Source organism: Galeopterus variegatus, unplaced genomic scaffold (assembly GCF_000696425.1).
Source record: "Galeopterus variegatus unplaced genomic scaffold, G_variegatus-3.0.2 Scaffold6845, whole genome shotgun sequence".
Lineage (NCBI taxonomy): Eukaryota > Metazoa > Chordata > Mammalia > Dermoptera > Cynocephalidae > Galeopterus > Galeopterus variegatus.
The window spans coordinates 13,529-64,548 of NW_007732956.1; the positions used below are offsets into that span (position 1 = coordinate 13,529).

Consider the following 51,020-nt stretch of genomic DNA (forward strand, 5'->3'; position numbering starts at 1 on the left):
ATGTTTAACATAATATCAAGTTTAGAGCTACAGTTAGAAAGTGGCCTAAAAAAAATAAAGCAGGGTAAGGGGATAAAGGGGAGAAATGAAACATAAAAAAATAAAACAAAATAAAGAAAAAAAACAAGAAACAAACAAACAAAAAAGAGTAAGGGGCATGCTAATTTAGATAGGGTGGTCAAGGAAGTCTTCTCTCAGAAGATAACATTGAAACAGAGACCTGAAAGAAAAGAGGGAAGGAGCTGTGTGACTGTCTCATTCATTATGTGAATGAGTGCTTGTTATGGTGCCTGTTAGCTGCATCCTTTTGGTTCTTAGTCACACTTCTTTATATGGGTACTGAACTATTTATATTTCTATGACTTAGTATACCAACCAGATTTTATAGTCCAGGAAGGAAGTGCCTATGTTTCCTGTGTCCTTTAAATATCCTTCTTGGTTACACACAGTTCCCATTACTTAGTACTTCTTGGAAGGTTTCTCATCAGTTTTGTAAATGAACTTGGAATTAGAAGTCCCTTGAAGAGAAACAGGCATTTGGAAGACCCTAACAGAGGAAAGCAGCTATGGTATGGAGGAAAGAATCTCGAGAGTCAAAAAAATTGGGTTGGAATTCCAGGTCATCACTGTCTGCATTGTGTCCCCTAACTTTACTGAGTCTGTTTCTTTATCTATAAAATGGAGATGATAATATTTAATTTACATAATTGTTATAAAAGTCAAATGAGGTAATCAATATAAAAATACTTGATAAGTTATAGGAAATCAATAAATGCTAGTTGACTTTGAATATTTGAAAGCTTGGGATATCCTCAAAGATAATAGGATGAGGTTGGCTCTCTGAATCAAATAATTCTTAAATATATGCCACACTATCTTAAATATAAATAAGAAATTTATACCAATATAATATTTCATCATGCTAATTATAAGTAAAATTAAGTGCTTACTGTATTCTAAGAACACATGCTACATGAATTAACACATTTATTCCTCATCTTAACTATATAAGATAAATAATATTTGGGGCTGGCTGGTTGGCTCAGTTGGTTAGAGCATGCTGTTGTAACACCAAGGTCAAGGGTTCAGATCCTCATACTGGCCAGCTGCAAAACAAACAAACGATAATATTACTTTGCCCATCTAACTCATGAGAAAAATGAGAGATACTAAATAACCTGCTTATGGTCACACAATAAATAGTAGAGTTGGGATTATGAACCAAGATAGTTTAACACAACAGTTCATATTCTTAAATAGTGAACTATACAATTGTAATTTAAAAGACTATTTATCCCATTAAAAGCCATTACCTTAGTTCCTTTCTAAAAAAAAAAAATCATTGTAGAAAATGACAATAACTATAAATAATAGAGTATAAAGTAAAGTACAGGTATAACCAAGTTTAAAAAAAAAGATTGAACCAGGTTAAAAAAAATGTTATTGCTAACTAGAGGTTGATTTAGATTATACCTTAAGTGACCATCCATCATTACAATATTAAGGATACCTTACTTCATTATTCAATTTCATGTCTACTGTCTCAAAACCTACTTTTTTTTTTTTTTTTTTCCCTTTTTGTCTTTTTTCGTGTCCGGCAACGGATCACAACCCTCAGTGTCGTGCCCGCACCTCGCTCAGCCAGTGAGCGGGAACCGGTCTGTATGTGAGATCCAAACCCTCGGCGGGAGCGCCGCCGCGCTCCCAAGCGGCGCACTGTAGCAGTGCGCCACTGGGCTGGCCCAAAACCTACTTATTTTGAAAAAAAAAAATGTTGAAAGAAATGCATCTAATCTAAACAGAATGTCTACAATTCCGAAGCTTGTTTTTTAAAAAACAACAAAAACCTAGACAGCGGGCAGTAACAATTTGGAAGGATGAATTGTAGCAGATATAATCAGTTTGAACCATAGTTGAAAAGCCCAGCAAAACAATGACTGCAGCTATCTAGAAAACCTTAACAAAATTCCAACAACAAAGAAGTAAATATATAATAAAACAACTGAAGTGTTCTATCAAATTATTTAAAGTCTTTTACCATGAGTTGAATCTATAAAGACTAGTAGCATACCAGCTTGAGGAATATACTATGCAGAGAAAAGATCATGGTTATTTACAGATGCTAAGTGATATCCAATCATCCCAGGCTTATAAATAATAGTTACAATGATGCTATGCTGGGCCATAAGTAGTTATGTACAAACTAGATAATTCACTCAAGTAGAATAGTATTTCAGTACCATGTCCCATTTCATAGTCTTTTAATTAAACTTTTTTTTCCTTAAGTAGAAGCATGAATATAGTAGTAAGGAAATAAATGTAGTTTTTTTGTGGATTAATAGAGAAATAAAAATATAAAATTTCTGCTGTGTGTATTTAAGATTAGAAAAAAAACAAAACAACCACTTAAAAAACCAAATCGCCAAATCTTTGACATGGCAGAATCTCAATATTAGGCAAAGACACATGAATGTGCCATAAATCTCATGTAGGAAAGCATATGCAAAAATGGTGAGAAATTAAACTACAAGCAATAGGAGCATACATAAGTATTGTAAAAGTACAAGACTTGATTGACAAGAGTAGGGATATTTCTGATCAAGAGAAAATTTTTAAAAGAAACTACTGTTTGAAAAGTTTTAAGAACATCACTGGCTTTCAGTCCCATATTGCTATTTCCTTGCCAATCTCATTGATTCTTTGCTCTGTTAGCTGGCAGCTTCAAGAAAATAGGACATCTATGCTGTCCCTTCAAAGAAGGTAACCAGATACTGCTTTTAACCAGCAGAAAATATCAGTGAGATCAACTGTGATTACTTTGGATAGTTTAAGTAACAGTAGATAGTCTCTGTAAGTAGAAATCCATTTATTTTTTATTTTTATTTTTTAGAATGCTATCTACTTTAGAAGCTACTGGAGTTAAGCTGAGAAGACAAACGCTTTCATTAATAACCTCTAACCTCCAGATAAACCAAACAAGCAATGGCTTTGAGTTCTTACACCACCTCAATTATGTGTTAGCCAACTCAAGCATCCATTATGTACTCAATAATAGGTATGACACAGCTCTGGACATCAGCAACACCATAAGGAGGCAGGCCTGCCTATACTGCTTTTCCTGGTGCTAATATTAAGCAGGAAAATACATAGCATCCTCCTTATTAGAACTGTGTAGTAGAACTCTAATAGAGTTCTTCACCTCTATTTGTTGTATTAATAACTGTGCAAAGTAACACTGTATTGAGAAATGATAGCACAGCATCTTAGAGGCGAAAGAAATGTAAGGTGCCAGCATGGGGACAAATTTCTAATTGCCAGTGATTACTGTGAACATAACAATAATTTCCTAAACATTAAAGCCTCTACTGAGGACAGCTACTGTTGTAAAGAAAAAAATGGTCTTGACATTTTGAAACTGCATTCGTGCACATAATAATGTAACAAAGTAAACATAAGAAAAATTAAAAACATTGTTTAAAAAAATAGCAGGGGAAGCAGCTGATCCTTAAGAAGACACGCGGTTATTACGAAGCATTTATAGAATCTGATGCATTTTCAAAGCTGGTACAGTCATTACCACAGCACACCCTTGTGAGGTAGGTGTATTATCTCCTTTGGTTCATAAATGAAAAAGCTGAGGCACTGAATGACTAAGTCACTCGCCGAAAGAGAATGAGTCAACGTTAAGAGTCATAGTTGACCCGGCCTAACGACTCCTGACGGTCTGTCCAGGGCTTAGTCAGCGAGGCCCGGAGTGGCTTCCCTGGCTGGCACCTGGACTTAGAGTATTTCCGTTCACGTTAGAGCAGAATACTGGAACCGATCGGACAGAACTTCCAAATAATTTTTGCTTCCACGCAACTTCAGCCCTGAGGTCTTAATCTCAGGATTTGGGCCAGGGAAGGCTGTCGGGTCCACTCTGCCTTCCCAGCCGGAGGCACGTGGGTGCCGTAGGCTGTTGCTCCCATCGTCTTTCGCAGTGATGGCAATGCATGACTACCACTGTTAGCAGAGCCGGCGGACGCGGGAGGGTTGATTGCTTAGAGGACTCCCAGCGCCGCTTCTTTTTGAAATTAAGAGAAAATGGTGGGAGGTCAAAAGAAAACTAAATAAACACAGAATCAACGTGTCCTAGGACCTCAACAAAGCAAATGAAGTCTTACTGTGTGTGCTGAGCCTGCGGTTCCTTCCCAACCTTCCGGGGAAGATGGGAGGACAGGGCGACAAAGGACACAGTAGGGATGCTTGGCAGTAAATGAGACCCAAGCGGAAGAGAAGACTGAAAACCACCCTCCAGAACGCGAGTGTCCGCTGCGTTGAGAACTGCGCGCTCTACCCATAGCCCACGTGAACACTCCTTTTTTTAAAAAAACTTCTTTGCTTAAAGGAAAAAAAAAAAGACGGAGAGAAACTCCACTTCCCAGAAGCCTCTCGTTTCCCACGCAGCCGCAGTCTTGCGCAGGCCCTGCCAGGGCCAAACGGACACGTCCGTCACGTGGACAGTAGCCGGCCAATCCGGTTTGAATCTCATTTTTTTCCTCTCACCCCCCTTCAGGAGCGGTTGTGCGATCAGATCGATCTAAGATGGCGACTGTGGAACCGGTGAGTATTGCCTTTGGCCCCCACCCCCACCGGTCCCCGCGCTGTGTCTCCCTTCAGACTGGGGACCCCGCGGGACGGCGTTCCCGGCGCGCACGCTACTCCTTGCCGCCCCCTCCCCCTCTTCTTGGGCATGACCTCCCGCCGGCAACTGGGGGCGCCCCGGAGACTGGCTGAGGCGGCGTGTAGCGCACACTTTCTGGTGGGGGCCAGAGAACTGGGGGAGAGGGTGGGGGAAGGGCGGCGTGGCACCTCCTGCGGAGCCGCGAGGTGTTACAAGGGTTGGGGGTGACTGGGGTTCTGGGCTAGGTGTGTGGGGACTGTGTCTGCGTGATAGGAGGGCGCGGGGCCGGCTCCGAGCGGTCGCCAGGATCTGCAGAGAGGGTGGGCGGCGAGCCGGCCTGGAATGAGATGGTGGAGGGAGCCCCGGGGCAGCCTTTCTCTCCCTCTCTCCCGAGCTCCAGCCCAAAGGCTCGGGTGCGGGGCACGCGCAGGTCTTCATTAGACGGGTGGGGTGGAGAGCCGGTGGGCGCGCGTTCCCGGAGAGTGGGTTAGGCGGGAGTGGTGCGGCGGCACGCGCGGAGAAACTTCGACCCAGCGGAGGGGAGCCGAGAAGGGCGAGCGCATGTTACTCCAGCGTGCCGGAGAGTTGCCGGGGTTGGCGGCAGGGGAGGCGAGAAAGGTTTGGAGTGGGGAGGAAAGCCCCGTGTCGCGCGTTGAAGCACTCCGAGTAGGATGAGGGATGGTTGGTGGTGAGAAGGGGGATCACATTGTCCTCGCCCCTCCATGCTTGGGACTGGGCTGTCATGGAGGAGGGAAGGGGGAGGAGCGAGGCCTACTGCTCGCCACTGCGGGTCTGGTCGCCGGCCGGACCTGCATTTCACACGCGCCTGTCTTCCATTCATTCTTCGTTTCGGCGCAATGCGCACGCCTCTGAGAATGCGAACGGGTCTTGATCCATCTGTTTTTCCGTGTCTTTATCTTCTGGAAGATTTCAAAGACGTAGTTTGTTGGAAATAGAAATTTAACTTTTAAAATTACTTTTCCATTTGATTTTTTTCTCTTTATCCATGCTACAGGCTTTCCTCTCAATTTAGGCACCGTTTTAAACTTAACTAGAGCAAGCTGGTACTAGGGCAGAAGGGTCGCAGGAGAGTATCTTTGTCATAGTTTGGGTTTGACGGCACTTACCGAAATTTCTGGACCTGTGTTGCCATTTTAGGAATGACACACCTAAGTGACAATGCCTTGGGTGCTTAATGGAGTATATTAGCAATCAGAAAACCTTTGATACTTTGGAAGCAGTTCTAGATGTTGGTTGCCAGGTGTTTTTTGTGTGTTTTTTCATGGTAGCCTGTGGTTTGGGGAATGGTTTACCAATTTGCTTTGACTTTTAAAGACTTTTATAACTATTTCAAAAACTTACCTATAGACTACAAAATGGCTTATTTTTAGTTACGCTCATGTAAACTATTCTTACCTCGTTGCCACAATTAAAATCAGCTTTTCTGCTTGATTACTTGTTCTTCTATTGGCACCAGTTTTCATTTATGTTCCTGGGAATTAGGTTGACTGCAAAAACTGTCTCTTAAGTTATTATACAATTACCGGACTTCAGAACATTAATGTTACATTTCATTAATGAAGGATAAATATGTAAAATTTAAATTTAAAACTCTTGATGGGTTCTGATGTCCACTTTTGACTGGATCTGCTCCCCACTATACCACTGTAAGTAAAAAGCATGACAGCTGATAATAGGGGCAAAGCTAAAAATCCCTAAATAGTAAAGCAATCATATATTCTGTAAAGTTTCAGTAACATTTGTGTTCCTTGGATTTTGCAAAGCTGTGCAGTTTTGTTTCAATAGCCCAGAACTACAAGGCGATGAAGGACGTTTTTGAGTCAGTAAATATTTATAGCCCCTGATATATTTAGGACATTGTTACCAAATATTCTTTAGGATACAAAGTTATACAAGATGTGATTCTGTTCCTTGGTCAGTGTAAACTCTTAAAGAGCTTAATTCCCAGTGATGTGGTTAGCAATACAGTATTTGTTCTAGTACTGACCTGTGGAGATTTGGATAGTGCATTTAAATTTGGGGAATAGGGAAACCTGAAAACCTAGTGTGTGAAGGTGGAAACTAAAAGTATAGTAGTTTGAGGATGATGACAGTTTTTTTCTTGTTTTTTTTTTTTTTTTTTTTTTTTTTTTTTTTTTTAAGAGGACCGGGAAGGGGATCTCAACCTTTGGCTTGGTGTTGTCAGCACCACGCTCAGCCAGTGAGCCAACCGGCCATCTTTATATACAATCCGAACCTGTGGCCTTGGTGTTATCAGCACCGCACTCTCCCGAGTGAGCCACAGGCCGGCCCGACAGTTTTTAATAGTTGGATTTTGGGGGTGGGGTGGGGGCTGGGAAGCAACTCATTAGTATTGGATTGCAGTTGTGGTACCCCTAGTGAAGCCTGCAGAAATCATACCTGTTCATTGCTATTTTGACCAGCCTGTGAGTTTCCTTAATACTTTTCTGCTGTGCATAACCATAGTACTTAAAGAGCCATGGGTTTTTCCTGCTTATCCCACCTTTCATAGGCATTTGGACAATATTTCTCTATGGAAATTACATATAATGTCAATCATTTTCAATTTGATGTTGTGTCGCTTTTTCTTAATTGTGTGTATGAGTTGTTCCGCTGAGATGGCTTACAGATAATTAAATTTGTTGAGAAGCTGGAAAGGGAAAATTAAGGGAAGCATTTTATCTCTTTACAGGTAGCATGGCAAAATTTTGAAGATTGGGACAAACAGTATTCTCCTGTTATCCTGTTGGCATTTGAATCGTGACTAGGTCAAAATTAGACTTGATAGTAGTCAGTGAAGATGGCAAAACAGTTTCCCCAGGCTATCTTACCTCCAGTGGGTCATGTTTCTTTGTAACTTTATTTGATTCTGCATTCTTCATTATTGGACTGTTGTTGTGTTTTTGTTTTTTTCTTTGACCTGTTCTTTTCAAGATAAGAGATTAATTTTCATTTCTTTAGTTATACTGAATTATATAATTCTACTTGTTTTTACATTGCATCTCTTGAATTTTTTAACTGTACATTAATTTCATATATGAGTCTACTTGGACAGTCAACTTATCTAATGTTTCTTTTTTATAGTTTAGAAACATGCTTTGTATTACAGAGAGTTTATTAAGCACAAATAAGTCTTACATACATATTGATTAATACATATTGTGTTATATAATTCAACGTATTTGTTAGTGAAAAACTGATTGACCAGCAATCCTTGTAAATCAGTATTTTTTTTTAAATGTTTTTGCTTTAATGAAAGAACTTAATATATCAAAGTTCATTAATAAACCAAATAAGATTTGTTCTGGTGTTTATATTCCAAATTTCACTTCACTTTCTACTCTGAGTTAATGTCCGTAATTATTTGACATATAGAAATCAAATGTAGACACAGACACAGTTTACGCACTGACCTTGCAGAGAATAATATGCAAGACGTAAGCTTAATCCAATTTGGACAGAAAATTGTAGGCAAAAAACATTTTTGTAAACCATTCTGTTTAATTTAAAGAAGGTTAAGAATGTAATATATGTACCAGCAGTCCTAGATTTAACAAAAGACCTGTGAAATAGTTGTTCTAGCAATGGTACTTTTTTTTACTTTTCCTTCCTGCTACCACTGGAAATTTCCTTAATCTTTTGGTGCCTATCTTTGCATCATCTTTGTCATAGAGGCTTTTTTGAGAAATGGAAATGAGCATAGGTTATAGTCTCATTTTAATATCTGTGCAACCTTGAAGACTGACATTTCTAAATCTAGCTGAAAAATGATAAGATATCTTACAGTAATTTTGATTTTTAAATGCAGTATTCAAAGATGACAATTTGTCAGTTGTGAAGAACTAAATAAATACTCCATGAATGTATTACATGCAGTTATATCCATGCATGGAAATTCACATAGCTGCCCTTTGATTATCAATTCTTGGTCATTAGCAAGAAATGCAAAGCCTTTGATCCATGACCCTCTAATATTCTTCCCACTTCTATCCCTACCATAAAAATCACTAGTGTTCCTTCAGAAGTCCCTAGTCGTATCCGTAGAAAAAACCCAGAAAGGGTCATTTTTGTCTCTAAAATATTGGTAGTCATTACTAGGCACTTCTAGAACCTGAGAATGTAGTCAGAAACGCAAGGGTTTTTTCCCAGTTGGAATTTTTGATACATTATTCCATGGAAACAAGGGGAAGATAAAACGTAATCACACTGTGTTGGGTTTCTGTGGAACCATGACAAATCTAACCAGCATTGGATTTCCAGGGATACGGATTTGTAGTTCTAAGCAACTAACTAAAAAAAAAAAAAGACTTTTCAAACATAACCTGTTTGTAAAAGCCATTTCTAATGTACACAGATCTTTATTTTTTAATAATTGTTAATTGTTAACACATAGCACTTACTATATGTCAGGCACTACACGAAGTGCTATATGTATATATATATTCATATTTGCTTAATCCTTACAGAAGTCCTATGAGGTAGGTGGTATTGTTATTTCACAGATGAGGAAACCATGGCACAGAGATTAAGTAACTTTGAGTAATTTGCCCCCAAATCACATAGCTAATAAGTGGTGAGGTGGAGTTCAAACTAAAACAGCCAAATTGCAGAGTATGTGTTCTTAACCATGACATTGTCTTTCCAATAGGCATGCAGTGTGCTTTTCTTGGGTGACTTTAGAAGGGGAGATTAATTTTGATAAGCTCACTTAGTATTTTGCTATAGCTGTAAAATAAAATGTGTAGGCGTTTGTTTTTAGGCCCTAGTGCAGTACAATGTTGTATGACAAAAGTGTAGAATCCTAAGAAAATAGCATCTTGGTGTCTGAATCTGAGGACTAAACAAGCCGTTATACTGATCATATTTTAGTAAGTGGTCTAGAACTTTATGGGTATATTTCTGAAGAAAGCAAATGGCCACTTCCCTTCTACCACTTTCTCATTTGATTTCTGGCATTTGCCAATGGGAATGATTTGTCACTTAAAGATTTTGCTAATGAAACAATTTTAGTAAGTTTTTAAAAAATTTGAGAATGTGGAATTTAGACTAAATTATCTTAGTACTTTTAGTAATTTTGGTGAAAGGTCTGGCAAATAATAAAATAGTTTTGTCAGCTAAATTGCACATTTACATGTTTTTATTGTATATTTTAAGCTCATTACTACAAACTGCTATATAGAAATTCGTTATAATTCTTTATGTGCTCTGCTTATTACAGTGACAGTAAATAAGGTTTTAATATTTTTGTCAACATATTAGTATTGATATGAAAAACTATTATGGGACAGTAGCCTGTGTAGCCACAAAGTCTGGTAACTTCAAGTTACTAAGGTGAGAAAATTTGACATTTTAATGGAAAGATGAAATGTACATGTTTTTCTTGTTTTTTTTCTATTTAATAAAATGGATATTTTTATAGGTGAGGAATTCATATTTCAAGTGATTGTTTCCCCCCCTACCAAGGCCACATAGTTCCTAAGTGAGAGAGCTGGAACTCAAACGACCAGGTCTAAAGCATTGTTACTCTCCTGTTCAAAAAAAGAAACTAAAATTCAAAACTAAGTAGTCCAGTGCTACCTTCAGTAAAACTCGTCTGATAGGGATAAAATTGATGCATGGGTCATCATTATACACAAATAAGTATAAAGTCATATCTCTGAAAGGATTTACCAGATGGCTTACAGATGGTGGGATTGGGAGTGATTTTTTTTTTTTCATTTGAAATTGTACACTTTATTTTTTATCATGTTTTGGATTGTAAAAATCTCATTTGGATTTTGGTTTATAGATAATGGCATTTAGCTTTTATTTATTTTTATAATTTTTTTTCTTGAATTACTTATACATGCTTGTGGTCCAGAATTCAAATGGATCCCTTTAGCAGACTGGTGACACCTGTGGCCCCATTCTCATAATGTTTTAAAATTCATTAAAGAACGTAGGATTACAGAGGAAACCCATTATACTGAAGTACAATAAGGATCGAGTTTACTTGAAACGTTAAAGACACTGTCTGGCATAAGCTAAATCCTATCTTTTATTAACATGAAAAACCTATTTCCTACCTATCTCCTCCAGCCACCTAGTTTCCCCTTTCCAAATCACACACTGTTACCAGTTTTTTCAGAGTCCTTCTAGAAAAGGGCCAGCTGTCCAAGAGAACTTTCTGTGATGATGAAACTGTTCTATTGTGCTGTCCAGTATAGTAGCCACTAGCCCTATGTGGCAGTAGAACACTTGAAAATGTGGCTAGTGCAACCAAGGGAATGAATTCTAAACATTACTTAATTTTAATAACTAATTAGCCACATGTAGCTATTGGCTACCAAATTGCACAGTAGGGCTCTAGAATCTAACATACTCTGATGAATACAAACACATATTTATGTATTGTATTTAGCTTAAGTTTGTAAGGTACAACAGGATATGTCCAGTTTGAATAAATTATTGTTTAATTTTATCCTAGAAAACCTTCTCTATGTGTTTTAAACTTTGCAAAATAATTATTTGGTCTTGTATGGAATTAAAATTGTCCTATGGGTTAATCTTTTTTTTCTGTTTTTTAATGTGTGTGTACTTTACATTTTTTAAAACTTAAATTTTGTACAACAGTATATACTGTGAAGTCTCCTTCTCAAACTGATTCCCTATCCAGGCAGATCACCTCTAGAGGCAACTAGCATTGTCACTTCTTTATCATTCCATAGAGATTTGTGTATACACAAGCAAATATGATATATATTCTTTAAAAAAAATAAATGATAATCAGCTGTATGCATTATTCTGGCACGTATGTTTTTCACTCAATAATATGTCTTGTAGACCATTATGTACCCATACATAAAGCTTTTGCTTTTTTTTTCCTGGTGATATGTATTACATGGTATGGTTTTAAAATAATTATTTCTGTGTTGGTCAACATTTAGGTTATAACCATTTGCTATTTCAGATGTTGCCTTTTACCTATATCATTTCATCCATGAGGTAGTATATCTTTAAGGTAAATGTTTTAGCATCAGAATGAAAATTTTAAAATTCTACTAATCGAATAAAGCACTTCTATAGCTGTAGTTGGCTGTTAGACTACAATTTTTTTTTTTTTGAGATCCCCACCTTTTCTGAAATAGTGAAGTATTTATATATATAGAAACAAAGTATAAAATGTGTGCATAAATTTTAGAGTGCAGGTTCACTATGCCTTATCTGAAGTGCTTGGACAATTGAGTGTTTTGGATTTTGGATTTTTTTGGATTTTGTAATATTGACAGAACACATACCGGTTGAGCATCCCTAATCCAAAAATCTGAAATCCACAGTGCTGCAAATGAGCATTTCATTTGAATGTTATGTCGGCATTCAAAAAGTTTTGGATTTTGGTTTAGGGATGCTCAACCTGTAATAACCTGAAGACCCTGTGCCCATCACCAGCACATTGTTAGTGCCTCACCTTTTTTCATTCTCCATTATTAGATTCTTATTTCTTTGGCTCCTCCCCCATCTTCTAGCCTCACTTTTGTGTTAATCCCCCCCCCCCCCTTTAACAGTAATCTCTCCAATGTGTGTATCTTTAAGCTATGTGTTATTTAGTTTTAGAAAAACGGAAAACCTAAATGATGTATAAGGAAAGGACAGTATTGCTACTGTTGGATGAAGGCTCCTGGGAGAAGATAATCTGAACACAGTTTCTGGCTTATAGTTTGGCTTCAGCTTCCTGGAATTTCTATTAGAGCGCCTCTTGGGGAAACCAGCAGGAAAGATCATGAACATGTCCTGGGAATACAGAACTTTACAGTTATTTGGTGGGGCTGTGGTGTGGGCCAGGCAAAGAACCTTCAGTAGGAGGGTGGTCTCTGGGAGTAGGCTGCTCTATATATCTTGTTTTAAGATTGGGTTAAATCAGATTCTTCTGTTGTAAAATTCTTAGCTGATTTAGGGAGCAGGGCACAGAGGAGAGAAAAGGAACTTAATTAATACACATGGTCAAACTGAGTTAAGTGTAGTTGTAAAAGTCTGGGTCAGACCACCACAGCATTCGGTGTTTTTCAGAAAGGTAGACTTAGAGGCATCTTGGTCATAACAGTCATCAGATCACATTACTCCAGTCACATTTGCCTGATTGACATTGCTCCACTCTGGACTTTTTCTCTCTGTGTCTGGTGTACATCTGTTTTTTCTTGGATCTCCTTTTACTGTGTTCCTGATTGCCTCTCATGTGGCTATATTGCACCCCTTCATTTGCTGTGCCCTTTGTCTCCCTTTTACTTGGTTTCTTGTCTTGCTTCAGTGGATCTCACCTCCAGTAGTTTTTTGATAAAAGGTACTTGGAGTTAAAGATTTTTGAGAGCCTGAATATTAAGCAGTGTCATACTCATAGTTTGGCTGGACATAAAATTCTTTTCTTCAGAATTTTGAAGTCATTGTTTCATGATCAGCTTCTCTTGTAGCTATTGATAAGTCTGAAATTATTTTGATGGCTTTTTTTTTTTTTAATGTGAACAGTTCCCCTTTCATTCCCACTCTCTGGAAATTTGCAGACTCTTTGTCTCCATTTCACAGAGGCTTAGCTTAGTGTGTTTTTGTCCATTAAGCTTGGTACTTAGTGGGCTTTTTAAATTTGGCAACTTATATCCATCACTTCTGACAGATTTATTAGTGAGTTTCCTCTTTTTTCTCTTCTCTTTGAAACAGTTACTCAGATATTGGATCTCTTGGACTAGTTCTCTGGGAAATCTTACTTATTTTCCAAGCTTTTATGTTTTATTTTTAGTTTCTAGGTGTTTTCCCTCCCTTCCCCCATTTCCTCTCTCTCCCTTTTTTGTCTTTAGAATGTTCACTTTTATAGCTTCCTATAATTGTTATATGCATGCAAAATCTTAACCTATCTTTTTGAGGATATATATATAGAGAGAGAGACATGTTTTTAAAAGGCATTTTCTTTTCCCTGTTTCCTCCAAGTTGCTTATTTTCTTTTTTCTTTTTGAACTCATGGCAGCAGTCCTACTGATTTGGAGTAGTGGAGGGGACTGACGGATCTAGCTGCTTCCTAAACAGCTTTCATGAATTCTTTTTGATTTACCACCCCCTTTGTTCACTCAGATCTTAAAGTTGCTGCCAGCTACTGACTCTAAGGATCCTGCTGTATACGTTGATCAGTTACCACTTGTCCATCTATATTCTAGCTTCTCTCTCCCCTTTTTTCCTCCTGCTCTCCCTATACTTGCATGCATGTTGGGTTTTGGGGGGTTTTTTTGTTTGTTTTTCTTCTTAAATTCCTTTACTATAGTTTCAGGGAGATTTTGATAGGGAGCAACATTAAATAACATTAATTTATTCAAACATTTGAGTGCCTGTTTTGTACCAGGTGCGTAACCCAGCTCTCCCTTAAGTTACTGAATTACTGAACAGGAAAAAAATAATGTTTACATTTTAAAAGTAACTTATTGTTTCATTCCAATTATAGAATACAGTGTTAGTTTTTCTATAATATTGGCAAAAAGTGCCAGGAATAATAAACCTAGCAAGTAATTTCCAGCATTCATGTGCCTGAGTGCAAGTGCCTTCCACAGGGGCTCAGGAATTATGAAACTAACAAGTAATTTGCAGGATTCATAAATAAAAGCTATACACCTGTACTAAGGACTTTAATGTAAAGTAATGTAAGAGGACTTTAATAAATGAAGAATCAGTCAAAGCTTGCTTTTGAAAAAGATTTAATATTGGAAAGATGTTCATTCTTCCTGAATTTAAAACCTAAATTCAGTGTAAATTGAAACAAAATGCCAGGATGTTCCAGGAGGTGGGGTACTACACTTTATGCTGGAGTCTGAAGATTTTGGCCTGCTGGCTAAGAATGGCTTTTACATTTTAAAGGGTTGTAAAAAGAACCAAAACGAAGAAGAATAAATGATAGATTACCAGCCTAAAATCTGGGCCTTTACAGAAAAGAGTTTGCCAACCATTGCTTTATAAAATGATTGTGAAGTTTATTTTGAAATATAAACTAATGAAAATTGGCAGTACATTTTTGAAAAGGAAGAGAAAGGGGAAGGGGGAACAGAACTTGTGCCTTACCATGAGGAAAAACATTACTAAACAATGATAACTTTTTAAAATGTGATATTGTTGGAGAAGTGGACTGGCACATCACTGGGACACACTGAGCAGTCCAGAAGTAGACTAAGGGATATATTTGGACTTCACTATAATTTTGTTATAATAAATTTGGAACGTTTAGATTAGTGTGAATACAGTAAAAAATCTAATCCCAACAAATAGGTGTTCTCTGGTAATATATTTTGGTTCACTTGTTTGTGGACTTTTTTTCCCCTTACCTTTTCCCTTTTTGTGTCTTTTTCTTTTTTTCCTTTTAAATACTTTTTTTTTTAAGAGCAGTTTTAGGTTCACAGCAAAATTGAGCAGAAAGTACAGAGCTTCCCCATTATCAACATCCTGCACCAAAGTGGGACTTTTGTTACAATTGATGAAACTACATTGACTCATCATTGTCACCCAAAGTCCATACTTTACATTAGGGTTCACTCTTGGTGTTGTACATTGTATGGGGTTTGACAAATGTATCTGACATGTATCTAACATTATAGTATCATACAGGATAGTTTACTGCTGTAAAAATCCTCTCTATTCTGCCTGTTTAAAATCTCCCCTGCATCTCTTTTGCCTTTTCCAGAATGTCGTATAGTTGGAAATATACAGTATGTATCTTTTTCAGATTGACTTCTTTCACTTAGTAATATGCATTTAAGTTTCCTCCATGTCTTTTTGTGGCTTGATAGCTGATTTCTTTTTAATACTGAATATTCCATTATCAGGATATACTGCAGTTTATTTAGGACTTCTCAAAAGTAAAGCGCTCTAAATGAAGGTGCTAATTGTTTATATGGGTCTGTAATCTGCAAGTCCAGTTTCCTTATTAAGGCTACAGTTTACATTGAAATTTTAACTTTTAACTTTCAACATTATTGAACTTTTAAAAAACACATGGAATTTAAATAGTTCAACTGCCCATTTGTTTAAACTGACTTAAAGATTGAATTTCTTAAAAAACCAAAATTTAGGGCCTGCCCGGTGGCGCACTGGAGAGTGCGTCGCTTGGGAGTGCGGCGGCACTCCCGCCAAGGGTTTGGATCCCATGTGGAGACCGGTTCCCGCTCACTGGCTGAGCGCAGTGCGGGCGCAACACCGAGGGTGGCGATCCCGTTGCCAGGCCCCGGTACGGGCGCGACACCGAGGGTTGCGATCCCATTACTGGTCAGTAAAAGAGACAAAAAGGAAAAAAAAAAAAACCCAAAATTTAATTAGTATTATTAAATTTTAGTTATGCTTTTGAAAGTTTTAAAAGTTATAAACTTAAGCAGCAGTTGAAGTTTTCTTTAAAAGGTTTGCCTTTCAAATTTTTATTATAAAGATTTAAAGAATAATTAAAATAGAAATTACTCTGTTACCACAATCAACATGGTTTTGTGCAGTGAAAATGCTTGTTTTAGTGTTATTGATGTATTTTGAAGCATTTTGACTTTTGTATAATGTTCAACTTATGTAAATATTTCTATAGTTATTTTTAAATATGAATTTTCTGGTAGCATTTGGTTTAAATGGTGGTGACATTTAAATTTTATTGTTAGCCTCGTTATCTTTCTTTCTTTTTTTTTTTTTTTGTCTTTTTTCTGTGTCCGGCAACGGATCGCAACCCTCAGTGTCNCGGGAGCGCCGCTGCGCTTCCCAAGCGGCGCACTATCCATTGCGCCACCGGGCCGGCCCTAGCCTCGTTATCTTTCTAGGTCACATTCACACATCTGTTATTTCTTGTCTTTGTCATCACTCACCCCCCCACCACTCCAATCTGAATTTGTAATCTTGATCTAAGGATAAGATGTGCAGAGTAATTTGGTTGATAGATATTAGTGCTCCCTTAAAAGTTAGTTTATTTTAAAATGTAATAAAGTGTCCACGAGTCCTTTTAGTAATTAAAAATGCTTCTAAATTTTAAAATTGTGTATTAGAAGATCAGAAATTCAGTTGTGGGCTGTAAGGATTTTTAAAAAATTGACAAAATGGGGCTGGCCCCGTGGCTCACTCTGGATAGTGCAGTGTAGCGCCGACGCTGAGGGTTTGGATCCTATATGGGGGTGGTCGGTGCGCTCGCTGGCTGAGCGTGGTGCAGGCAACACCATGCCGAGGGTTGCGATCCCCTTACCGGTCAGGAAAAAAAAAAAGTGACAAAATGTTAAGCTGGCTGACTATCCAGACATATAAATATTAGGCTGTAGCCTAATAAGCTCAATCAACTCTGCTCACTTATGAATCTAGTGCTAGTCGTTAATTTTGATCAGGTAATTGGATTATTGTTATTTAAGTAGATTAAACAGCTTTTTTTTTTTTTTTGGTGGCTGGCTGGTATGGGGATCCAAACCCTGGACCTTGGTGTTATCAGCACTACACTAACCAACTGAGCTAGCTGGCCAGCCCTTGAAGTATTTTTAGACACAACGAAGTTTGTACAAATTATCACAGCTCTTCCTCAGTACTCCAGCTACCACTATTTTTTATTATTGTTTCAATCATTTTAATATGTCTTTTTTTTTTTTCCTTTTTGTCTTTTTTCGTGTCCGGCAACAGATCGCAACCCTCAGTGTCGCGCCCGTACTGGACCGGGACCGGCAACGGGATCGCAACCCTCGGTATTGCTCCCGCACCTCGCTCAGCCAGTGAGCGGGAACTGGTCCGTATGTGGGATCCGAACCCTCGGCGGGAGCACCACCGTGCTCCCAAGCGGCGCACTGTAGCAGTGCGCCACCGGGCCAGCCCTAGAAGTACTGTCTTTTGAAGCAAAATTGATACATGGGGTCTCAGAGTCCTGAACTTTCTGAAGTTCATGGAAAGAATCGTATTAACTTCCAATTCTATTTTTCATGAACTTTTTGAAGTACCCTCTTATATACTGTTAGGGTTATGCTGCCTGGAAAGAATTGACCTTGGTAACCATTTTTGGGCACCTTTGAGAGTGAATTGAGGGTTCTAGTAATAATTATTTTCAAAACTACAAACATAAAACTAGGACATATGATATCCCTAGCCATAAACCCCCGATAGTCCTGGATTTAAATGTACAGTGTAGCTAGGATGCATTAACTTTCTGAGGCTTAAGTTTGTCTGGAGAGTGGAGAAAATAGTAGTTTCACAGAATTGTGAAGATTGAATACATTGAGATAATGTGTAATTTATAGAGATAATGTATATAAAAATATGTAGCACACTGCCTGCTTAGTAAATGTTACCTATCAAGTAAAAGCTCATAGTTTGGATGAGGTGTGAGGATTGGTGTTACTATTTGTAACTAATTTGTGACTAATGTGCCTAACTTAGACAGTTCCTTTCTTTCTCTAGCCCCATTTGATCTGTTTTATTTTGGTGCTTGATTTCAATGTTCTTTATGCCATTCCTTGATAATAGTTCAGCTCACTGCCACATTCTAGCCATTCATTAATTTATTGAGGCCAAGAGTATGGGGAATAAGGCCATAGAGTTTGATGCCTTCATTACAGAAAAGGGGAAATAGGGTATCTGGGAGTACCTTTAGAAGTAGGGTAAGTGGGCTATCCTTGGTGGCATGTTACTTTAAAATGACTTTGTAGTGTCATTGGTCACTGTTGCTCTGGGGAGAAAAGGTGATTCCTTCTACTTTATATCTAGAAGCATCAGATACAAATAATTTAGGGAATACAGGAAAGTGATATACAGTTGGCCTTCCATATCTGCAGGTTCTGCATCGTGGATTTAGCCAACCTCCAATCGAAAATGTAGTTAGGCCTGCCTGCAGTGGTGGTGTCTATACTGAACATGTACAGATCTTTTGTCATTATTCCCTAAACAGTACAATATAAGAACTATTATTCACATAGCATTTACATTGTATTAGTTATTATAAGTAATCTAGAGATGATTTAAAGTATATGGGAGGATGTGCATAAGTTATACTCAAATATTATGCAATTTTATATCAGGAACTTGAGCATCCTTGGATTTTGGTATCTGAGGGGGCCTGGAACCAGTCTCCTGCAGATACTGAAAACAAAACCTTTTTTTTTTTTGCTTTCTAAAACAAATCAAATAGCATATCCAACACAGCGTGTGGCCATACGGTTTGCCTTGAATAAAATATTTGGAGAATAAGAAGCCAAGCAACTGTATAGTTACGATTTTTAGCCACTCTTTTTAAAGTAATATTTATTTTGTGTTTCCTATGTAGCAGACAATTTAAATAGTTTTTATTTATTAATTCATTTAATCCCCACAATAATCCCATGAGGTAAGAGCTAGTATGCCCATTTTAAGATGAGGTAACTGAGGCCCAGGTAGGTTAAGTTACTTGCTCAAACTTGTACAGCTGTGAATGGCAGAGCTGGGATTCCAACCTGGGTAGTATAGCTCCTAGAGTTTGTGATCTGAACTGGTACATCTCATACTTTGGAGGGAAAAAAAAATAGATAGATAATAATAGATAAAATAAATTATATATAAAATATATTTATATATATAATATATATTATATATTTATAAATATATTAATTTATTATAAATAAATTTATTATAATAAATTATATATTTATAATATATAAAAAATATATAAAAAAATATATATTTTTTCGAACAACTTCCAAATTAATACTTTTGTAAAAGGATAAAGATAAGATGAAAAAATGCATATAAAATGTAAGTTTGAATTTGATTAGTTTCAGCTGATGTAAAATTGTCACATTGCTATAACAGTTTCTAAAAGTTTACTTGCCATTTCTGTACTTAACCTCACTGTAGACTGTAATCAGTTTGTGGGCCAGCAGTTGTCTGTTGACCACACTTTGAGTTATTGGTTTAAAACTCTTATTTTTGTACCAGGGGAACTATTGATTTTTATATACTTCAAATTAAGGGTTAGGTAATATCACTTAACCTGGAAAAAAAATCCTGGAAGTGTCTAGTGCCTTGTTTAATGAAGGTAGTAGAGGATACAAATTGGATGTCCTGAGGGGGAAGGCTCATTATTTCTAGAAGAGATATGTGTGTTTGGCTTGAGAGCTGATGAGAAATCTTGAATGTTCAAAACCATGAAAAAGTACACCATGATTTTGGAATTTAAGCAATACAGATTTGAACATAGAATAATCTAAGATTTAGTCAGATTTATTAGAGAAAACACTACAGAAATGGTACTAGATCTGGGAAGTATGTAGCTTTACGATATTGGGATTGTCTCATTAGAGTTAGTATTATGCCTGATAATTTGTGCTCATCTTTGCAGAATCTACAGAAATGGTACTAGATCTGGGAAGTATGTAGCTTTACGATATTGGGATTGTCTCATTAAAGTTAGTATTATGCCTGATAATTTGTGCTCATCTTTGCAGAATGTAGTAAAAAGGTACCTAAGATTCTGTGCAGGTAATTGTTAGACTGGCCAAGCACCTGATGGACTTTTTTTCTTCCCCTTCAACTTTTTCTTCTGTTGCTGTGGCAGCACACTGAGCTTGGGACCGCTAAATTATAATACTGAACATTTTTATTTCAACCTCATAAATTCAGCAAATCTAAAACCAGGTTTAATATTTTGCGTTAAACTGGTTGTCTTTTTCTATTCCCTTAGTTGTCATCTGTATGTAGTCTTTTTGACCTGCCAGTTAATGGCTTCTGTTGCCCACCCATGAAAGGTATGCTTTCAGCCGGCCTTTGAGGCCTTTCACAATCTCACCCCCACCTACCATTCTAGCTTTATCTTTGCTTTCGTGAACCCTCTCTTTCACCCACACTGGTTACCATCTTCCAGATAAAAATAGCACCATCCCATGGCTTTGCTCTTTCTCACTTTTCTGCCCCTTGAAATGTGTTATACAATGGTTTTTCAAAGGCAGGTTGTCTTTTATTTTTTATATTTTTTATTTTTTCCTTTTTGTCTTTTTTACTGACTGGTAACGGGATCGCAACCCTCGGTGTCACGCCCGTACTGGGGACTGGCAACAGGATCGCAACCCTCGGTGTTGCACCCGCACTACGCTCAGACTATTATGCCTAGCCTAATAGTCTGTACTTCCTGTCTGTTTGTTTGGGTTTTTTTGTTTTGTTTTGTTTTGCATCTCTTTGCATCTTTGTGAGCGGGAACCGGTCTCCACATGGGATCCGAACCCTCGGCGGGAGCGCCACCGCACTCCCAACCGGCACACTCTCCAGTGCGCCACCAGGCCGGCCCGGCAGGTTGTCTTTTAGGTTAAAATGTGTTTGATTACTTTGAGAGTAGCCATAATCTGTTAAATTAGCCTTTAACTTTTTTGTCCAGCTAATTTTTAAACCTAAAAATATTGGTAAAACATGGACAGGTAAGATGTAATTTCCAGTGAAATTTGCTCATTAGGAGACCACCAGCCTGAGAGAGCAAGGAAAGTGATGTTGTAGGCCTTTGTAGTAAAGAGTTTTGTTTTTAAACTGAATGCAAATTTAGAACTATTTTACTGTCTGTGCTCTACAGGAAGCAACCTTGGAATAAGTTTGTATCTCTTAAAATAGAACTTTCTCTTTGAAATCTATTTTTCAACTTCCGTACAGATTAATAAGATAATCACATTTCCTTTACTTGCTTATTTGCCTGTCTTGTATAATTAAAAAATAACTGATTGGGATAATTTTTCAAATGTATCTCATGAAAACACCTGTTACAGAGTTTTCAGGGAAAAGTTTGTGAAGTTGATGGTACAAGCCCTGCTGCACCTATTTTGTGGTTCATGCTAAGTCCCGGATGCCTCAGTTAAATTAGCTTTAGGAAGAATTTTAAGAGGGAGTTCAATTTTTAAATATTTAATTTTATTTTTAAATTTAGTTTATATTAAACATACTTAGTAAACTAAAACAAATTATGAATAATTTGGAGATTTGACATAGCTAATTGAAGTTTATGTTTAACTGTGGAGTAACCTGAAAGAATTTTTGTTAAAGTTCTTTTAAAAGTGAAATATATTTCTTTGTTCTGATTTGGTATAGTCCCATTATTATAAATCATTTTTTGATTGAGGAATTTAATACAGCATGTCCACTTTTCATTGTATATAATGCAATAGATTCAAAAAGTCTATTAGACTCTGTGGGGAATTAGACTTTACGCATAGAATTGGACCATCCCCAAAGAACAAGCCTGAAAGTTTTAAATAACATCCCATATGGATATTATGTTTCGTTTTATCCAAGTTAAATATAAGAAAGGAAAAACATCTTGGTTATTTGAATTGAGGTTAAGAGATTTTATAACAAATAATAAGTTGAAGTAACAGAAAATGATTTCATAATTAGGTATGTCTCTACTCATTCTCTTAAACAGCTTGTCCCTTTTTACAATAATTTACAAGATATTGCAAAATGAAGAAGCTTAAAGGATGAATGGTTAATACTAAGCTTTTTGGTTTAAATTGCTGCTGATTAAGAATGGATTGAGATAAGTAGATCACAGAATATAACCTAAATGAGAAAATTTTTGCCAAGAAGGTATTTCCTTTTATATACGTTTTAAAATATTAATGCCCTTGTAAGTAATTTTCATCAGGAAGTAATTTCTAAATTTTATTGTTAGATTTGGTCCATGCCACATGAATGAGTGTTTTGATAGCATATTTGAGTATTTCGTGTTTTATCTTTGAAACTTGGCTATTAAAACCATCCTACTTTATTAAGAAGATTTGAGAAATTCATATGTTAAAAAAATTGAACATGAGTCTAGTAAATTGTAGATAGTAACTTAAGAGACTAAAAGAGAAGCATCTATGTGCATGAATTTAAAAATTTTTTCAAATACTGGGAAGATGATTGTATATGGCCAGTAAACAATTTTTATGATATTTCAGAGCATATCTTAAAATCAGATATGTTTATATAATATTAAAAGTGAGGGCTTGCCAGTTACCTCCATTGGTTAGAGCATGGTGTTGTAACACCAAGGTCAAGGGTTCAGATCCCCCCACCAGCCACCAAAAAATAAATAAATAAAAGTGAAAACCAAAGGATTTTAAATTAGTATCTTACTGATTCATACTCTACACACAAGGAGTAGCTATTTTGATTTTAGTTATAGGAAAAGTACAAAGTCGTGTGTTCTTAATATAAAGATTACATCATCTGTTACTTTAAGTAGGACTTTTAGTTTAATTCAAAAGGATGCTTTTTTTAAGTCTAGGAATTGAACACGTTTTTTTCCTGAATGATTATCTGCTATTAGTTCCTATCTGTCCAAAGATTTGATACCATCTTAGTTTGCCACCATTCTCCTAACAATAAAAAGAATGGAATAATAGAGAAGAAGAGAAAGTACTAAACAAGTTAAAGGTGACATTTTATACCCCATGAAACTTGTAATTACCCATACAGTAATTACTTAATTGTTTTTTATGTGCTGCTGAGGTAAAATGTTTAAATGTTGTGATAGTGTGGTTTATAATGAGGATTTTGAGTTTAGGAGTAAATTCAAGAGAATTTATAGTACTACTTAACTTTGGGAGGAAGTGTTCTTTTACTGGCATACCCAGCCTCAAACCCACATATACTGGACTTTTGGGTGGGACCATTATTATTTTGAATCCCATAGGACATCAATATTATTGCACCTTTAAACTGTTAATAGTCTGTACTTCCTGTCTGTTTGTTTGGGTTTTTTTGTTTTGTTTTGTTTTGCATCTCCATCCTCCCATCTGGGATATGTTCCTTCCAGGCCGAAGATTTCCCTTACTTTGGATCCACTGGAGGGCAGGGGGTGAGGATGGGAGGTGGTAGTGGTGTGTCTGTTGGTCTGAGACTGTCTTTGTTTCTTTTGTTTTTGAAGAATATTTTTTTCTAGGCATCAAATTCTAAGATGAAAGATTTTTCTTTCAGCACTAAGATGTCATTTTGTTGTCTTATGGCTTTCATAGATTTTGTTGAAAAGTTAGCTGTTATTCTTGTTGTTTCCAAGAAAATTGCTTGTGTGTGTGTTTTCTGAGTGCATTTAATATTGCCTCTTCATCTTTGGTTTTCGTGTTATTCTGGTGTGCCCAGATATAGTTTTGTTTGTATTTATACTGCTTTAGAGTTTTCTGACCTGCTTGAACTTGTGACTTAAGTTTTTGATCAGATTGGTAAATTTTTGTCTATTTCTTTATGTTTTGCTTCTGTCCCATTATCTCTCATCTTGTCCTTGAACCTTTTAACCATCTTCCACATTTCTTAAAGGCTTATTCCCTCCTTCTCTGTGCTTCAGTTTGAGTATTTTCTTTTGACCTGTCTTTGAGTTCACTAATGCTGCATTCTTCTGAGTTCAGTCTGTTACTCATTCAGTGAGTTCTTAATTTCAGATATTGTTGTTGGCAGTTTAAGAATGTCTATTTGATTACAATTCCTTTTTCAAATATTCCCAATATTTTCATTTATTTTCCTTATCTTTTTTATATTTTGCCATGGTAATCATAGTTATTAAGTCATCGCTGCCTCCAATGTCTGGATCATTTCTGGGCATCCTTCCATGGACATTTTAATCTTTTGATTGTTAGTCACTTTTAAAAATTCTTTGCATGCCTAGTAATGTTTGATTGCTAGATATTGTAGATAACATTAATAGAAGCTCAGGATTATATTATCTTCCTATGAAGAGAGAGTACAGTTTGGTTCTTGGAGACAGTTAATTTATAGGTAGATTACCTTCATCTTGTCAAGGCTTGGTTTTAGGATTTGTTAGACAGGTATATTTCAGTTTTGCTTTACTCATAAGGCTTACACCTTACTCCTAAGAGCATGTGATCCTTATTGCTAGGTTATGTCCTTTCTATGATTTTGTCTAAAAGCTGATGGTTTTCCCTCACTTTGGCTGGGTCTGAACCAGTTTCCCTAATTCTGGAGTTTTGACTCTGCTGTTCTCTGCTAGGCCACCCAGAGTTGCACTCTGAACATGCCAGATTAGGAGTTAGCCAAGCACCTCTGAGGGATTTTTACATAGAATTTGGGGGCTTCTCTGCAGCTCATTTTTCTCTGGTTCCCTGTCCCCCAAAGCCCACCTTCCTTGACAGTTCTAAGTCTGTTCCCTGTTTTCTGTATCCATTGAGACTTCCACTGTCTGGAGAATATGATTAATTTTAAGATAGTGTGTGGGGTAGGAAATAACATTCAGTAATTATCATCTGTTGGAAGATTTAAATTGATGAGAAAATGCTGGTTAAAATGGTGATTTTAAGGCGTTGACTATTGTATGTAAACTTTAGGGCCTAAACTATTTTATGTAAACATTTAAATTTTATTCAGTTGAATAATCAAGCCAGTAAATTCCTACTGGGTTAAGCACTGTGTTATTGGCAATTCAGTTGTGAGCAAAATTAAGACGGCCTCAGTTCTGAGTGACTTTATAGGCTACTAGAAGTTCCTGCACAGGTTATATGTTGATAAGAAAAAATGAATTTTTAAAAATGAATACTTATCACCTATCCACTCTGAGGTCTTTTAGATCATATATATCTGACTTACATATCTTGTTATGTTAACATATATCTCTGTTGTTTTGCTGGTTCAATTTAAATCTAATACCCAAACACTTGTTGCAGTGCCTTTTTTTTTTTCCTTTTTATCTTTTTTACTGACCAGTAACGGGATCGCAAGCCTCGGTGTCGCGCCCGCACTGGGGACCGGCAACGGGATCGCAACCCTCGGTGTTGCGCCTGCACTGTGCTCAACCAGTGAGCGGGAACCGGTCTCCACATGGGATCTGAACCCTCGGCGGGAGTGCCGCCGTGCTCCCAGGCGGCGCACTCTCCCGTGCACCACTGGGCCGGCCCTTTTTTTTTTTTTTTTTTTCTATCAGCTTTTGTTTCAGCTTCTGGTGCCTTTCCTTGGCTATGTGTTTTGTTGATAACAATTTATAATAGGATGAAGAGCTACATGAAGGAATTTAAGATAGGTAAATACCTATCTTAAATTATTATCCCCAGGCTCCTTTTCTTATATTTTTAGATGATATTAATTATGCCTAGCCTACAAAAAGATTTAAGTTCAAGCCAATGTCCACCTTTGCTTGGTGCCCATTGAAAATGTCAAGTTATTGAACTTTTAAATTACCATAGAGTAAACAGTATGACAGGAAGGCAAAGACCTGTTTATCTTTGGCTTTGTCCTTTACAGAGCTTTTTTTGTCATTGTAATACCATTATTATACTCTTCAAACTTTAGTTTTCATCCCCCCCACCTGACCATTGCCATAAAGTACTCTATATGCCATAAAGTACTTTAATATGATGGTATGTTAAGAAAGAGAGCCGATTTTCCCAACTTGTTGCATAGTCTATGACAGTCTTCCTGATATTAAAGAAATGTGCAAGTGGGGGGATACCTGTGTATATAATTGTTATATTTTTAAGTTTGAGAAACCCTTTGCTCTTAATGAAGAGATACTAGAATGGAGAGTCTGGTTCTATTCTTATAGGTTGGTATTTAGTCTGTTTTATGTAATCATCTGCTTTTAATTTCTTCTTAAAGATATATTATCAGCAATATTAGTTCAAATTTGTTTAGAATATTGCTATCATAGGTATGTTAAGAAATTTAAAATAATGTTTTATATTATTTTTCACTAGGAAACCAACCCTACTCCTAATCCCCCGCCTACAGAAGAAGAGAAAATAGAATCTAATCAGGAGGTTGCTAACCCAGAACACTATATTAAACATCCTCTACAGAACAGGTAAAGCTTTCTGACACCTTGGTTTTCTCACTTAGGCAGTAACATAAATGGTATGAACAGGGTGAACAAGGCATGTTTGAAGGGCAAGGTTAGATGAGACTAGTTTTAGATGTGCTATGGTTTTGGGTTCCATTTTTGCTTGGATGACCCATGACTAGCAAGCAGTTTTGTGGGTTTTTTTTTAGGGGGGTGGTGCAGCTGAACTTGTGACCTTGGTAGTATAAGGCTGTGCTTCAACCAACAGAGCTAACTGGCCAGCCCTATAGCAAGAAGTTTTATGTGTGAATCTTGAGCTCAGAAAGAACTCGGCAAGAGATTGGTTTGAAATTCATCAGTATGTTGGTGGTAATTGAAACAACAGTAGTAAATTAGTTCTCTTAAGGAAAAGCGAACTTAGGACAAATGCCTGGAATACCAGCATGTAGGGTGTTTTTGTTGGTGGAGAATGCTTGGGAAGGATATAGAGATAAGCTAGGACAGAGTGGTCATGAAAACTGAAAAAATGGTTTGTTCTAAGAAAAGGGTGGTCAACAGCTCATGTGCCAAAAGGTCAAAGAAAACAAGGTCTCAAAATATCCATCAGATTGAACAATAAAAAAAGTTCTTGCTGACTTAGGAGAAAGTTTTTTAGTATAGTGTAGATGATAGGAAAAGAGACTGGAGCAGTTTGAAGAGTGTATAGGACATATACCAATGTATACAGCCAGGAACAGGTAATTTGAAGTTGGGCTGAGAAATTGAAAGGAGAGCTAGGGGATGTGGAGTCTGGAGGTTGGTTTTGTATTTAAGAGACAGACAAATTAGGAGAGGAAAAAGAGGCAAGATTAAAATGACTTAAGTTTTCATAGTTAACAGTGTAGTAGGAAGTTGAGTTCATTACGTGATTTTTTTCCAACTCCATCCACTCCTTCCCAGTATGTTTGTGTATTTACTTATTGTTATTCTGGGTTATACAATGGATATTAACTTGAATTCACTGAAGGTTGATTTGTAGGAATAAAAAGGCAGCTTATAACATTGTAAGAATCTAGAGAAAAGTAAATTGGAATTAACCTCTGAAGATCTTAAAGTATTTCAATTCTTTTTATTGTCTTTCTTTTCATTTACTTTTCCAGGGCAGACCTTTTACTTTATGTACTTAAAAGAGCCCACAGGCCTGTTCATAATTTAGTTTCATTTATCTAAAAAATATATTTTCCCTTTATGGCCTTAGTATTTTTATCTTTCCTTCATTATCATGGTAGACCAACTGAAATAATATAACTATGCTTAATGCAGTTTTCTCCTCAGAGACCCTGTGGTTCAGTTTATCCTTCAGTGAGGAACAAATTAAGTTTTTTATACAATGGGGATTGTCAGCTAATGTGACGTTAAAAGTCAAATAGTTCATAAAAGGTAAAATCCTTCCTCAGGAAAGCATTGTACAAAATGTATTAAGTTGAACAATTGATTTAGTAGCAGTTTCATATAGTTCAACTTAATAGTACCACCAAAACCCTTAAGAGATTTTTTTTTTGTCATTTCAGTGATACCTTATAAAAAAGCTAACTCTGTATAACTTCTAGCTGTCTGTGAACATGGTCCTTAGAGTTGCTGTTATAGTGGGGAGAAGTAATCAAGGCATATATCCCCTCACAGCTCGGATGAAATCTGAGAAGAGAATCCTGAAAAGTGTCATCATAGGATTTAATCAATCTGTTTACTGATGGCACTTTAAACAAATTGATTAAATCCTAAAACGAAGTCTCTGGGGACTTCAGTTTCCCAATAAATTCCACTTTTTATGTAAAATAATTTGGAAGGATATAATAAAATGCTTTATGTTCAAGTTTTGGTAGTTTCTGTATTATTTTCATTACTATTGCAGAATTTATTATGCTTTATTTTTAAAAAACCCATAATTATTATAAGAAAGATTAAATGAACAGAGTACAAGTATATAAGTAAAAGTTCTTTGCCTTCTCAAATATACTCACCCTATTTTACTTTTCTCCACTCCCCGTAGTAGTTAGCATTAAGTTTGGTTTGTATTATTCCATACCTTTTAAATGCACATATGTATACTTTTTTTATGCAAATAACCTTACTGTTAATTTTGTTTGTTTGTTTGTATGTGCAGATTTGGCCTCATTGTTTTAAACTACTATCTTGTATTATGTGAATATACAGTCATGTATTTTATCAGGCTCACAATAATGGGTGTATAGATTTTTTTCCCCCTATTTACAAGCAGTGCTGCAGTTTACATCCTTTTGTATTTATGCACTTGTATGAATATTTATAGGGTGAAATTTCAGATTTCCTAGGAGGAAGATTACCCTTTAACCACCTTTGCCAATAATGCCAAATTACTCTCCTTTATCGGCTTATATTCTTTAATGGTTTGAGAGTTCCTGGTTTCTACATCCTTCCCCAACTGGTGTCATCATCTTTTTTGTTGCCAATCAGATTGGTCCTAGTCTGATTTGTGAAAACAATGTCTTATTGTTTTTAATATGTATTTCTTTATCGATGTTGTAAAGCATTTTTATGTGTGGAAGTTCATTCACTTCTTTTGTCCTTTTTTTTTTTTTTTTTCTTTCGGATTTATCTTTTCAAGTTTATTTCCAAGCATTGTATATTAGGGATGCTAGTCAACCCAAAGCTGGGGATGGGGGGGAGTGTTAAGTTGAAAAAGTTTGTCTAAATCACTTGTCTTTTAACATTGTCTGTGGAATTAGATGTTTTTAGAGGTTTTTAGTTTTCGCATAGGCAAATATCACTTTTCCTCCATGGCTTCTGGGTTTCATATCAGTCTTAGGAAAACTTTACCACAAATTTATCCTTTTTGGTAGCTGCATAGTAATCTCTTGCATGGATGTGTCATATTTTATTTAAATCAGCAGTTTTTAAATGTTTGGTCCTGCAACCCCTTTACACTCTTAAAAATTATTGAGGACTCCACAGAGCTTTGATTGTGTGGATCTTTATCTATTGCTACTTACTGTATTTTTATAGTGAGTAATGCTAAGATGTTACTTTATTTTTCACTGATATTATATATTCATTTTAAAATTATATATTCATTTAAAAGGCCCATCACATGTTAACATAAGTAACACATTTTAATGAAAATAACTATTATTTGAAATGAAAAACATATAATGGGAAGAATTATTGGATTTTTGCAAATCTATTTAAGTGCCTGACTTAATAAAAGTCAGCTGGATTTCTGTAGCTGCTTCTGCATTCAGTCTGTGGAGATAATTTGTTTCAGTGGAAGTATAAGAAGAAAATATGGCCCCACACAGGTACATGGTTGGAAATGGGAGGAGAATTTTTAATGGCCTTTAAAAATAATTGTGGATACTCTCCTTTACTACTAGGTTTCTTATAGGTTAGTTGCAATATGCAATCTGAAACTGTATCCAAGAACTTTTACTATGTTGCATTAAAATTCACTTGTCTATCTTGCAGAAACTACTATCTATAGCAGAAAACTACTCATTATTTGCCACTGTAATAACAACTGTCATTTAAAAAAAAGTATTTTTTCTAAATTTTTGTGGTAAAATATGCATAACAAAATTTCTTTTCTTTTTTTTTTGGTGGCTGGTATGAGGAAGTTAACCATTTTTAAATGTACAGCTCAGTAATGCTAAGCACATTCACATTGTTGTGCAACCAATCTCCAGAACTCTCTTCATCTTGCAAAACTAACAACTCTGTAACTCTGTTAAACAACATTTCCCATTCCCCATTTCCCCATGTCAAGCCCGGGCAACCACTGTTCTACTTTCTCTTTCTGTGAATTTGAGTACTGTAGGAATTCATTTAAGTGGAATCATATATTTATCTTTTTGTGACTGGCTTATTTCACTTAGCATAATGTCCTTAGCCTTCATTCATGTTGTGTCAAATGTCAGAATTTCCTTCCTCTTTAAGGCTGATGAATATTCCATTGAATGTATATGTTACATTTTGAACACTTGAGTTGCTTCCACTTTTTTTTTTTTTTTTGGTGGCTGGCTGGTATAGGGATTGAACCCTGGATCTTGGTGTTATAAGCCCCACACTGTAACCAACTCAGGTAACTGGCCAGCCCTGCTACCACGTTTTGACTATGGGGAAGAATGCTGTTGTGAACATAGTTGTGCAAGTACCTTTTTTTGACGTGGATTTTTTATTTTTAGATGGGCGCTCTGGTTTTTTAAAAATGATAAAAGCAAAACTTGGCAAGCAAACCTTCGGCTGATCTCTAAGTTTGATACTGTTGAAGACTTTTGGGCGTAAGTAACTTTATTTTAGGATATTTGTTGTTTTATTAGTTGTGTGTTTTTTCATTTTAAGTCAGATGAAGGGTGAATTGAATACATAATGAATATTCATCTACAGAACTACCTTTTGTTTGTCCATCTGCTCACAAATGTTTGAATTGGTGATTATGCCTCAACAGTTTTAGAAAGCTTGTAACCCTTTAGCCCTGAATATTCTCTATTCCTTGTCCTGAGATATCCTGGTTTGAGAATCCTTTATTGCCCCTCACACTTCTGACAACTAGTTGGAACTTGTTTCCTTTCTTGGTTACCTATGTACATTTGCCTCATAACTATGTATTCCAGAGTTGTTGGGTCATTATTTCTGCAAACTCTTCAGGTGCAGCATCTGGAATTTCCTTTTCCAGGGATTTTGAGATATCAAAAGGCTGAAGTGTTCAAAATTCAGGGTTTGTTGAGAGAATGATAGTATCTATTATGATAGTTTATGGATTTCATAAACTTTGTGATCCACTTCAAGAAGAGTTGAAATATTTTTGAGATTTTGTTTCCAATTTAGCAAAAAATTAAGATTTGAGATCATAAACTGCATGACTTCAAATTAGAATTTAAAATTATAAAGTCTTTTGTTTCAAGAAGTTTGATATTGATTCTCTAAAAACAGTTAACTTAGTGTATCTTATTTACTTGGAGAATGTGTAGGAAGTATTATTTGAGAGCATGAAAGGCAAAAGTTATTAAAAACATTTTAAGAGCTTGAAATTACCTAGCAATTATCTAAATATTCTGACTCGTACATGTATATTTTCAGATCTTATATATACTGAATTAGTGATGCTACTCTTATGTTTTAATGTAACCCCCTAAGTCTATTCTGCCTACACAAAGGAATAGTTTGTGATCATAAAATTCATATATGAATTTCTGTCCTCAAGGGCAGAAATAATATTCTTCTGTATGTTTTCAGTGCCTGGCCTGTAGGAGACATTTAGTATGCATTTGTTTGTATCACTGAAAAAAAAACAAAGCATAAAATTGTTGTGGGGCAAAGGCACAGAGCAATTCAAGACCGATGTTAGTGTTGTAGTTTTATAGCTCTTTATTTTAGTGTTGCAGCTCTTTGTTCAGTGTTACGGTGCCTCTTATTGCTTGTAAGCAAGGAAAGCACTGGAGGGCAGAAACCCCAAAGCCAGTGTCTCCCTGAACAAAGGAACCAACCCCTTTATATAGCCTAAATTCCCGCCCTTCTCTCTGCTAGGTTCTCTTTTAGGTCCTCTTATGTAAGTGAGGGATGCTGTCCTGCTAATTTGGATTGGCTGGTTATGGGACACAGTCTGTTGGTCACTTTAGGAGCCTAATTTGCCTCTGGCCCCTGGGGGAGGGTGTGAGACTGCTGTTATCTCATAGAAGGCGGGCCCAAGAAGCAAGCAGGGTCAATGGTAGGGGCTTGAATTTCCAATGGAGCATAAAGCTTCTAAAACAGTTTCTCAAGTGGAAAAGGGAAAAGCTCAACAGTTAAAATTGCTTAAGGTTCCCTGCAATAAAATAATTAAAGAAAACTGTTGTGAACTAATCATGTTGAGAGTAGTAACTTTTTATTAAAAGCATTGTCTTAAAAAAAAATAGAACTACATTTAAGCCTAATTCATTGGTCTAGTTGTCTAGTTAAACTAGTGTTATTCATTGCCCTTCATCAAAACATCAAGTGCTTTTTCTTCTTTAATTGTGTTTATTCTAATTGTGTTTATTCAAGACTCTTGAATAACTCTCCAGTCTTCTACACAAAAAAATGCTCTCTAGTCTGTAGAGGAAAAGGAAGTGTCTTGAACCACCACCACCCTCACCACCACCCCCCAATATATTTGCATTTATGTAATTTATTTGGCTTTCACCAGCTTACATAATTGTATTTTTAACTTGTTTTCTAGATAGAACATTGCCCCACACTTTAGTTATGTGTCATGTCATTGCATAGTGGGTTTTTATACTGTAATTTAGAGATATGAAGGAATTCTTCAGCTATCTACAAATATCCAAGCCACTTGTTAGTTTTTCACTTTTTCTAACAAATTTAGTGAAACAATATTGAGTCCTTTTGTATTTATCCATTTTGTGTAGTCTTAGGGTTCTGTTTTAATTTGCCATTTAGAGATTCTCATTACAAACTTGCTTAAGAGACCTTAGGGTGCTATGAAAGAGAATGGAGGCAGCAAAAAGAAGCATTAGTCTTTTCTCCCTTGAATGCCATTGAAGAAGGTCACTCCCACATTATCCATTTATTTTATGAAATTAGTGGTGCTAATTTTATAGTCACTGGTAGTATCCAGGCCTTTTTGTTGCCTAGTGGAGGCTGTCACTGATAATGTAGTTAAAGAAGAATGACCATTAGGTAATGGTTCAACAAACCTTATGTGGTCTTATGCTGTCTCACTCAAACTGGTTTTGTGTGTTATACTATGGAATATGATTCAAAGGATGCCAAATTTTTTCTGAAATCTCTACTTGAAATATTTCTACACTGGGTTAAAATAGCACCAAGAGAATCTGACTAAGGATAATTTCTGCCATCTAATATTGGAGACAGGCAAAGCATTCTTACTCTCTTGCCAATTTTAAACAATTTTGCTGTAAGGGACCACAGAAGATCAAATGATCTAGTCTTCTACCTTCAGGCAAGTGAATATCAAAGTCTTCTTAAATGTTACTCTTATTTTGATATTTAGAAAATAGCTTAAAAATACAGATCCCAGGGTTCCACCCCATATTTGAGTGATTATAATCCCCAGGGGATTGGAACTATATATATTTTTTTAAAGCTTCCCAAATGATTATTGTGCTGATTAACTAGTAACAGTTTGTGGTGTTTGGGAACCACTTGTCTGTTTTGCTCTTGGATACCTTCAAGGATTATAATATTGACTGTTTGGGTTGTACAATCCTGGTCAGAGAGTTTGTCTTTTCTCTTGATTTATTTTTTGGTGTGTTTGTGAACAAACAGCTGTTCATTAGCCTCATAAATTCTTTCATCTACTTAAAGTTCTTCAATGTAGATATGAATGCATTGAGTTAACTAATATATTAAAATATATTTTTGTCAATAAAATCTTTAAAAGTATTTTCTTGAAAATAATACGTATCATCAGAAGTTGATTCTTCAACTGATTGTTATTAAGATCTATTTTGTCCATTCAGAAATGGACTTTGTAGAAAAATAAGTAAACATCTTTTTTCTGTTTATTTTTCATATTTTCTAATGTGTATATATGTAAGCACGGGAATTCTGCATTATATATTCTGTGTTTTTAATTGTCCTCTTCTTTTACCTAGTCTGTACAACCACATCCAGTTGTCTAGTAATTTAATGCCTGGCTGTGACTACTCGCTTTTTAAGGTACGCTTAATTGGCGATTTCATATATTCACATATTTATTTTAGGACTGTATCATTCAGGTATTCATTAAGAAATCTTGCCAAAAACTTAGGAATAATTTATACTATGATATTAAGACTAACAGTTAAATTGGCTTTAATAGGCTTTAGCTCTATTTTTATATAGAATAAATAATAATACAAATAAAAAGTAGTAATGATAAAAAATAATATTTTGCTCTATTTATATATAGTATAAGTAATAGAAATTGAGAGATAACTGGGCACATACTGAAGTTGATTTTAATTGGAACTTTGATTATCCAATTCAATCCCTTTATATTTTTGAGCAGACTGAGTTTGTCAGGCATTCTTAACTTGGGGTGCATGGGTCCTTGAGGTATTCAGGTAAAAGGGGGATGAAGCATCCATTAATTCTGAAATTGCATAATTTTTACATGTACTTTCTAGGTATAGAAATTGTACATGGTTTCCAAAAGATGTCTGTTACTCATAAGGTTTGACAGCATCCAAATTATGTTTTAATAGCTAATAAGTGACAAAGTCAGAACTCTATTCTGTAATCTCATGCCTCTGGGGCTTTAAGTCCTGTATTCTTTTTAAAAACTATATCAATGGCAGTTTTGTGGGAAATACAGTAAAAAGTTGACAGTGTTGTTGTTTGCAGTTTCTGAAGATTATCTCTCAAAGTAACAGTATTGTCTAATATTGTTGTCTTCTAACCCGGTAGGATGGTATTGAGCCTATGTGGGAAGATGAGAAGAACAAACGGGGAGGACGATGGCTAATTACATTGAACAAACAGCAGAGACGAAGTGACCTCGATCGCTTTTGGCTAGAGACAGTAAGGTTTTTAAATTAAACCAGTTTTAGAGGCAGTTTTGGAATACTGAAACTTAATTTACATTACATTTAACTTTGGTTGCTTAATTTAAGGAGAGATACTGCTACTCACACTAGAAAATCTAAGTCAGCAATTATTTGTGTTCCTCACGGGAATCCTATATACTTTACATACTAGTACAGTGAAACTTCCGACCACATTACAAATCGGATATAAAGTGATTGGCAATTGACTCTCACCTTCCACAATAAACCCACTGGTCATTTCATTAACCTCAAAATTACACAACTTCACACTTTGTTTTATTAAGGTTTTTGCAACCCACTTACAGCGTTGCTGTATTCATAACAAACTTTTTTTTAGATCAATGAAGCAAATAATGAAATTGTTGCTTAATGCCATTCAACTTACATGTTGTGATGTAACTTGGAACTTTTGGCTTTATAAGGCTTTTTCTGTAGGCATGTTTCAATCCCTAAGCTTTTGACAGGGTTTATAGTTTCTTTTATATCGCTAGCAATTGACACTGTCTGGTTTATAGTTAACGCTTATTAATTACTTAATAAATATTTGAATGAATATTTTTTTTTAAGACGAAACAGTTTTGCTTTTGGGGAAGATCATCAGTAATTACCATTTTAGAATTCCACATTTAAAAGTCTGTACATTTTAGTTTTTGCAAGATGAAAAAAGTCCTGGAGACAAATGATTGTGATGGTTGTACAACAGTGTTGAATCTACTTAATGCCAGTAAACTGTACACTTAAAAATGGTTAAAATAGTAAATTTTTTTTCAATTTTATTTATATTTATTTTTGTGGAGTACAGTGTGTTGTTCCAGTACCTGGATATACTACACAATGATTCTTCTAGGGTAGATAGTAGAGTTTTGTACCTGTTAGTCTGCCATTTCTCCTTCCACTCACCCCTTCCCCTCCTGGCCTCTGGTAACCTAAAATGGTAAATTTATGTGTATTTGCCACAATAAAAATAAATTAGCAAGTATTCATGAAAAAGAAGAACAAGAGGCAGTAATGTAATCATGATAGCTATTTCAGTTATTCCATTAATAGTTATTTGCTGGCAAATATGATTATAAGCAGTGGCAGAGCAAATGAATGTTAATAAAATGATTCATCTTCAGTCTGTGACTTGACATCAGTTGTCCAATTTGCTGAAAAAGTTTAAACAAATGTTAATGTTTTTGATATTAAATGAAAAACCATAAAAGTGAATTTTTAAAAAGTCAGGACAATGAATTATATACATAAATAAAATTTAGGCATTTTAAAATTAAAGTTTTGTGTATGTACAAATATAGAAAAGACATTTGCAGTCTAATAAGCTGTTTATAATCTATTGGATGTAATGTGGGATTTTTTTTAAAGCTGCTGTGCCTTATTGGAGAATCTTTTGATGACTACAGTGATGATGTATGTGGAGCTGTTGTTAATGTTAGAGCTAAAGGTGATAAGATAGCAATATGGACTACTGAATGTGAAAACAGAGATGCTATTACACATATAGGGTAAGTTTTGCTTTTTGCTTACTGCTTTTACAATATTAAGGTAACTAAAACCAGAAGTTCTTTTATTTATAGCTTTAGAAATAGTTGGGTTTCGGGCTGGCCCCGTGATTCAGTCTGGAGAGTGTGGCACTGGTAGCGCCAAGGCCGTGGGTTCAGATCCTATATAGGGATGGCTGGTGTGCTCACTGGCTGCGCGTGCTGCAGACAACACTGTGCCGAGGGTTGCGATCCCCTTACCAGTCAGAAAAAAGAAACAGTTGGGGTTTGTAGATCGTTATTTTCCTTGTATTATTTTCATGAACAAATTTATAATTTTGAACTGCTTATTAGTGTTCAATGTCTTGTTTGTATTTTTTTTCATTTCTATAAAATTGCTTTTTCTCAGCAATGGAGTATATGAGCACTCTTTGACATGTAGCATTTTATTCACTTACTGAATGAGAATGTAAGTATTTTTTCCTGCTTTGAAAAGCGCTATTTGAAAAATACAGCTACTTTTGATAAGTGTTAATGTTTAATATTCATAATAATTCAGTGAATATTGGCAAATGGTATATGTGTATTTTTAGCATATTTTATACACTACATAGAATTTTCATTGAAGTTTAAGTAACGTATCTTGGTTTTTGTCCATATTTAAAATCCACAGGTGTAGGTTCTTACTTTTTTTTTTAAATAAATTTTACTCTTTACAAAAATGTCCTGTCACTTTTTTTTTTTCTCCCCAAACTAGGATTTTCTTTTTACCACGTTTAAATTAGTAAAAGTTGATTTTAAATTTTTTGTTAAATTCAAGTACTGGTCATTCATAGGTAACAAAGTGTTTGGTTTACCCCTTTGTGATTTTTCAAGCATTATGAATTTTCATGTGAACGTAATTCCTTTCTGGATCAAAAGGTATAGGGATTTCCTAGGTTTCATTCTATGTGGGGTCTGTAAGAGATAGTTCATTGTTGATTTATCATCATATGTACAATCTTTCTGTCAGTAACAAAATTTAATTGTTGTAGGGGTTTTACATTTCCTTGAAAACTAGAGTTAAAGAAATTATGAATTTCATTTCTGTGGAAGTTTTGTATTTGTGTCAATATTAAATGTTTTTTTAAAAAGTTGTACTGCTGCTATCTGGCACTTTTAATGGTTAATAATCGAAAAGGATGCATTGTATCATAATGTAAGTCTGATAATAGTTGCGACTTATTACAAAATTATTTTAAAATACCTTATTTGGGGGAAGATAGTAAAATATTCTGAAGAATAGAGTATGGAAAAACTATCTGTGAGAGAGGATTTCATCCCATGAAAATGTTTATTCGTTTATTTTCATTTGATTTTGCTGCTTATTTTTGAATTTTTGCTTTTTTTCCCCTTAGGATAAAGACTCAAATTCCTAAGGTGACCTGTGAGGCTCTTTGTGATCTTTCCCAAAGATCTTGTCAGCCTTACCTCATATTCACTTTTCTTATGAGCCATAGCCACACAGACTTATTTTTGTTCCTCAGCATTCAGATGTGCTTTGTTTTCTGAACTTTATACTTTAAACCTCATGACTTTTTAGGGGGAGATTTCTCTAATTTTGTAGATGGGATTAGATCCTTCTTGATATGCAGTATTATAGCCCTTATACTTATCCTCTTTGACACTCATTTTGTTCTTAGAATAGAGCCACATCTTATTTAAAATTAGATTGTAGAGTTAGTGTGTAAGGTAGAAATTACGTATGTTTTAAATTATCGTGAAAATATCATAAATCTCCCTCAAAGTGTTTGATTTTGTGCAATCTTGTCAATAATAGATATGATAAATGTAATTGTGTAGTAATATATAATATTTACTGGGGCTCATATGTAAAATATAATAACATTTTAGATTAAAGAATGAAAATGGACATATGCATGTTACTGATTTTTGTGTAAGTATGCTTGTGATACAGCTCCGTCATATGTATTTTTTATTTTATTTTATTTTATTTTTATTGATTATTTGTGTTTTCCCCACTAGACTGTAAATGCCATGAGCCCAGGGACTGTCCCTTCTTTGCTCATTATTTAGTAATAATTGTCATAGTACCCAATACATACTTGATTGGCTCAAATGTGTATTAAGTGATTAATCAAGATTGTTGTGTAAATGAAGAGTTAATTGTGCTAAAAGAAAAAGGGTGTGCAGTTTCCTATTTCACTCTCAAGTCTAGTTATATTAGTTTTTTATATAAAGATTAATACTTCTGAATTTTTAAAATTATTTTTTGGTGAATAAAGTTAATGGCTACTTTCCTTTTTCTTCCAGGAGGGTATACAAGGAAAGGTTAGGACTTCCTCCAAAGATGGTGATTGGTTATCAGTCCCATGCAGACACAGCTACTAAGAGCGGCTCCACCACTAAAAATAGGTTTGTTGTTTAAGAAGACACCTTCTGAATATTCTCATAGGAGACTGCGTCAAGCAATCGAGATTTGGGAGCTGAACCAAAGCCTCTTCAAAAGCAGAGTGGACTGCATTTAAATTTGATTTCCATCTAAATATTGCTAAGATATAAGAGAAGTCTCATTCGCCTTTGTCTTGTACTTCTGTGTTCATATTTTTTTTTTTTAACTTTGGCTAGAGTATCCACTGTCCCAATCAAAGAATTACAGTACACATATCCCTAGAATCCATAAATGTGTTCCTGGCCCACTCTGTAATAGCTTAGTAGAATTTCCATTACAAACACGTTTTACTTATTCACAATATTCTAAAAATAACTTGCATTTCTATACCTTATAGGAAAAAATTCTGTTTCTGTTCCATTGTATGCAGGAGCATATTTTGCTGGTTTGAAAGAATATGATGCATACAGTTTTCTAGCAATTTTCTGTTTCTTTTTACAGCATTGTCTTTGCTGTACTCTTGCTGATGGCTGCTAGATTTTAATTTATTTGTTTCCCTGCTTGATAACATTAGTGATTCCGATTTCAGTTTTTCATTTGTTTTGATTTTGTTTTTTTCCTCATGTAACATTGGTGAAGGATCCAGGAATATGACACAAAGGTGGAATAAACATTAATTTTGTGCATTCTTTGGTAATTTTTTTGTTTTTTGTAACTACAAAGCTTTGCTGCAAATTTATGCATTTCATTCAAATCAGTGATCTATGTTTGTGTGATTTCCTAAACATAATTGTGGATTATAAAAATGTAACATCATAATGACATTCCTAAATAGAATTAGTATGACTGTTTTTGTATCTTTATGCTGTATTTTAACACTTTGTATTACTTAGTTTATTTTGCTTTGGTTAAAAATGGCTCAAGTAGAAAAGCAGTCCCATTCATATAAAGACAGTGTACAAAACTGTAAATAAAATGTGTACAGTGAATTGTCTTTTAGACAACTAGATTTGTCCTTTTATTTCTCCATTTCTGTAGAAGGAATTTGTTTTTCTTATTGCAAGGCAGTCTCTCTTGTGTCTTCTCTTGTAGTGTCTTCCACATGAATGAACAGCATAAGTTTGGAGCACTAGTTTGATTATTTTGTTTATTACAATTTTTAATAAATAGGTAGTATTGTATGTATGGAATTAAATTGACGTGGCTATTTTTGTTTTTTATAAAGTAAGGCACAGTCCTTCAGTTTTAGGTAAGCAATGTACTCTCATATTAAAACTGAGAATTGGGATCTTGGTGAATCACCATTTGATTGGTAGGAACAGGGATTGTAAAATTTGATTGCTGAATTGAAATGTTCTTATTAAGTGTCATAATGATAGCATAGGGAAGGTACAGGTGGTGGGGGCATATGCATTAAGAATTTTGTGGAGTAGCATGAGGAGGAAAAAAATGAATTTTGTTAGTGTTGCTCTCTAACTAGAATGGAATAAACAGGTATTAAGACATACTTATATTGGTAAATTGTTATAGTATGGTTTTCTGTAAACTTGAAAATTTGATCTACTCTTTGTCAATATCATTTGAAAGCAAACTGGAAAATATTTTGTCTGTAATACATAAGTTTAGATCCTGTGAAATGAAGTATGGCTATCATAGACCAAAGGGCAGGCTGAACTATAGGTAGCAGAATGGAAATCATTAGTTCAGAGGAAAATTTGTCTTTAAATGGGGATTATGAATTGATTATTTTAAAACTGATAAACTTGACAAAAATCCTTTATAAAATAAACATGAAATTAATAGCATTGATTTCATTGTAGAATTTTAAAACAGTTTAAAGGGTGCCACAGGTTGCTGTCCGAGTACTCTTCAATGCCACAGACACCTTATTTAGTATTCTAGGAATACTGAGTCTTGTGTTTATAATCTCAACATACTGTAATTAGTATCTGTTGTTTAAGCTTGGGTGATTGGTTAAGCTGATTTATTGTCTGTGTTGATTTGTATAGTTGTGAGCACTTCAAGACCTTGCTAAAAAGTGATGGTGATGGTGGTGTTTTGGCAGTGGGTGGGACTGGAGTAGCCAGTTCTAATATGTGTTAGAAATTAATGCTCTATTTCCTTAACTGTAAGATGCAGTCTAATTTTAAGAAGATCAGCTTTTATGGTTATAGGAGAAATAATACATTAAATGTACACAGTTCCAGATTTCATAAAAAAAATAATTTGTTGCATTTGATTATCCTTATTATCATTTTAGAATAACAATTTTATTTTAAATCTTTTTCCTGAAGCAAGGAGGTATGGTAAATTACTCTGAATCACTTTTGGCAATTGCCACTTGTGTCATGGTGACTTGCAACTTTTCATAATGTCATTAGCATATTTTCTAAATATAAAATTAGACTGTACATGATTTTTATAACTTACTCTTTCCTCCATGTCCAACGGGATATTATAAATATATTTTCATAATAGAGAATCGAAATAATCTTTAATGGATGAACAGTAGTTCATTGTAGAGATGTAACATATTTCATTTAATGAATTTAATGTTAATTATGCTAGTTCTTCAGAAGGATTTGATGCATTCTGTGTAAGAATTAAATAATGAAAACACTTACATAGTATTAATTGTGTGCCAGGTAGTGTTCAAATCACTTTACATGCTCGTTAATCTGAACAGTAATCCTTTGAGATATAGATGCTGTTACCCCATTTTACAAATGAAGAAATAGGAGCATTGAGAATTTAAGTAACTTTATAGTTTGTAAGTTGCAGAGTGTGAATTTGATTCTTGGAAATTTGGTTCCAGAGACCCCGAATCACATTAAACTTTCTCAGTATGGTAGGGTTCATTAAATTATATCAGATTGGGGCCGGTCCCGTGGCTCACTTGGGAAGGTGCAGTGCTGACAGCGCCGACGCCGTGGGTTCGGATCCTATTATAGGGATGGCCAGTGCGCTCGCTGGCTGAGCGTGGTGCAGACAACACCAAGCCAAGGGTTGCGATCCCCCTTATCGGTCAAAAACAAAAACAAAAAATTATATCAGATTGTAGTCAGTTTTTAAGCCAGGCATATAAATATTTTACTTCCTTTGGTAATGAAGCTAAAAATAGATGGAAATTTTCCCTAGACTCACTCTGTTACCAACCAACGAAACTACTCAGTTGGGTGAGTTTTAAGAACACAGAGGCAAAGGGTACAGGAATATATAGGAGTATAGTATAAATGAATATTATCATATAGTTTTAAGAAAAATGGCAAGATAAAGCAAAATGTTCAAATCAATAGGAGTTGAGATTGTTAAATGCTGAAGTTTCATTCAAAAGTATAATTTTAATTTAGTAAGGCATTGTGACAATGTGATGTTTCACATTTTAAAACTTAAAGTTAATGGGCTGGCTCACCAGTTAGTTCAGTTGGTTTAGAGCTCAGTGTTATAACACTAAGGCCGAGGGTTTGATTGCCTTACTGGCCAGCCACCAAAAAAATAAAACAAGTTAATGACAAGTTTCCATGCTACCTGTTATCTCTAATAGTTTCTTATGGATTGCCTTCAATATGGAGTAGTGGAGGAAAAAAACCTGAATTTTCTCACTTGGAGATAGACCCTCTTTACACAAAGATTTTAGGCCAGATTGACATTGAAAAACAACTCTACTATTCAATGTATCTCTGGGGACCAGTATAGAAATTAGTCTAGAGATTTCCGTAGAAATTTTATATTACTGTGACATTAAAGTATGTGGCATTTTTGTAGCAATTAAAATATATATATTTTATAAAAGTATGAGTGCAGATTGGAGGTTAGGACTGGTCCTTTATTGCGTATGGTTTCAGAAGTACTACTAGATTGCTTTCCCCAGTAGTCCAGGCCAGCTCATTTGCCTATCATTCCCCGAAAAAACTAGGTCTGTTATGTCTACTCTCCTCATCTCCTCACAACAAATATTTAGTGTTCTGTAGCATCCTAATAATCTCTGTTGTTCCCTGTTTATTGTAATTCCAAAGTAGACATTAGGTAGCCTTCCTACTCTGTTGGATAGTTTTAGACTTAAATATTCTTGTGACTTTATTTCTTTCACTGGTAGAAGCAAGAAATGCGATCATTGACATGTGATTACATGTGGGTTGTTGGTCTTTCCTAATTGACAGGAACCAATTTTCACATTTTAATCTTGCCCTTTTTTTCTTTACTTCAGACCTTATAATTCCTAATAATTTTGCACAGAAGTCACTTCCCTACTTTCTTTCCTGCAATTAAAAAAAATGTATATATATGCATACACACATATATATGTATTGAGCACCTGTATTTACAGCCCTCAGTGCTGGGCATGAATTGAGAACAAAGCGGACTGGGCCCTTGCCCCAAAGAAGTTTCAAAACCAGATGAATATTAAAAATAAATGAGTCTCCATAAAGTTCTACAAGTAGCTTTTTTTATTGAAATAGAACTCCTAGGATTTGTATTACTGGGGATTATGTAGTCTAGAGATAAGATGAGGTGGGTTGTTCTGAAGCCTCTTACAGCTGCAACATTGGGTCTGAACAGATCATGCTACAGGACTCCTGCAAACCTGCATATGCAAATTACAGCTTTTGAAAGATCTAGTTTCTACGTTATATTATTGAATGCTGTATGATTATCCAAGTGAAGTTTTGTGGTCCTTTTTTTGATTGTGAGTGCACTTTTAAAATATCTCACCATTCATTTAATGTGTTTTTAGTATGTTATAGTATTTTAAGTGTAGTTGTGTCTGTGTTGCTGTGGTTTTCTCTAGTCACCTTCCCCAAATACTGATCCATGACTTTTCTCTTTTGTTTGACCAAGCATAACACATGCTTATTTTAGTTTTCTTCCCTACGGGAGGGTAGAAAGTGAAAACTTCCTGTCTCCTTCAATCCCACTCTTTTTCAAGGTACCACTCATTTTTTGTAAATGTTTAGAAATTTTCTGTGCACACACCAGATGTATGTGTATGTGCACGTGTGTAACTTTTTATTTTTAAACAATCATTTTGCCAGCATTTTCTCATTTAATAAGTTTGGATGTTTTTACTTGTTATAGTGCATGTAGAAGGCATTATTTTGTTAATTGTTTAGCATACTACTATATGATTATGTCCTTTACTGGTGGACTGGCTGGCTGATTCCTTCCTTCCTTTCTTCCTTTCAGAATTTTTGCTTTCACAGATCCCTAGTGTAAGTTGTAGTCTTGTCTTTGTACATGAAGTGTAAAGAAGACAGTTTGCTTTTCTTCAGCACTTCTAAGTGGCACTTACTCTCTACCCTTTTGACACCCAGACTATTCTAATCCACATACATGGACCATCATCTCTTCTGTCATTGTGTTCCACAGTGTTGCTTTGCAAGTTTTGCAGTTTTGGTCCTTGTGATATTTTTCTGATTGGTTTTTAATTTCATTTTTTTCTGATGAGCCAACATTGTATAAATATAAGTAAAATAATTTGTTAAGTTGTGCTTTTTTTCCCAAAGACAGGCTACGAGCTAGTATCTACTTCCATTTTAGACCTGTAAATGTTGAAAAAACTTGAATCAAATGTAGTGATACTGGGTCTAGTTTCATTTTTAAGCCTTATAACGAATTTAAATTCACAATTTTCTAAATGAAAACATTTTCCAAACACATATTTAGTGTCATAACCGTTTTCATTGGCGTTTGATTTACTTTTGAGGGGATTATTTTCTGCCTTATTTTTTGACTCACTTTTGAGTAAATGGTTTGTGCATGATGCCTAACATGTTTTGGTGTGTAGGATACTCCATAGGAAATGTGAAGCATAAGATTTGTCCCAGTTTAACCCTGTTTTGCATTGTCACTTTTTATCAAAGTGTTAATTAAGGATATTTTACCATCTATACTTTGGGGCTTTATCTGTGTTCTAGCACTGCCTTTTAGTTAATAATCGTCGTTAAATATTGCACTATCCTGTAATTCTCCACACGTAATGGTTTTGTAATTGAGTAAGAATGATATTTAAGGGGAACTATAAGTTATTTCACACACCTTTTCTCCTTTTAGGAAACCACTAATTATTTACCTCTATGCTTTTTTTTTAGAAAGTGCTGCTTTTATAAGAGTTCTGTCTTCAGATGTTCATATCTTCTATCGAACTATAAGTTATTTCACACACCTTTTCTCCTTTTAGGAAACCACTAATTATTTACCTCTATGCTTTTTTTTTTAGAAAGTGCTGCTTTTATAAGAGTTCTGTCTTCAGATGTTCATATCTTCTATCTCTACTGTCCTTGAGTTATCCATCCTGTCACTTTCTTTGTGCCATTAATTTCCGTATCTCTGTCCTTAACCATGACCTTTCCTGTTTTTCAGGTCTGTTTCTCCTTGCCTAATAGATGTATGTCAGGGGTGAACAAACTGTAGCTCATAGGCCAAATATGACCCACATCTGTTTTGTAAAGTTATATTGAAACATAGCCTCACCCATTTGTTTACATGAGTTTGTGGCTGGTGTTTGTGTGCCTCAATGGTAGTGTTGGCTAGCTGCAACAGAGACTGGTTGCAAAGCCTAAGATTTTTACTGTCTGGCTTTTTATAGAAAAAGCTTGCTGACCCTTAGTCTAAATGTTTTGTAGTGATTGATGGTGGTGTTGGTAAGAACCAAATATTTTATTCTCTTTCAATTTCCCTTTTACTTACAGCAAACCTTTAACCCCATTCCTACCTAATAATGGCTTTATCGTCAATACAGTCAACTAAACTTGATTTACATTCTTATCTACTTCCACTAGACAGTATCTTCAAGTTCACTGCAATTTCTCAAATTTATTTCCTCCTGATGGTCATTGTCTGGGTTCTTATCCTAAATGACATGCCAATTGATCTCCCTACTTTTTGCCTAATGTGCTAATTGTTTATCTGCCTGTTAGGTGCTCTTTTTCTACTCTTTAGAAAGCTGCCATGGTAACCAGGGTTCTCTCAAAGTGGAAAATAATGGAGTTTATGTACTTGTTATCATAGTGATAGTAGTTGTTTTCAATTATAAGAGTGATTCCAAGTGGTTTCAGAATCATGCAACAAAGCTATGTTCTGTAGGACTGTCTTAGTAATTTATTTCCCATATTACCTAAAGCAGCACTCGGTGTGCATTTATTTGTTCCTTGCCTTATTGCAGGAATTAAAAAAAACCCAAAAAACAAAAACAGAAGGAGGTGGCAATGTGAGAAAAGATTAAACTAAAAGTAAGGTTAGCATGCAAAACACATTCCATAAAGCCCATTTAAGTGACCAAATGAAAGGAAGAAGCAATTCATTCAAAGATGCTAAGATGCTAATGTCATGCTTGGGTAACTGCCATTTGTGGAACAAAATTTTTTCCCAAAGTAATATAACGGGCTATGCCAAAGGAAGACAGGATCCAATAGTTGTTTCACAGTGAGAATAAGAAGAAACAACCACTTGTTTGAGAAAAGTGCACACATGCTTTGGAGGCAGACAGCCTGAGTTCAAATTCTGATTTTGCTATCTATTAGTTCTATAAACTTAAGTTAGTTGACCTCTATAAGCCAGTTTTCCGATACTTGTATCAGAGGGTGGTTGTGAGACCTCTGAGTTCCCGTGAACAGAGCTTAGTGTAGTTCCCGGTACATAGTAAATGTTTAATGGATGTTAGCCTTCCATGAATCTTCATAAAAGAACACCTATGATGTAAGTAATACAGTGATTAACATCCTAAATAACATTTATGGGTTTTTTTAAAAATATGGGTCAATGTAGGGTGATGAAGTGATACAAATTGCAATTCCATAAATGTAATTGGGTGGGGGATTGACCACATTTTGAGGTCCAAGTTTATAATCTAGCCCAATTTTTATGTCTTAATGTGTAATGTATGGTTCTTAATCTAACAGTTTTTGATGGAATAACGTTATATGTTATCCCCCCAGGTGACTATACCCTGATTGATGATTGATGATGATTTGATACATATATGTCAAAGTGTATGAACTGTTTAAGAGTCCTATAGATCTCCTGAAGCTACTACATGGATTCCTTGGGCTAGGGGTCTTTGTATTCTCATGTTAAGGCCCCCCGGTCTAGAGGGATAATAATGGGTGCATAAGTCTTTAAATCACTGGTTCTTAAATCTTTCAGACCCAGCACCCCATATGTAAAATACATATATCATAGCACACACTTTTATCCTGAAGTGAAATTCATGGGTGATAGAACTTGCCTACCTATTATTTTTAAATAAGAGGGAAGTCGTTTTTAATAAAATAAATTTAGTTTAGCTCAAGCATAATTACATAATGAAGTAGTCTGATAATTGAGCCTATACCCTAGTATTGAAGTAAATGTGACAAGTCTTAAATGCAGGCATTTAAAATAAATTACTCTGAAATGGTGAATAGTACTAAGTACTGAACAAAAAATATGTCTTCAGTTTACATCTGGTATTCATAGAAAATTCAGATTATTTTAAAATTGTGCAAAAAAATATTTGGTGTTAGATAATCGAATTAGATTCAATTTTTCTAAGTTATAAATAGATTTTTTAAAAAAATATACATGAGTTTCTGACAAGATACTTGAATATCATTTGGGACACCAGCTCTTAGGCGTGTAGATCTGTTCTGTGTATTGATCATCCCTAATAATACCAGAACCACTCCACCAGTAATTGTTCCAGTCAAAGTGTCCCTTAAATTTTCACTGGTACAGTAGTACTCAGTGTCACTGTGCCCACCAGTCTTATAGATCAGTCTTATAGATCTAAACCTAGTTGTATAGCACTGAACCTATCCTATAGATCAATGCTTTTCAAATTTTGTTGTGTGCACAAATCACCTTTCATTGTGACTTATGCCTGTATTCAGGCCTGTGGTTCTGCATTTCTAAGAAGCTCCCAAGTGGTTGAGATGATCCTTGTGATCCATTAACCACAGTTTGAAAGTATTAAGGCATAATGCTCCATATCTGTGCTGTCCAAAACAGTAGCCACTATCCACATGTAGCTATTTAAATTTAATTAAATACAAAAAATAAAAATCACCAGTTCCTTATTCATACTGGCCACATTTCAGGTGCTCAGTACATGTGGCTAATGGTTATTATTTTGGGCCTTGTAGTTATATTTCTATCATCTCTGAAAATTCTATTGTTATAGCTATACTATATGTATTGTTGCTCAGGTGAACTTTTTAATATTTCAAATGGCACAGTGAATTTTAATTTTGAACAGGTATCTGAAGAGCAATCATGTTTTAAGAGCAGAATTTAGAATAAGATTGCCTTTTTTGTTGTCGAGTTTGATAATGAAATGTACGTGAATGGAATGCCACCAAATCTGCCTAGAGATGGGTCTAGGTTCTCCTGAAAATAGTTCTAAAGTATAAACTTTTTCAAAATGCTTTTTACTGCAACCTGCTTTAAGAAATACATTTTATATTTTGGCTCTGTTAATGTATATATGTATATACCAAAACAAAAGTTTCATTAAGCTATGCTCAAATGTTACTATATGGAATGCATTCTGAGGTTTTCTATTCTATGTTAGTGCTGATCTCAATCCTCTTCATCTAGTCAGTCGCAATCTGGAGTCTGAAAAATGCTATAAAATGTATTTCTGGTAACGTGGGTTTGTGAAAATTATAAAGCAGTTTAAAACAGTTGACCACCAAGTCTCTCTAAAGCATCTGTTGTTTGTCCATACTTGGTTGATTTAACTTCTAGTTATACTCTGACATAAATACAAAATATATTACTAGATAACTGAATGTATTATCTTGGCAAATGGCACTGTTAACTGTTAATCATTAAATAATCTGCCAAAAGTAATAATGCTGGTTTTAGGTAGGTTCTCTGTGGAATATGTTTTTTTGGGGGGAAGGGGGGAGCAGTAATTACTTGTAAGACTACTTGCCTATTTAAGGTCACACAATGCATGACAATAAACTTTGTCATCTGCAATAACATGAATACTTTGTTTTGTATAGCAGAAATGTCTATATTCACCTTATTCAAATATGGTATCAAGTTAAGTTACAAATTAAAAAGAAGAGGTAAAATACACCTTCCTTTTTTATCCCACTAGGATTCTTTTTTTTTTTTTTGTCTTTTTTCGTGACCAGTACGGGATCGCAACCCTCCGTGTCGCACAAGCGGACCGGTCTCTATATGGGATCCGAACCCTCGGCGGGAACCCCGCCGCACTCTACCGAGTGCGCCACCGGGCCGGCCCATCCCACTAGGATTCTGATCTGTTAAAAGATGTTTCTTATTACTCCATCTTCCATAAGTATTAAAGAGCAAATTCACTATTTATCTGTTCAACAAGTATTTATTGAGCATCTGCTATGTGTTGAATAGACAGTGGAGAACAAAACAGAACATGGTTCCACCCTCAGAATAATTATAATCTGTAAGTCTATGTAATGTGTTAGAATCTTTCACTAATACATTTGTTAAATGATTACTGTGTGCCAGGCACTCTTAAGTGTTGATTTACACTAATAGAACAAAAATCTCTCCCCTAATGAAGCTTTTGTTCTAATGGATTTGTAGATATGCTCATTTTCCTTCTTGTATTTCTGAGAGTTTTTGCCTTACACGATTCAGTGTAGTTACTTGATTCTCAAAGGTGACAATTTTTATTTTTAATTGTGTGCTTTTTCATACGGAGTAATATCTAGTGTATTTCCATTGCAGTAAGATATCACTGTTATCTGCCCTGAACTCCCCCCTCCCCCAGAACTACTGTTTCTCCCTAATGCCTGAAGTCCATATGGCTGTAGAGTATGTTAGAATCTTACATGGGTAGGTTTTACTCCAGATCAGTAATTAGAATTATCTTTGCGTGAATCCCAGATAAAACTTTTCATTTTGATATAATTTTAAATTTACAGAATAAATATAAGAATAATACAAAGAATTTCCATACCTTCTTCACCCAGATTCATCAAGTGTTAGCATTTTACCACATTTTGCCTTATTATTCTATCTTAATTTTTGTTTCTGAACTATTTGAGAATAAGCTGATGTGATACTCCTTTGGCCCTAAATATTTCATTGTTTCCTAAAATCTTTAGTGCATATTTTCTAAAAGCAAGGACATTTTCTTATATAACCATAGTACAATGATCAAAATCAGAAAATTACATTAATACTCTAGTACAATCTATAGACCTTATTAAGATTTTACCATCAGTCCCAATACTTTTCTTGAAAGCAAATAAAAAGCCTTGATAGCAAATGAAAAGTTTATACATTTTATCTGGTCTTCATATTTCGTTAGTCTCATTTAATCTGAAACTGTTCCTCTTTCTTTGTGTTTCATTAACATTTTCGAAGAGTACATGCCAGTTACTTTGTAGGATATTTTTTGATGGGGGGGGGGTCTGAATAATGTTTCTTCATGATTAGAGTCAAGTTATACACTTTACAACAGAGCCATGTGTTTTTCTCAAGGCACCAGGGAACACATAATATCAACTTGTCCCATTGCTGGTAACATTAACTTTGATCACTTGATTAAAGGGGATATCTGTGCAGTTCTCCATTATAAACTAATTTCCCCTTTGTGATTAATAAGTATAGTGGAACTTTTTTGAAACTGTGTAAGTAGCCATTTTGCCTCAGGCTTTCCCACAAAGCTTTAGTACCCATGAATGGTTTTGCCTGAATCAGTTATTATGATTGCTAAATGGTGATTTTTCTACATCCAACATCCTCTGTATATATTAGTTGGCTTCCTACTATGAGAAAGAGCTTTCCCTTATTTTATTTCAGTGCAAGCTCCTGGTTTCTATTTTAATTGATAATAATCCTTTACTATTACTACTTAATTTGGTGCTCAAATAGTTCCAGATTTGGCCAGTGGGAGCCCCTTCAAGCTGGCTCCTTGTCCTTTTGACATGTTCACCATCATTCTCTGGGTGGAATTTACTTTTGCTTACAAAAGGATTTCCCAGGCTTATCTTGGCTTATCTCTTACTTCCCCTACCCCAGCCCTGAAACTGGTAATTTCTCCATAAAGCCCTGATTTCTTTAGTGGAGAATGGAACTTAGTAACCAAGGTCTGGGCAGTTTGTGTGCTTACAGCCACCAGGGTGTCATTTCTTGTAAGTTCTCACAGCAAACAGAGCTAGGAAATAGAAGTGTGTATGTGTACATACCAACACATCTCTATTTGTGTGTATATATATATATATATATA

At 35.3% G+C, this 51,020-nt stretch overlaps 1 protein-coding gene across 1 annotated transcript; it reads left to right on the top strand.

The window, feature by feature from the left end:
* Nucleotides 1-4,536: 4,536 nt before the first annotated feature.
* EIF4E (eukaryotic translation initiation factor 4E) lies at nt 4,537-40,010 on the top strand. Its single transcript, XM_008591338.1, has 7 exons — nt 4,537-4,602; nt 26,323-26,429; nt 30,602-30,697; nt 34,013-34,076; nt 34,806-34,919; nt 36,308-36,447; nt 38,737-40,010. The coding sequence occupies exons 1-7, from the start codon at nt 4,585-4,587 to the stop codon at nt 38,849-38,851; spliced, it is 654 nt and encodes a 217-aa protein (XP_008589560.1). The 5' UTR covers nt 4,537-4,584; the 3' UTR covers nt 38,852-40,010.
* The last annotated feature ends 11,010 nt before the right edge of the window (nt 40,011-51,020 follow it).

Coding starts and splice junctions, on each gene's coding strand:
- EIF4E (XM_008591338.1), top strand. Junction 34,077..34,805: donor GTGACTACTCGCTTTTTAAG/GTACGCTTAATT, acceptor CTAACCCGGTAG/GATGGTATTGAGCCTATGTG. Junction 36,448..38,736: donor GATGCTATTACACATATAGG/GTAAGTTTTGCT, acceptor TTTTTCTTCCAG/GAGGGTATACAAGGAAAGGT.